The 72,089-nt window shown below is 36.8% G+C and overlaps 1 protein-coding gene across 2 annotated transcripts; it reads right to left on the bottom strand.

Moving 5' to 3' along the window:
* Window positions 1–17,012: 17,012 nt before the first annotated feature.
* Window positions 17,013–63,974, bottom strand: tmtopsb (teleost multiple tissue opsin b). Of its 2 annotated transcripts, XM_048175073.1 has the most exons (5): window positions 62,282–63,974; window positions 52,588–52,916; window positions 28,713–28,946; window positions 18,494–18,528; window positions 18,138–18,396 (listed from the first exon to the last, which is right to left on the bottom strand). In XM_048175073.1, exons 1-5 carry the CDS (start codon window positions 62,643–62,645, stop codon window positions 18,273–18,275), a joined length of 1,086 nt encoding a protein of 361 aa, XP_048031030.1. In that variant the 5' UTR covers window positions 62,646–63,974; the 3' UTR covers window positions 18,138–18,272. The 2 variants fall into 2 exon arrangements, with proteins under 2 accessions (XP_048031029.1, XP_048031030.1); XM_048175072.1 differs by lacking the exon at window positions 18,494–18,528 and having other exon boundaries at window positions 17,013–18,396.
* Between the last annotated feature and the right edge of the window lie 8,115 nt (window positions 63,975–72,089).

The following is a 72,089-nucleotide window of genomic DNA, read 5'->3' as shown; positions in this document are numbered from 1 at the left end:
CTTAAGAAGATCTAAGTGTACTCAACTGTGCTATTTTGAGACACCATGAAATATGAACTTAAATGTGCTTTTAATATACTATCTCTGTATTTAAAAAAATGTATTTAGTTACCACTTGTAGTACACTACATGTTCAAATGTACTATAAGTGGTATCTAAATACATTTTTTAACCCTTAAATGCATGACAGTTTCACCAATCATTCTTACATATTCGGGTCTTTATCGACCCAGAACTATATCTAACACAGAAGGATCTCTACCTATCGCGATTATATAAAACTCCTCTGATATTAGAGTAACAATTACAGAAGAATAAAATAAAGCATATTTTGTTACCTTTTTGAGCTTGAAAGGGCTCCGTTTGAGCAGATGTTTTATGCCATCACCACTGTCCTCGTCAGAGCTCATTTCCCAGTAAATTCAGCAAATAATAGGCTAGTTTTATGTTTGAGGTCACGAATATGAACCCATTCGCGATCTCAAACGTATTCTCAAAACTATATAATTTTCAACATCTTCAAAATCAATATTTCGATCGCTAACAGCTTCACCAGATCCATCCAGTAATAGTTACAGTCATATTTGATTGCGTTCATGCAGTACTTGCTCTGCAGTGAATCGCTGAGCCATATCATGTTTTTCTTATTATTTCGTTTTCTGTCTGAATGAGTCGTCACTTCAGCATTGTGTATCAGACATTGCCACCTTGTGGAATAAAGGTGAACTGCAATTATTCCGTCATCTAAGATTCAATTATTGTTGTGAAGAAAAAATATACCTACACTCATACACACCTCGGGTCATTAGCGACCCTATACAATTTTTTTTCTCCAAAAAATGAATACAAAAATAAGCATTCTTTTATAATTTTATTTTTTTTTTCTTGTTATATTCTTTATAATGAACTGAATGAGGAATACCAAGAAGGTTGATGTCTAACTTTAAAAAATGAACAAGGAGGAGGGTAGTGAATGATGTCTCGGGTCACTAAAGACCCGAGGTATGAATTTAAGGGTTAAATACAGAGATAGTATATTAAAAGCACATTTTAGTTCATATTTGAGTACATTTAGATGTTCTTAAGATTATCTTAAGAAGTTCTAAAGAAGAATTTTTAGTATATTAAGTACAAAATTAGAATGCAAAAATAGAGCACTTTAAGTACATTATAGAAATGTACTTTTTTTTCACCTGGGTAAACGAAACACTGAGCATATATTTATCCTCATACAGCAATATTGGTTAGTATTACTCAAAACCCACTCAGGTATGTTTGATTAGGGTTGGAGCTAAACTCTGCAGCAGTGCTGCCAATTTAGTGATTTTGTCACTATATTTAGTGACTTTCCCACCCCTTTTTCCAAAAGCTTAGCGACAAATCAAGCAACTTCTTGGACAAACCTTATCTGGATTCCTTGACTCACCCATTGGTCTATATTTATATTAATATAGATCAATGGACTCTCCAGTATGACGTCATCTAGTGACATTTAGCAACCAATTTTAGCTACTTTCATCTGAAAGCAACTGGCAACACTGCTCTGCAGGAGAGCGGCACTCAAGAACCGACATTGCCTGTCCCTGCTCTAAACCATAATATCTAAATTTTTTTTTACTCCACCACACCACCACATTTCCAGAAAAAGTTTTATGTTATTTTCAAGTCACCCGTTCCGAGACATGAATACTTGTCCGATTAGAGGAAGACATATTCTTTTGAATCGATACTTTCCTTCGACTAATCCTATTCAGTATTTCTTCAGATTGCAGCAGTTAACAACTGATTCAATAATCCTGTCGGAGCAAGTCTCAAGTTAATGAATCACTGAATAGGTCGCTCAAAATGAGCCAAGAACTAGTGAATCCTCGAGTTTGAGTGCACTGACTCCTAATAATAATGCCAGCCTGAGCTCTAACTATTTAAACTCTATCATATGACAGGGGCATTAGACCCTTTACTCTTTCTTAAGAAAGAAAGGGAAAAGCATTCTGTTGTACCATTACTCAAATTTTTAATGGCGATAAAAAAGTAGAATCTGAATTAAAGAGGTTTCTTGTCTAATTCAGAAACAAACAGTGTCATGACTATTTACTAGTCCCATCACAAGTAGCAGAAATGAGAGGGAGGACTTGAAACTCACCCACCCATATACAACACACCCCAACTCAGCTGTTTAAAGCCTGAATAGACCCTACAGCATCCTCAAATGTAGTCTGTTTAGTGATTCATATCACTCTCAGCTGTGGCTGCACATTTAATTAGCATGAAGGAATTAAACAGTTTTATGAAGTCAGAGGCTGAGAAAACACACGAATAAGAGTATTTTAGTTGTTGTGCACTGCGATTAGGTGGGTGAGCATGAAAACTAACTCGTAGTTACCCCTCTTGACTTAATTAAAAATGTCAGTGTTAAATGTCAAACAGTGTCTACAGTTTCACAGTTTTATAATCATAGATATGAGCACATTGGAGAGTTCTTGTGAAACAGTGCAATATGTGATTGAAAATGTAAGGGTTTTTTTGCCCTTTGGAAAAGAATGAACTCATGAACTTTAAAAAATCATATCCTTCCACAAAATAACAGTGACTTAACTGCCATAGTCATTGGGTTACACCATGTATGGTCTAACCACATGTATCGCTTCATAAAATTAAGGTTGAACAACTCACATGGACTGTTTTAACGATGTCTTTAGTACCTTTCTGGACCTTGAAAATGGTGGTTAAATTGCTGTCTATGGACTAGTCAGATACCTCTTGGATTTCATTAAAAAATATCTTACTTTGTGTTACGAAGATGAACGAAGGTCTTTTGGGTGTGGAACGACAGGAGGGTGAGTAATTAATTACAGAATTTTCATTTTTTGGTGAACTAACCCTTTAATTATATTAGTAGTAAGTCATGAGGAGGTATAGTTCTCTGACAATAGCCGGGTTAAAACCAGATTGTGAGACAAAAGACAAAAAACCTTTATATGCTGAGCACACTGGTGGTTTGTCCACTAATGATATGGCTGCAGTCTTCCTCATCTCTTTTCTTGTCTCAAAGGTACACTTCGCTTTTGGTAGAGGAGCACAGTTTTGTCATCAAAATATATGGCAAATTATCAAAAGCGTTTTACACAGAAGTGCTCTGTAAAGGGGATTTCCCATGAGCAAAGCCATATATCTATGACCTTTACAACCACAGAGGGAAGACTTTAGCTGCATCCAAAATCGAATACTGTATAATTCCCTACTCTATAGTATGCGAAAAACAGTACAGCAAAAGAGTAGTATTTCTGAATACATAGTAGTATTTGAAAAATCTTCATTTTACAGTACGTACATGCACTTTTAACATACTTACAGTGTACTTACCAAGAAAGTACTGAGTAATATTAGGTAACTACATGGGTTAAGATAAGGTTTAGGGATAGGTTCAGGACTAGTACCTTGTTATTACCTATTTATTGTAATACAATATTGTAACTACAATAAGTATATAGTATGTACATGCGAAACAGGACTGTAAAATAAAGTGCTACCCAAAAAACAGTGGGCGAAAAGTTCCCAGATGACCTACTACTTCCGCCGAGATTCTTAAGTGCGCATTTAATGGACACTTTACTATCCCATGAGGCCACATACACAGCAAAATCCCCAGAGTTAAATTAACTCTGCTCAGATTACATATGGTCCCTCTCTATATAGTGTTAAAGTAACACTGAAGCAGAGTTAAAGTTAATGAGATAATTAGTGATTAAGTGATTTAAGTTATGATTGAGCATTAGTGATGAACACCTGCTGTTAACAAGCATTATCACTGAAGAGAGAAACAATAACTACAAAGGACTTCCAGCCACAGCCTAAGATGAAATCAACTGAAGATAAAAGACATTAAATCTCTCAAAATCTGATTAAATAACTCCACAAACAGCATATTATCTCATTAACTTTAACTCTGCTTCAGTGTTATTTTAACTCTATGTAGAGAGGGACCATATGTTCTCTGAGCAGAATTGATTTAACTCTGGGGATTTTGCTGTGTAAGAGGATTTAAGAATGGAAATAAAGCGATGGAACTGGCACTGGTAGGTCATGTGACAGTAACAACATGGCAGTACATCCGAATTTCATTCATACTACCCATATTCATACTATCATCGCGAAGTAAATTCAAATACCTCAGACAGTATGCGATTTCAGACACTGCATTTGTCTTAAAGGGAGAAATCCTTTTGATTATCGGCCACAGTGACAGGAGAATTGACCATATGCCATATGTTAAGCTTGGGCATTTCCGGTGAAGTCTTAACTGATCATTCTGTACTCGCTGTAGCCTACATCGACACAAAACCATCAGTTTAGTTGTCTTTTTTTATGTTGTATTCATATATTTATATCACATTTACCTAATTTGCCAAGAAGACAAAGCTATTGGAAACGTTTAAGAAATGCCATGTCTGTAATTAGACAGGCACACACATTTTTTTTTCAGCAAATGTTATTTTTAATGTAATGACCACAAACATTATTTGTTCATCCTTCTGTGATTGTCCCCATTTGTAAAACCGAATGTTTCAAAGTGTAGGAAATCCAACATTTGATTTGATTTTGTTTTGATTTTGAATAAATAGTAAATATTATAAAATAACTAGGTTTAAAAATATATTTTGTTAATGTGAAGAATGTTAAGTAGGCTACTCACAAAATCTCATGAAAAACAATAACTTTTCACACGAAAGTGTGAAAACTGATTTGAATTTAGCCAAGGAGGAACACTGAGGTACGTCTTTCTTTCTTTCTTTCTTTCTTACGTTTGAATAACTAAATTAATGCTATGCCTGACTATTCAAGTGACTATATTCTGATTATAAACTATTACACTGTTGATATTACACTCAACACATCAGCAACTGACATTTCACCAGAAGTTTTACAGCTGGCTTATATTATTGCAGAACTTCTAAACACAGAACTCCGTGCATCTAGTCAATTGCCCTCACTTCATTGTTTTCCCACTTCTCTCTACACCAGAACATGCGCCAATATGCGGGTGACAGTTAAGCTATGCTGTGAGTGTGGCACAGATCCATTTTCCTGACAAATCAAACCCGTTTGACAGCTCGTAAGTCACACAGTTTGAGTCTGTAAGTGAACGACAGAAGACCTTGGAGAGGTTCTTCCCCCTGCTTTTCTGTATTCAGAAGTCTGTTTAATCTACCCCACCTTTGAGGACACAAAGTGAGCCAAAAGAACTCTTCAAAAGCCACAGTGTTTCCACCGGGGTCCCTGAGGGCCAGACGGCCATTTGTAGTGTGAACGCGGCGCGTGAAGGGAGAGCTGCGTGTGAATTAATGAGGGGCCGACTGCGAGATCGCGCATACAGAGAGGCCCTGTAAGAGAGCGCTCGTCTCTGGATCTGCGCTAGACAACAGCGTCCTTGAGAGCCGCTCAACAGTCAGCTCCCACCATTGCCATTTCCTTCTCCCTGCTTGCTGTCTGTATGAATAAATCATGGGTTTGGACTGGAGTACGCATTCACAGATTATCAGTCTGTTGCACAGAGTTTGATGTGCACCTTCATCTCCGCCGCTTCAATTTCTTCTCCTGCCTGGACATTCATCAGACAGAGTCTCTGTTCTTTAATCACACGGCAGAGCATTTCATGGTCATTTCTGCTCACGCTTGACTAAACAACTTTTATTTGCCGTGTATATTTTCACTTTCAGATTTGTCTTGGTTGCTGTGTGTTCACAAACAGCCTGATGTCACCAACACAATCTTGTGAGAAAATGTAAGTATTTTATGAGGTGGTGATTTCATAGGAATTTCGTATGATGCGATTTGTATGGAAATGTACAATTTTTTTGAAAAAACATAAGCATGAAGGTCCACCACAACCCATAAACCCAACTATTAGTGGGGCGTAAGCAGATCGTACGTGAACATAAGATTGTACAAATTTCAACTGTTTTGGCAAACAGTTGAAAAAAAATAAATAAAAAATTTACCTCCTTTGCCGGCGTTGCCATCTCTGATAATAACAAGCAGTCGATCTGCATAGACTCGACTAGCCATATTACTGCCTGATGAAAATTTGACTATTTCAAAGTGTGCTCGATTTTTTTGAATGTAGGTATAGTCAGATAACAATATTTAACAGTGTATACATATATTTTTAATTTGATTGGTTCAACCGCCCGCCACCCGCCCGAATTGAATTAAAATATTATTTTTCGTCACGTCATCCGCCCGATCCGCGGTTTATCCGCAGAGTCCGTGGCTGTAACCGCCAACCGCGCATCTCTATCAGAGACTTATTTTACATCTTGTAAAAGTGGCTTTATATGACCCCTTTAAATAAAAGATGTTAATATTCAAACTAACATTGCTATTTATAAAAATAAAAAAGATTGTACAAATTCATAGAGTAACCACCAATATATAATTTACCACCTAAATCTTTACTCCGAACCCTGAAAATACAGTTTCAATATTAAAAAGGTTTGATTTTTACAGATTTTACCTCAAGTATTTTATTCTTGGTAAAAGTAGATACTGTATAAAATGTAAACTTTATCAAAGTGAAAACATTCTTAAAGGGGTGGTTGATTATGATTTTACCTTTTTAACTTTAGTTAGTGTGTAATGTTGCTGTTAGAGCATAAACAACATCTGCAAAGTTACAACGCTCAAAGTTCAAAGCAAAGGAGAATTCTCTGTTTAAAGGGATAGTTCACCCAAAAATGAAAATTTGATGTTTATCTGCTTACCCCCAGCGCATCCAACATGTAGGTGACTTTGTTTCCTCAGTAGAACACAAATGATGATTTTTAACTCCAACCGTTGCCGTCTGTCAGTCAAATAATGCTAGTGGATGGGAACTTCTACTATAACAGTAAATAAAACTTGCTTAGACAAGTCCAAATTAAACCCTGTGGCTCGTGACGACACAATGATGTCCTAAGACACGAAACGATCGGTTTGTGCGATAAACCGAACAGTATTTATATCATTTTTTAACTCTAATACACCACTATGTCCAACCGCGTGCAGCACTCGTTAGTAAGGCCTGATCACGCTCTGACAGCGGCAGTGATGTCTCGCTCTCATTGAAGTATATGCGCGAGACATCACTGCCGCTGTCAGAGCGCGATCAGACCAAACGAATCGAGTGATGAATGATAAACATCAAATTTTCATTTTTGGGTGAACTATCCCTTTAAGGACTACAACAAATGGCTGGTAGGGACTACAACTAGCTTCTTCCTGGGTTGGTGACATCACTAACCCTAAAATTTACATAAACCCTGCCCCCTGAGAACACGCAAGAGTGCGTAACACAAATGCATGTCGAAAAAGCAAGATGACAACATGACAAGTTATAACCGTAATTAAACTAATCTATAGCCTACCTGTTCTGTCTTCATGCAGAATATATTCTCTGGCTCTGTAGGCATTTTACAACAGTTCATGAGCGATTTATAGATTATCATGACAGAATATGCTAATCAATGACTTTAAGATAGTTAACTCCACATCAGCAATATAAATTCATCAACCATTCAGAAACATCCTGTAATCAGCGCTGCTAACATGAGCTCTTGAAACTCCGCCCTCTTCTTGAGAGCAGCAGCTCATTTGCATTTAAAGGGACACACACAAAATCAGAGCCTTTTTGCTCACCCTCAAAAAGTGACAAATTTAACATGCTATAAAAAATGATCTGTGGGTTATTTTAAGAAAAACTTCATATACACACTCTGGGGACATCAGACTTATTTTACATCTTGTAAAAGTGGCTTTATATGACCCCTTTAAATAAAATATGTTAATATTCAAACTAACATTGCTATTTATAAAAATAAAAAAGCAGTGCAGTGACTGAACTATCGTGATTTCAATTGAGCTAATATTTCACAAACAAGATTAAGCAGAAAATTCCCTCTGAGGAACAAATTAGCATCACAATGATATTTTAATCATTTTTCTATTCCCACCCCCTGGATTCACAGATGTATTTTAATCACCATTTGTGCGATTAACGTAATTGAACTTTTTCATATCCCAGGGCCACACATTCACAAACATGACATTTACTCACTATAATAGAACAGCAGTAGAAATGGTGTGCTGACCCAGTTTGACTCGCAACGATTCAAACCTTTTCACTGAGGAACCTGAGGTCAGACATAATAGAGCCATTTAGGAGCAGTTTTGACTGTTCATTGGGAAATCTCTAAAGAGGTTGTGCTCTGATGCACAGGAAAGGCATTCGATGACAGAAATCTTTTACGAGAGCACTGCGCTCTGGGAGACTGCTTTGCAAATGGCCTGGAAAAGGGCACCAAAGGGCATTGAAGACAAGCAAGAATGTTCAAATCCTAGCAGAGAGCTATTTTTGTGTTTATTAACTGTGGATAAATATTTAAATATATACAGCTGAAAGTCAACATGAAACCATTTTATAATATATATGATAGACTGATCCATAGAGAATTGACTCTATATGGTGGAATGCAAGGATGCACCCTAAATTAAAAATAAATCACTAAAAACTGAAATCAGTCATCTTAAATGCTACAAATGAATTTAGACATCACAACATTATAATGTACAGTATGAAAATGTTTATTTATTTTTTAGACTATTTGACAATGTATATTTATGCAATACACAATGTTAAATGTACAATTTTGATATCAAATATCAATAAAAATAAATTAAAACTAAAATAAATAATGTATAATTACAGTACAGTATATTGGTACCAATATATCTGCATATATATATAGTGTGTATATATAGTATATAAATTTAAAAAAAAGTATGTTTTTTTCTTATCTATATATATTGGCATATACAGCATATATATTTATGCTGATATTAGTTGCGTTATAGTGCAGTATTGTAGAGGACAGGTTGAAAAATGCGAGCTTGTTGATCGTCAGAACAAATTTTGATTATGAAGATTTTTTTTCCTCCAAATAAAGTGTACTGATTAATCATTCATGATAAGAGAAGGAGAAGGAGAGATGTTTTAAGAAAGTAAAACTTTCACTTCATGTTGAATTTATATAGCTCTGGACTGTACAAGGAAACTGCATTTTTATGAAATTGTTTTGAAAACATCTTTCTTTTGGATAAACACAGCAGCGTGTACTGTACAGCCTCCAATGGATTTCATTAATAGTGCACACAGAAGCAGGGTAAAATGTTTCCCTATAGTGTGTCTTGCTTTCATGTGGCATTTGTACTTGGTTAAACATTCTATTGGGTGCATGTGTGTCTTTGTATGCCGTGGCATAGTTGAGATAAGCATTGGGCTGTGAGGGACCTACTGAGCTGCGGGGTGGTAGGATGCCAGTGCGCCACTGCGGAGGGCCCAGCATGCCAGTGCTGCTCCCTCCCGTACGCCTAACTGGAGCCAGTCACTGCGGGTCACTGGCGTCTAATCTGTCACTGAGGGCATCTGGCTCCTGCCTCAGAGAAGCACATCAGCAGATGGCTCTTTCTATGAACTGGCAGTAACAGAGAGAGAAGCAAAAATGGGGAGGGAGAGAGAGATTGGGTGGGCGTACATTTTTGCCACGAATATAAAAACGACAAAACATGGCGATGATATTTGTGTATACCGCAAACAATCATGAATTTCTACAGTTGATCGTCACTTAATTGAATTATCAATTAATCATTAATACCATGACATGTGGAAGACACCAAATAATATGCAAAAAATATTACATTTTGTTTAAAATTGTCTTAGCAACCACTCTTAGCAACATAAACATATGTTTGTTCCCAATTGATTTTGTTCATTGAAGCTTACATTATGTAGAAGAGTATTGTGAGAGAGATATCAAGTGATCTTGTATTCAGATTTAGCATTTTCCTTCAGGTCAGTCCTATGTTCATAATAAATTTTAATATCTGCTGCGATCTTGACCTTTTAACATTTAATGGGGTTTCCCGTGCCATGCTGACACTGACAGCGCTAGTCAAAGCATTTGTCATTTGCGTTTTGTTCCGTGTTCACAACAAATTTCAATATAAAAGTCTTTGCGACTGAGTGACTCGCTCATAAAGACAATCTCTGCCGCCATCTAATGGTGTAACGCTGCATTCACACAGGGCATCGGCGTTAGCGCTAGCGCTTCTCGTTTACTGGAATGGGTGAAGTCATGCGTTGCCGAAATGAATTGTGGGTTCCATCGCGTCGCTTCACTTGCGTTGCTTGCAGAGGAGTTGAAGATTTCTCAACTTTTCAAGCGCCAAGTCGCCAACGCAGATCACCTTATGCAAACACTCTAGAGCAGTTGCTAGCCAACTGCGTTCATGCAACACCGGAAAGTAATGTGATTGGCTGATATAACTATAACGGTCGTGTTAACACAAGCTTCAGACACGCCCTCTGTCAAGCATTGACGCTGACTCCTCGGCTGCGTCCGAAAACTGGGAAAATGCTGCCTTCTGAGGACACATTTCAAGGTAGTAAGGCATCAAGGCACGTCCGAATCCAATGTTAGCTTCACTTCCTGTCTCATGAGATACCTTCCTCAGATCGATTTTTGAAGGAAGCATGGATGTATCCTTAGCTGCCTTTGATATCCCACAATCCCGTGCTTTCCATTCTGTGACAGTTGAGCTAGAAAAAAAAAGATGGCGTCCGAAAGTTGCATTTGCTGCTCAGTTTGTGTGTAAATGTACGATTTTGACCAACATATTTCAATTTTGATATGATTTCTATCGAGAAATTACTACTGTAATAATTATTTGTTTAGTTCTCACTAAAGCTCGCGCTATATTGCTGTAGATCATTAAACTGTTACGCTGCCTCAGAAATCTGAGGTGCCTTCATACATAAACACTGCCGTACAAGTCATTCTCTTTTAAGACAGCGAGGAAGCAAGACAGCTACCTAGGTTTTCGGACGCAGCCCTCGTGTTAATGCAGCGTAATATATGTAACTTCTGTTGCTTTTCACAGTCAGGGACTATTTTTTCCAGCGGAAGGAAGGATTTTAATGATTTTACTTCATGAAAGTTGCATTGATACATATTTTTGATTTTAACATTTGTATTGTGTGGTAACCGTTTTATAAAAACAATAAGCAACATGAAGCCGTGGTTCACAGTGAATTTATAACACGCTTTGCTATTATAAATTCACTGTAAACCACGGCTTCACGGTGCTTATTGCTTTATTTTAGGGTGGCACCTGGAGTGGCCAATCAAATTATAGTAGACACTCCCTGCATTAGAGGAACTCTCTGTATAAAATTGTTCCTCATATCTATTTAAAACATGAATAGACGACATGCTTTTCCCCATGATAAACAAGCAGATCCATCACAGAAGTCATTGACATTGATGCTCTGCCAAAATGACAATGAAACGATTACGGTCAGGCCTGAGGGCTTTGGCGATAGCTCACAGTAAGTGAGTCTTTTACTGCACAGAAGGATAAGTGTGTACTGCTGAACATTCATCCCTCGCGGTGGGAGATTGATTACGATGGCTTACAAGGTGAGAAGTTTTTATTTGATTTAGCAGATATGTGTTGCTCTGTTTTGTTCTTTGTATATCTAATACCATCTGCTCCTCTGTTCAATTGTATTTAAATGCAAATGAACACAAACACAAGGGCAGTTGCTCACAGCATGTGCTCTGCAAACTTTGTCTTAAACATTTTTAAACTGCATTTTATTTGTGCACGCAGTTTTATGACCTCATATTAAAGGGATAGTTCACACACAATACTCACCGTCATTTTCAAATCCAATATTAGTCTTATATTTCTTCTTTCTAATGCACCTGCAAGGAGTGAGAACTCTTTCTGTCTTTCAGCATTTCTCTCTCTCTCTCTCACCAGCATTCCACCACCCTATTGATTCATCTCACTCAGAGAGGGATTTATCATACTATGGTGTGACTTTCCCATTTTCAAATCTCAAATCAGATCCCAGTACATCACACTGTTATGACAGAAACTAAGAAAGAAGACATCTGTCACAAAGACAGATGACGCAGATGCTTTACCCTTTGCATTTTGGTAGGAAAGATTAGGAAACATTATTCATTTGAGGATATCTGAGAAAATATTTGACAGCTCAGATCACCGTAGATTTCTTATACACAATGACAATGCAATCTGGAAATATCAATAGAGCACAAACTCTGAAATTACTTTCCTCTCTCTGTACAAATTGTATATAAGGCATATTACAACTTTAACGTAATTTCTATAAAAGCCACATACATATTGTATATCCAGAGCAGACAGATATTTTTTATTATTAGCATTAACATATGTAACATTTAGAGGGGGGATAAAAATCTGCTTTGGTAATACATAATACAGACGGATGTTAGCACTCGCACATGTCTGTCAATCAGTTTCAACGTGCAATCACAACACAACAACAAAACAAAATCTCGATTTGGTGATCACTATGATGTATGAGCTTCATTTTTAGTCATGTCAAAAAAATAAAAAAGAAGAAACAGATCGAAGAAAGCCAACAACAACAACAAAACCTATTTTAATTGTACCAAGCAAGCTAGAAAAAAAATGGTCAAAAGGAAACAGCATTAATATTAGTAGTACTAGACTGTAACAAATGTAGTTTTTCATTGCTGTCCAAAAATTGCATTCACTGTGCTGTTCACTTGCATTTTTATGCATTTCAAAGTGCCGTTATCTTACATTTCCATATGTATTCTGACTGCTTACAGCATTCTCGCTTGATGTACAGAATTCACAGAATGTTTTGCACATTGACAGCTTTGCAATACTGTGTACTAGAAGGGCAACTCATAAAAATGAGTCACATACACTATCTAGGAATGGCCCTAAAAAAGTAATTATTAATGTTTATTTCACACAAATAACCCACCTAAAACCCTATTATACAAATAACCCTCAAAATAAACATTGTAATCAAACTTTCAGATAGCCTAATTGTCAGTATGTTTCACAAATCTAGCTCTTATAAAAATAATCCTGTGAAACAGACTCTCATCCGAACACTTGTGTTTATGCATTTATAGATTATATGACTGTTTCTGGGTAATCCTCCATTAAAGGAGTAACGTTAGTCCACTTTTAAATACACTTTTCCTGATAAATTTACTCACCCCCATGTCATCCAAGATGTTCATGTCTTTCTTTCGTCAGTGGAAAAGAAATTAAGGTTTTTGATGAAAACATTCCAGGAATATTCTCCTTATAGTGTATTTCAATGGCTACCAACAGGTTGAAGGTCCATATTACAGTTTCAGTGCAGCTTCAAGGGCTTTAAACGATACCAGATGAGTAATAAGGGTCTTATCTAGCAAAACGATCGGTCATTTTCGGAAAAAAAAACAACCGTTTATGCTTTATAAACAAAATATCGCCTTGAGCGTACTTTCCGCTTCCGCATTATTCATAACGCTTACGCTGAATGTTCTACCCTATTCAACTTACGGAAAAATGGCGCCGCGTTCGTTCCGTAAGTAGAATAGGGAAGGCGTAGGACATTCAGCGTAAGCGTTATGAAGAATGCGGAAGCGGAAAGTACGTTCAAGGCGATATTTTGTTTATAAAGCATAAACGGTTGTATTTTTTTTTTCGAAAATGACCGATCGTTTCGCTAGATAAGACCCTTATTACTCATCTGGTATCGTTTAAAGCCTTTGAAGCTGCACTGAAACTGTAATATGGACCTTCAATCTGTTGGTAGCCATTGAAATACACTATATAGAGAAAAATCCTGGAATGTTTTCATCAAAAACATTAATTTCTTTTCGACTGACGAAAGAAAGACATGAACATCTTGGATGACATGGGGGTGAGTAAATTTATCAGGAAAAGTGTATTTAAAAGTGGACTTATCCTTTAACTTGATCTGTGATAATTTTATTTAAAAAACAAAACAAAAACATGGCTCCAAATATATGTACAATACCGTTCAAAAGATTGAGGTTTTTATTAATATCAAAAGGTGATGTTAACATTATTTAATGCACTATGCGCTAACATGAACAAATATTAACAAAGGTTCTTGAATGCTGTAAAAAAATTTGTTCATTGTTACTTCATGTTATTTAAGGCATTACCTAATATTAAAGGATTAGTTCACTTTAAAATGAAAATTACCCAAGCTTTGGGACTCGTTGGTCCCATTCACTGTCATTTTAAAGCTTGGATGCATCAGGATATTTATTAATATAACTCTGATTGTGTTCATCAGAAAGAAGATAGTCATATACATCTATGATGGCTTGAGGGTGAGTAAAGCTTGGGTAATTTTCATTTTAAAGTGAACTAATCCTCTAACAAATGAGACCTTATTGTAAAGTGTTACCATCTTTTTTAAGAATCTAAAAGTCTTTACTGTAATTTTAAAACTATTTACAGTCTTTTTAAACTATTTAATGCATCCTTGTGAAATTAAAGTATAAAAAAAAATACTTCCCTCAAACTTTTGAATAGTAGTGTAACATTTTACATTATAGAATTTCTAGTGTGACCTTAGCAAGAAAGTACCAAATATATACAAAACATGGCAAATGAAACTGATCAGTAAAAACTTGAAACTAAAACACAAAACACTTGCAGTCAGAAATGCTTTTAAGAAGTCATAAAAAAATCTACATCATTCAAATCTGCTTCAGAGTTCAAAATCTTAGCTACATGTGATTTATTTCTCTTATAATAGAAATAAATCGTCCTTTTCCTTGTCTGATGTGAATGTTGCTGCATTGGTAAACGCGGATCAGCTGATTAGAACAGTCACAGCCCCACCTGGGACGCCTCATTATTCAAGTCTTGAGGAGTCAACAGCCTGCTCATTTCCTGTCCCTTTGATGCCAAACAAATTTAAATATTGATTACAAAACCTAACTACCAGAATCAAAATAAAATGAAACCGAAAACATATAAGTGATATAAATAACTGTAAATAAGTTGAACTGAATTCCATTGTCAGCAGTTTCATGTTTTGGCTTCAAGGCATCATTGCTTTACAATACATTATGATTTATGAAAGCTTTTTGGCATTTAATTATTATTATTCTCTGTGTATTGGTAAACAGTACGATGAAGACATTTCACATAACATGCCAAGGAAACTGCGTACTTAAAATGAATGATTTGCTTATTTAAAACTGGAAATATACTAGCAAGGAGAACTATTCTTGGACTGTTTTCAATTGCAGTTTTACATGTTACACAACATCTGTTAAAATAGACAAGAGTGCTAAAATAGAACTTCAGAGCTTACATATAAATATTTGTTAAAATGTATTTCATGTAGACTATTGCATTTTAATTTTAAAGGGGTCATATGATACATTTTTAACACTTTTCCCCTGAGGTTCATTATTAATGGTAGTCAAGGTTTCTTACACTTCAGTGTTTTTTTTTTTTTTTTTTTACATTTTGAGGATTATCATAAAACAAATCCAGCTGAAATGAGCTGCGTGAACTGACTGATGCGATCAGAGGCTATTGATTATTGACAATTCTTATTTTTATGGAATATTGCAGTATTTATTATAAATGATTTATCTGTGCACATCATTATTTATTTATTTTTTAATTCACATGCCCTTGTAATCTTTAATTAAAATAACTTCAGTGACATTTGTTCTCTGATGACATGTTTACTGGCACGAGGGCGGGACAACCTGTCACTCACGTGAGAGCGACCAATAGCAAACTATCCAATGATTTAATCAATTTGCGATTGACAAAATCAAGTCCCACCCTACATTTTTTCCTGTTCAAGAAGTAAATTCACAACTTGAATTTCATGGCGACTTTAAACACGCAACAATATAAATGAATCATTGATGTGTAAATGTGGACATGTGTTAAATATATTTAGCAGAATTACTTCAGAATAGGGGTGTAACGTTGCATGTATTCGTCCCGAACATCACGGTTCGGTGCATGCAGTCTATCGATGATTGCAGTCAGTCACAAGCTAACACTCCAATCCAGAAGGGGGCAAGTGCGGTAATGCAACACTGCTTGTTAACTGCCACAACTGGAAAAAGCGCAGAAAAAGAAGAACAGATTATCTATGGATATCCATAGATATGCTTACTTGTAATCTCTCAACCAGTGTTTCAACCGTGGAAAGACATCAATAAAAGCTTGAGAATAATATCTCACATAGCATTACATTTACCTCAGGTAAGTCATTTAGTGTCCACAGCTTGTTAGTTTACTGGAGAAATTAACTTTAGAGGGGAGCATTTCACTAAATATATGCACTATATTTACTTTACCTGTTAGTAATGTCTTATTTAATATATGTTTAAAGGTGCCCTAGATTCAAAAATTGAATTTACCTCGGCATAGTTAAATAACAAGAGTTCAGTACATGGAAAAGACATACAGTGAGTCTCAAACTCCATTGTTTCCTCCTTATATAAATCTCATTTGTTTAAAAAACCTCCGAAGAACAGGCGAATTTCAACATAACACCGACTGTTACGTAACAGTCGGGGTGTACGCCCCCAATATTTGCATATGCCAGCCCATGATTGAGGCATTACACAAGGGCAGCCAGTATTAACGTCTGGATGTGCACAGCTGAAATCGACAGACTAGGTAAGCAAGCAAGGACAATAGTGAAAAATGGCAGATGGACAGTGTAGCATTAGCTGTTAGCCACGGAGCATAGCCTCAAACTCATTCAGAATCAATGTAAACATCAAAATAAACACTGTACTTACACGATTAGACATGCTGCATGACGAACACTTTGTAAAGATCCATTTTGAGGGTTATATTAGCTGTTTAAACTTTTTTTATGTTGTTTAAGGCAAGCATGAGCTCTTGGGGCGTGAAGCACGAGATTTAAAGGGCCACACACCCTGAATCGGCTCATTTCTAATTATGCCCCAAAATAGGCAGTTAAAAAAATGAATTAAAAAAAATCTATGGGGTATTTTGAGCTGAAACTTCACAGACACATTCAGGGGACACCTTAGACTTATATTACATCTTTTAAAAAAAAGTTCTAGGGCATCTTTAAATAAATTTGTCATGAAATCAAGTTATGACAGTAACTGTGTACATGATTATATTTCAAAAATGAATTGGAGTAGAAAAATATTGAAAAATAATTTTATAATTAGATTTAGGAGTGAATGCAACCTGCCTTAACCTGTGCAATTTACATGTTTGATTATTATGAGTGTTGATTATTATATCTAAATTTAAATATCAAATGAATTTAATAGTTTGGGCTCTGTTGTTAATTGTAACCTTTTTATATTATAGTAATGTGCAAGAAAGGGCTCCGCGTATATAGATTAAAGCATAAGATGAGATGAAGTTGATTTTATTTAATGAGTGAGACACAACTTATTCAATAAAACACTGTTAAATAAAAAAGAAGAAAAAAGAAGCAATTTTATGTTTATCTCCCCCTGCTGTACCAAACCCGTACCGAACTGTAACTTCAATACCGAGGTACGTAACCGTCATGTTTGTGTACCGTTACACCCCTACTTCAGAATGTTCAATATTTAACGGATGCTGTTTTTGGATTGAGGAGGAAGTTATGAAACTCTATTACTGTATTTCAAAAGATCAAGGAAAACGATATGACCCCTTTAAATTTCAGCAACATATAGGCTTATCCCTTAACAAACAGGGCTTCATGAGCTTACTGTACTTGTACATGTCCACACGATGAGCAGGCTTACAAGAAGAGTAAGAAAAGTATCACATCTGTGCTACACTTGTTGTCCAACCACAGGAAGGAACTGGTAGCGAAATATCAGAAACAAACCGGCTCATCAGTTTCACCTCACCAAAATCTGCGAGCACATTCACATCCAGGATTGAAGAAACATCAAATAAATGATCAAATTAGATCCGTGTGCGCGTTTCCTACTTGTACTTAGTGTCATCCCTTTCTCCAGCTGTTCACTTTCAATATCCATTCTTTGTTTTTTTCCCCCCAGAAAGGTCATGCATGCAACATGACTTGATTGTCAGTGAGGGGCGTGTCCTAGTTCCATATTCCAAGACACACCCACTTATCAACTCTCTTTTCTTTTTACGCAATCCGTGACCTCCGTCACCTCCGATTCCATTGTATTAGTGCTGGTTTGGTCTGACTGTATGAGCTCAACCATTGTAATAGGCCACAAGAGAGACAACAGGTCTGTTGGTGCCCTGACCCACAGCAGGAGAGGGTTTCTCACAGTCTGAGGAACTTTTCTGCCCTCCGCTGTTTGGGGCACAGATAGTAGGACGGCCAGCCGAGGCCACCGCGAAGGTCACATTATGGCCATTGGCGCGTCGCACTGTCCTGAGAGTTTTGGTGACTTTGGAGGAGTTTTTAAAGCTGGAGCCTCTCTCTGGGGTGGTGCACATGACGAGTGCATGGAAACATCTGCAAAACTGACAAACAAAGACAGATTGAGAGCAGGGATTACTTTTATAATCCTTAAAGGGATAACACACACAAAAAAGAACATTTTTGTCATTTTCTACTCACCCTCGTTTCGTTCCCAACCTAGGATTTTCTTTCTTCTGTGGAAACACAAAAGAAGATATTTTGGAAAATGTCTTAAGGCCTGTTCAATGATCAATGGGATCCAATGTTGTTTTGGACCGCAATGACTTTCATTGTATGGGCAAAAACCACTGAAATTTTCTTCAAAATATCTTCTTTTGTGATCTTAAAACTAATTATAGTTCTCATTATAGTTGTTGTCCTTGAACAGGTCTTTAGCTTTTTTGTCGATACACTGAAAGTCCATGGAGTCCAATGTTGTTTTGGACCCCAATGACTTTCATTGTATGGGCAAAAACACTAAAGTTTTCTTCAAATTATCTTTTTTTGTGCTCTGCAGACGAAAGAATGTCAAATAGGTTTGGAACAACACAAGTTTCCTCTTTAAGAGAAGGAGATGCACATTATCAGTCAAAAGACGAACAAGACAATGCCTGAATGTTCACTTGATTGCACAGCTCAGCTCATTTCTCCCTTTCTCTGCTGGATTTGCAACTGTACAGACAGCAGGAATAATAAATACCAGCCAAACGTGGGAATCATCAGCCCTGGAACAATAGCTGAAGCTATGTCTCCTCTAATGTGAACAGGCTTGTTTGCAAATTGAAAGCTCTCTGTGCACAAAATTCATTAACAGAGGCAGGACCTCTCAGCAGGAGTGTAGGCAGAGATTGTCTGAGAGTGATGGAGATGCCTGTTTGAAGGTGCCAATCCCTCGCTGAGCGTCTGTGTATATACCTCTACATTCCCCGCATGCGGATCACACACTCAGAGGAAACAGCTTGCAGGCTTTGACCATCAGGTCACCACAGATGGAGGCAAAGTGGGCTGATTTAAGCTGAGAAAAAAACATTAACTCACAGCGCAGTGGATACTCAGAAAAACTCAAAGGAATGTATTATGATCCAAAGCTAGCACTGTGTTCTTACGCAGCACTTTTCATTATAGATAAAGGTTTATTGTACAGTAATTAATCATAACTGTCTGCAAAGGTCTCAGAGGAGAAAAACACATTTTCCAAGAGGAGGTGTTTTGTCGATATGTGTGAGAGATTTACCACATTCTCACAAAACAACCTTCACCAATAAACTGACAAATTCAGCCAAAACTTTGAAGAGAGTTTTATGAATACTAAAATGTAGAGGTGTAAGCATTGGTCACAAAGGTTCAGCAATTCCATTTCTCTAACAGAAACACTTATTTTAACCTTAAACAATGACAAAGCAATATATTTTGCTCCAAGCAGAATAAAATGAGGAAATGTTTGTGTGGCCATGGCTCTATACCACCTTTAGATTGCAAAAAGATTTCATGCAAGTGTTGAGTAGATGAATGGCTAGTCATGAATTGTTCCCTCAGCAGGAGAGTGTAACTAATCCACCCTTTAAAATCCTCTATGTTTCTGGAACAGTGGCTTTTGAAAAACATTGAAAACTTGAGATTCAGAAATTGACTTTCAACCTGGAAATAAACAAAGTTTGACAAAGACAGAAATATTATGACACAAAATGAACAAGAAAGATGTAACTGTAAGAAAGATGTTATTGTACAGTTTAAATGATTTTAAATACTTTTTTTATGACCTAGAAACACTTAAGTACATCTTTCTGGTAAAATAAACCTTCACACTAGTTTGGTCACACTTTAGATTAGGGTCCTACTAACTTTTAACTATGACTTTTGCCTCAAAAAACTCCTAATTATTGCTTATTAATAGTTAGTAAGGTAGTTGTTAAGTTTAGGTATTGGGATTAGGATTTAGAATTTGGTAATGCAGAATAAGGCATTAATATGTGCTTTATAAGAAGTACTAATAAACAGCCAATATCTTAGTAATATGCATGCTTATAAGCAACTAGGTAATAGTGAGAATTGGACCCTAAACTAAAGTGTTACCAAAACGTTTTGTAGCATGCATTAACAATAGAAGCATTTGAAGTAAATATTAGTGTAACAGTAAAAATGTCATTTAAAAAAAACTGTTCCAATGATATTTCAGCAGTTTAAAGTATCATAATCCACAAAACAGAGAGCGAGATTTCACCCCTTGAGAAAACGTAGTGTACTTAGTATACTTCCATGTTCACTGTATACTTATAGTCTACTACATTTCCTCAGAAGATGCCAAACACTCCAGAACCATCATGTGTTGTCAGTTTAGTCACTTAGTATAGTATTATATGCCTGAAACATTGCTGTATTGAAACATAAATGCTTTTTTGATATTCAGTTATCGGTGCCTTTGAAATAGAGCGACAACAAAAGAGATAGTGAAAGACAGACCACTGCAGGGGTTTAGATTGGGGTCAAGGGGTCACGGTTAATGGCAGACTGCAGATACACTCTTTTCCCAAGACATCTAACTTCACTGAGCCTGTTAATGGCCATTCAGTGTTCGGTTAGCGCTGATGGGAAGCAATCATGCATGACCACGGCACTCACTGATAGTCCTCCCAAAACGCTCTCCATGCCTCCACAATAAATCCACAACTAGTCCAGACATAGATGTCCTTAATGTTTCTACAGACATGGATGACCTATAATGTAATGAATCTGAGAATTGATCATGTTGCTGTCAGCCGTCGCAGGTGTGCAGCTCTGTAAGCTTTTTTTGGGGGGAGCGAGCAAGTGAGGAATGTGATGAGTCTAAGGTGGGAGGAACGAGTCTATAAATGGATTCAGATCCGCACACTCATTACAGGGGCTGGCAGGAGGTCTGGTGAACCCTGCAGAGATGATGAAGGTGGCACAGAAAGTGGGTTTGCATCTGGACATGCTGTAAGACAGTTATCATGACTATCTGGCTGGGTCTTTCAACCGGAATCAGATTTAGTGCATATGGCACATTGATTTTACATGGCCGTTAACTGAATTTACAAGGATTATGACATTAGTTTTGTTGATTAGTCTGTGTAATTTTGTTCATAAGTAAAGCAATGTTCCTGGTTTAAAACAAATTAAACTCTATTGCCAGTGTTTGTGGCACAATTTTTATTACAAGAGAAAATCTTGACTCATCCGATAGTTATATCAAGGCATCTACAATGGAAGTTCATGGGGCTGTTAGATTGGATGGATCTTCACATCAGAAATATCAAATATATTAGATCCGACCTGGACGTCGAATACCTGACAGAAGATATCAGTCTTCTATCAGCCTGAGAGTTCAGACTTTGTCTGAATGTCTCAATGCTCAGACTTCATCTGACCAGTACAAATCTGACAAGTGTTGTAAGACTGAAGAGGGAGGGGAAAAATATCTTTGCAAACTCCTAAAAGTCTGAACTTGACTTAAGCAGTTGGGGTTTAGGGAAGCTTTCTCACCTCTGGCGGATAAAAAAACAATAATTTCAGCATATACTCATGCTGGATAAGTGCATGTTCTTTTGGCAGGGGTAGCCGGGTACAATCTGGATCAAAGAGGAGTGCTGGGTAGCAGACTTTTGAGCAGATGATGGTCTGGAAAGGAGATGATTAGCTCTCTGAGGGGTGCTGAGAAGCTTGGGGGAGAAGGACAGAACTTTCTTGCCAATTATGCTACACCTGTTTACAGGTGGTCCGGAATAACTGATCCCAGTGCTTGGATGTACATGCCTGTCTCTCTGGAAAGCTCTTACTTCGAAAGTGGGCAATTTTGTTTGTCTGATTATTTCTCACATAGTGTGCAAAAATAGGTCTATTTGCAGTCACTTTTACAGCAAAAACTGAATAAAATAAAAATAATTTGCTAATATCTTTTGCCTTGATTTGCAGTAAAACATCATTATCCTAAAAAAGATGCTCTTACCGGACAAGAAAAATTGTATTAGACAATCAGATTTGTTATATATACATATACAGTGGGTACGGAAAGTATTCAGACCCCCTTAAATTTTTCACTCTTTGTTATATTGCAGCCATTTGCTAAACTCATTTAAGTTCATTTTTTTTCCTCATTAATGTACACACAGCACCCCATATTGACAGAAAAACACAGAATTGTTGAAATTTTTGCAGATTTATTAAAAAAGAAAAACTGAAATATCACATGGTCCTGAGTATTCAGACCCTTTGCTGTGACACTCATATATTTAACTCAGGTGCTGTCCATTTCTTCTGATCATCCTTGAGATGGTTCTACACCTTCATTTGAGTCCAGCTGTGTTTGATTATACTGATTGGACTTGATTAGGAAAGCCACACACCTGTCTATATAAGACCTTACAGCTCACAGTGCATGTCAGAGCAAATGAGAATCATGAGGTCAGAGGAACTGCCTGAAGAGCTCAGAGACAGAATTGTGGCAAGGCACAGATCTGGCCAAGGTTACAAAAAAATTTCTGCTGCACTTAAGGTTCCTAAGAGCACAGTGGCCTCCATAATCCTTAAATGGAAGACGTTTGGGACGACCAGGACCCTTCCTAGAGCTGGCCGTCCGACCAAACTGAGCTATCGGGGGAGAAGAGCCTTGGTGAGAGAGGTAAAGAAGAACCCAAAGATCACTGTGGCTGAGCTCCAGAGATGCAGTCGGGAGATGGGAGAAAGTTGTAGAAAGTCAACCATCACTGCAGCCCTCCACCAGTCGGGGCTTTATTACAGAGTGGCCCGACGGAAGCCTCTCCTCAGTGCAAGACACATGAAAGCCCACATGGAGTTTGCCAAGATGGTGAGAAATAAGATTGTCTGGTCTGATGAGACCAAGATAGAACTTTTTGGCCTTAATTCTAAGCGGTATGTGTGGAGAAAACCAGGCACTGCTCATCACCTGTCCAATACAGTCCCAACAGTGAAGCATGGTGGTGGCAGCATCATGCTGTGGGGGTGTTTTTCAGCTGCAGGGACAGGACGACTGGTTGCAATCGAGGGAAAGATGAATGCGGCCAAGTACAGGGATATCCTGGACGAAAACCTTCTCCAGAGTGCTCAGGACCTCAGACTGGGCCGAAGGTTTACCTTCCAACAAGACAATGACCCTAAGCACACAGCTAAAATAACGAAGGAGTGGCTTCACAACAACTCCGTGACTGTTCTTGAATGGCCCAGCCAGAGCCCTGACTTAAACCCAATTGAGCATCTCTGGAGAGACCTAAAAATGGCTGTCCACCAACCTATACCATCCAACCTGACAGAACTGGAGAGGATCTGCAAGGAGGAATGGCAGAGGATCCCCAAATCCAGGTGTGAAAAACTTGTTGCATCTTTCCAAAAAAGACTCATGGCTGTATTAGATCAAAAGGGTGCTTCTACTAAATACTGAGCAAAGGGTCTGAATACTTAGGACCATGTGGTATTTCAGTTTTTCTTTTTTAATAAATCTGCAAAAATGTCAACAATTCTGTGTTTTTCTGTCAATATGGGGTGCTGTGTGTACATTAATGAGGGGAAAAAAATGAAAAATGATTTTAGCAAATGGCTGCAATATAATAAAGAGTGAAAAATTTAAGGGGGTCTGAATACTTTCCGTACCCACTGTATACATAAATATATAGTCTTAAATTATTATTTTTTTTTTCATGAAACTCTAGAGGGCACAGGCTGATAGGTCCTTTACATGCAATCTGCAAGCAATCACATCATTACCACATGGTACAAGCTGATTGGCCCCTGCTGATCCTGCAGCCAATGAGATTGCTTGCTCAGCATTTAAATAGTCTGGTTCACTGTTTGCTGTAAGCTAGTGCTTCAATGAGCTATTAGAGTTCTTCTGAAACCTTCAACCTCCCCCAGCTCCACCTGTCTAGATCTGCTACGGGATCTATGCATGTCTATTTATGCAGCAGCATATCTTACATGCTCACAGCAGAGTGTCCGTGTATCTATTAGCAGTAGCAAGTCCATACTTGCTATGCAGCATCAACAGTATAGCAGATCTAGTACGCCAAGACCAAATACATTAATATCGCCATATTTAATAAAATGCTAAAACTACTGAACTGACTATTGTCATGACTGAAATAAAACAACATCAATGTTATTGCACACTACAAATCAAAAATCTGCCAATGTGGTAAGAAAAATAAACTTAATTCAAGTCATTTCCACTTATAATATAAGGTTTTTCTTCTCAATAAAATATATTGTGTTTTAAGGATGCTTTAAGGAAGTTTTCACTGGACATAAATACTCAAAAAAATGACTTTTTTTGCAGTGCATTTTTCATATGCTTGTGACCTTATTGCCAATTAATGAACAAGGGAGGTTTTCAGCGTACTGATGCTTCCCCTAAGCACACATTGTGCTCTTAATAAGGGAGAAAATGTGCAATGTGCCAGAAAATTCTTTTCGTCCCAGGAAAGAGGAAACAGTAAATGCAATTACCACACAGCATGACAGCTCCTGAACCTGGCTGTATAACAGTACAGTTATTTACTCACTGGTTCAGGGACTTCGCAGCTCTCTCACACTCCAAAACTCGTTCCTTTTTTCCATACTCTTCCATTTTCTGCTGTCTTTCAATCTCCGCTGGTCAAAACGACACATGCCGAGTAGATACTTGAATCTGTACAGCACTTTAAGTCTTCAACTCGCCTCAACTCACAGTTTCCATGGTTACGGGCTGGGAGGAATTGAAGACTGAAAATGACATACAGGTGACTGGTGTCTCCGATGACAGTCAAAGTTAGTTTCTCCAAGTCTTCATCTCCGGTCTTATCACAAGCAATTGTTTGGAGCAGAAGCTTAAACCCATACAGAAGAGATTTTACAAAACCTGTTCATATATACACAAGTTCAGAAATAACAATAAAATGTGCATCTTGTATCAGTTGATCATATACAAGAATTGCTTTTTGAATTAAAAGTTTCTTTGAAAACTTTCTACTGCTTTTGCTGAACATACTCAGATATAATTCTTGATTAAACACAAACTAAAGCGCTGAAAGATTATATTCACTCAAATGGTTTGTGCATTCTTCCAAAGACTACAGCATACCTATTTGCCATTTCATTGTTTTGTCCAGCCATAAACTAGAATGAAAATACAAATGGAATACAAACAAACCATCAAAGCTGCATGGGATGGATTTGAACAGTCTTAAAGGAGAATGAACACTGTAAAATATGATCTAAAGAAGTAAATATCACTGGGAAAAAACCCCAACAACAACCAATGGTTTACTTGAATATTGTAGATTTTTGGTTTCAGGAAAACAAGTAATTCATCTCAAAACTACGGAAGAGGATTAGGGCCAAGCAATAATAAAAAAATAAAACCATCTCGAGATTAAAGTTGTTAAATTTCGAGAAAAAACACGTTAAATTTCGAGAAAAAAGTCGAGATAAAATGTTGAGAATAAAGTCATTAAATTACGAGAAAAAAGTCGAGATAAAATGTTGAGAATAAAGTCATTAAATTACGAGAAAAAAATGGTTAAATTACAAGAAAATATTCGTTAAATTATGAGAAAAATATTGTTAAATTTCGAGAAAAAAGTCGAGATAAAATGTTGAGAATAAAGTCATTAAATTACGAGAAAAAAGTTGTTAAATTACGAGAAAATATTCATTAAATTATGAGAAAAATTTGTTAAATTTCGAGAAAAAAGTCGAGATAAAATGTTGAGAATAAAGTCATTAAATTATGAGAAAAAAAGCATTAAATTACGAGAACAAATTCGTTAAATTACGAATTTGTTCTCATAATTTAACAACTTTTTTCTCGTAATTTAATGACTTTATTCTCATAAAGTCATTAAAGTTATTATTCTCATAAAGTCAGCATTTTCCCTCTTTCTAGCATGCACCGGAGCTGGAATAATCAATATTGTTGCATTGTTTAGCCCATTGCCAGTTTAATTCACATGATTGTTGTTGGCTTTATCATGTGTAGTAACTTAAAATGTTCATCTAGTAAGTTTCATGCATGTCATGAGCATCCACATGGTTTTTCAATAATTTAAAGGGATAGTTCAGCCAAAAATGAAAATTCTGTCATTATGTACTCACCCTCAGGTTGTTCCAAACCTGTATAAATTTCTTTGTTCTGTTACTATGGAAGTCAATAGTACCCCAGAACTGTTCAGTTCCCCAAATTCTTCAAAATATCTTTCTTTGTGTTCAACAGAACAAAGAAATTTATACAGGTTTGGAACAACCTGAGGGTGAACTATCCCTTTAAGCCAAGCACTTTGCTCTCCACAACATGTACATTACTTAAAGAAATGTACAGTACATAAGAACATAACACTAAACAATTTAAAACCATGTAAATAAAGGGAAAAGTCAACATAGAACTCTTTTCAAGTTCAAAAATATAAATTCTGTCAACATACCAAACTATTCCAAACCTGACTTTCTTTCTTCTGTGCAACTCAAAAGAAGATATTTTGAAGAATGTTGGTAATGTTGGCATTGTGGAATGACACTGGGGTGAGTAAATGACAGAATCATCTCATTATTGGGTGAACTATCCTTTTAAGAAATCTCACTATATAATTTAAATTTGAGGAAACATGACATTTTAAGTTCATTCAGTGCTCATAAAATAAGTTGATAACTTCAACTAATTAAAAACTGTTGCCTTCAGCTTTTGCCCTCAGATCAATCTTTTACAATTCAGAGTAAGAGAGGAAAAAGATGAGCAGAAAGAGAGATTAGAGGTTATTAGCAGAATATAATTCAAAACCAGTAAAAGAAAAAAGCTGAATACTTGTTCAGTCTCCTTGTCCTTTTCTTCTCCCCAATGAAAAACTGACCCTGAGAACCTGATTTTTAATATTACAGTTTAATGAAATTTTCAAATGGTACAGTTTAAATCGTGTGGTCTTTGTTTGACAGCCTTGTAATTGTTCAATACATAACCCATAAAAGGTTATAATTTAATCTATAATGACTTTACTAGAGAAACTGTGTGGATTTTTATGTTTATGGAGCTTCGGATATGGATACGTTCTGCCTACATCATGCGTGACCTTTCCAATGTGATTAAGTAATGTGTGGTGCATCGCAGAACAGTGCAAGATGAGCATTTGTGGTTGAAAAGTACATACATTTTTATTTATTTATTTTCTTTCAGAAAATGACCAATCGTTTCACTAGATAAGACCCTTATTCCTTGGCTATGATTGTGTAGGGCGATTTAAAGCTGCATTAATTTGGACCTTCAATCCGTTGTACCCGGGTAAAAAATTCTGGAATGTTTTCCTCAAAAACCTTAATTTCTTTTCGACTGTAGAAAGAAAGACAAACATCTTGGATGACATGGGGGTGAGTAAATTATCAGCAAATTTTAATTCTGAAGTGAACTAAACCTTTAAGCAATTGTATTTTCATTAATTAACATTAACGAAGATTAGTAAATACAGTAACAAATGTATTGCTCATGATTAGTTCATGTTAGTTAATACATTAACTAATGAACCTTATTGTAAAGTGTTACCAATGCCTTTAACTCATTATTTTGTGTGATCTGTGCTGTTAAATACTGCTAAAATGAGGTGTTGATCATGTGCTTTTGGGAGTGACACCCCAACTGAAAACTCAAGTAATCCTGCTGTCAGTGTGTTATTTTAAAGAAAAACTTTAAAGACTAAATATAGCAAAGAACAGCATGTGCTTATTACAAAAAATTACAGTAGTGACAAAAGCATATAGAGAGTTAAGCCATGCCTCGCATTAATTTCAATGCATTGGCTTACAAAATATCAACTCAGCAAACAAACAATGTTAAAACTTTTCTCAAAACTGATATTATTTAGGGTCCTTCATACCTAAGACAATAACTATAATGATAATAATAAAGATATAGATCTAAAAATCATTCTAAACATATAAAAATAGCAGACCATAACTATAAAGATAACACCACTGAAAAACAATATTGTTGGAATCACTTTCAAAATGATTTTTTTTCCAGCTGATGAACGACCAATCAGAATCCATTCCGCTTTAAAGAGCTTGAGCATCTAAGTGCATAGCGTGCTTAGAATGAACAGAGCGTTATCGTTCACTGGTGTGGATGCTTATATAGTTATCAATATGGTTATCTTCATAGTTATTATTCTTGGTGTGAACGGGTCTTTAGTCATTGTGAAATGTTTAGCATTAAAGCGTGTTTTCTTTCTTTGCAATGACATTCATCCATTTTTAAGTGACTAAGCGTTCAAATATGTATAGTACGTGCTGAACTTATAATAGTCATGTTCATATCATAGCCGTCCAATGAAGATCTAACAAAAATAGCAGCCATGCACATGGACTGATCAGTAGCTATTCTGTTACCCACCTGTTTGTTCATGAAGATGTAGATGATGGGGTTTATGACGGTGCTGGTCTTGGCTAACAGGGAAGGAACAATGCTGGCTGCGGGTGTGACCAGGCCGGGCCGCCCAAATGTGGCTAGCAGGGCCATAATCCCGTAGGGCAGCCAACACAGCAGGTAACACACCACCATGGTGACCACCATGAAGAGCACACGCTGCTCCCGTTTACGACTGACTGCTGTATTGATCCGGCTCACCTTTGTTATTGTGATAATGGAAGAGGAGAAAGGAGACAAAAAAAACAAAAAGAGATGTGAGGAACATGACATTACACTGGGCAGCTGTGTCATTGCTTTTAAGGCAAAGTGATAAAACTGTATATGCAGACATTCACAGATTAGATGAACGTTTAGTATGTAGCTTCAGGCCAGCTTGGCAGAAATGGATACAGCCATGAATCGATCACTTTGGTCTGTAATAGACCTTTAAACACAACAATGGGAACAGAAGGCCCATTACACATTGTAGAATTGCCTGCGGAGCATGATGCACCATTTTCTCAGTGTCGTAGCACTTTGTCTGACAGCTGCTAAGTGCTATTTTGGTGTAGGTGCCCAAGAGCTGAGACTTTGCTACTTTGGTTGAACTTTAGTCCCTGAAGTTTGGTGCAGTGGTGCTCTGCACTGCCATTCACTCTCAATGTGGATGTGGAATAAAGTCATTTTCTTTATCGGTACTTTTGTCTTTACTTCCAGTAAAATATTTAAATACAGATACATTTACTTACATTAATACTTTTATTCAGCAAGGAAGCATTAAATTGATCTAAAGTGAAAATAAAGACAATTATAATATTACAAAAGATTTCTATTAAAAAAAAGAATCCACAAAAATATTAAAGGGTTAGTTCACACAAAAATGAAATATCTGTCATTAATTACTCACCCTCATGCCCATGCCCATAAGACCTTCGTTCATTTTTGGAACACAAACTAAGATATTTTTGATGAAATCCAAGAGTTTTTTTTTATCCTCAATAGAAAGCAACGAAATTACCACATTCAAGGTGTTGTTAAAATAGTCAATGTGACTACAGTGGTTCAACCTTAATGTTATGAAGTGACGAGAATACTTTTTGTGCGCAAAAACAAAACAAATATTACGACTTTATTTAACAAATTCGTCTCTCCCCTGTCATTCTCCTATGCTATCTATGAAGCAGCGCTTCCAGGTTCTACGTCAGAACGCTCAGGTTTGGCAGATGCTGTTCACGTGAGCAGCACGACGGATACATGCGATGCTGACACAGGAGCCGGCCAATACCGAGTCGGCGTTCGGACGTAAATGGAAGCGCTGAACTGCGTCAATTGCATACGAAACTGACGGGAGAGACGAATTTGTTGAATTTTTGTTGAATTTTTGTTTTGTTTTTGTGCACAAAAGAATTCTCGTCACTTCATAACATTAAGTTTCAACCACTGTAGTCACATTTTTTATTTTAACAATGTTTTTACTACTTTTCTGGACCTTGAATGTGGTAATTTCATTTCTTTCTATTGAAGATAAAATAAAAAAAACCTCTTGGATTTCATCAAAAATATCTTAATTTGTGTTCCGAAGATGAACAAAGATCTTACAGGTTTAGAACGCCATGAGGGTGAGTAATAAATTACAAAAATGTAAGTTTTAGGTGAACTAACCCTTTAAGCAGCACAACTGTTTTCATGCATATTGGAATGATTTCTGAAGGATCATGTGATTGAAGACTGGCTGAAAATTCAACTTTGCCATCAAATGTATGAATTAAATTTTAAAATATATTATAATATAAACCAGTTATTTTAGATTGTAGTAATATTTCACAATATGACTATTTTTACTGTATTTTTATTAAATACTGTACATGCAGTCTTCTTAAATATGAGACTTCTTACAAAAACATAAAATCTTACCAACCCCAAATTTCTGAACAGAAGTGTATGTAAATTCTAAACATGTTTAGCAGTAATTTATGTGATCAACTTTTGACATGGGATCTTCAAACTACAAATGCCACACTCTAAAAAATGCTACATTTTTAACCCAATAGTTGGGTTTGTTTATATTTGACCCATATTTGTGTTGAAACAACCCAGCACTTTTAAGGGTGCACATATGAACTGGTTAATGATAGACATCATGCAACCCAATTCTAAAGATTCTCCTCCTAAATACAAATTTATTTAAATCAATGTAAATTAATATGTTTCTCTATACATGATATAAATATTTAACATACAGTTTGGTCCAATGTAAAATGACTGTTGTTTTCTTGTTTTAAAGGGATAGTTCACCCAAAAATGAAAATTTGATGTTTACCCCCAGCGCATCCAAGATGTAGGTGACTTTGTTTCTTCAGTAGAACACAAATGATGATTTTTAACTCCAACCGTTGCAGTCTGTCAGTCATATAATGCGAGTGGATGGGAACTTCTACTATAAGAGTAAATAAAACTTGCACAGACAAATCCAAATTAAACCCTGCAGCTCGTGACGACACATTGATGTCCTAAGACACGAAACGATCGGTTTGTGAGAGAAACCGAACAGTATTTATATAATTTTTTACCTCTAAAACACCACTATGTCCAACTGCGTTCAGCACTCGCTTAGTGAGGTCTGATCGCGCTCTGACAGCGGCAGTGATGTCTCGCGCATATACTTCAATGAGTGCTTGACACTCATTGAAGTGCTTGCGTTTCGTGTCTTAGGGCATCAATGTGTTGTCACGATCCGCAGGGTTTAATTTGAATTTGTCTGTGCATGTTTTATTTACTCTTATAGTAGAAGTTCCCATCCACTCGCATTATTTGACTGACAGACTGCAACGGTTGGAGTTAAAAATCATCATTTGTGTTCTACTGAAGAAACAAAGTCACCTACATCTTGGATGCGCTGGGGGTAAGCAGATAAACATCACATTTTCATTTTTGGGTGAACTATCCCTTTAAGGTTAAATTTAACTTGATTTTGTTAGATTTATGAAAAATGGGGAACAGAATATAAACTTTAATTCAAGATATGAAAAAAAGTCTTAATTTCTTCCACAACTGCGCTTTAAATAAGTAAATTTATCTTGATTTAGGATGTTTACAAGAATGTTCTTTTACTGGAAAATAATGAACAAATACTCAAACTAACAAGTAAAACTGGTAGGAAAAAGAGAGAAAGTATGTACTGGCAAGTAGCCCTGTTAAAATGTGAAAAATTCACCTCTAATGCCACATTTCCTCACACATAACATAATGATCAGAGTCATACAGCACTTTGAATTATATACTTTAAATTACAACATGAACACGTGTCTTCCTGATGGGCCTCTGGAATGTAATGTAATGGCCAGAGTAACATAATTGGGCTTTGACTAAGAGCTAATTAAGAGCAATGCAGTGGAACCAGTGCAGCCCTTTCTTCACAGGCAGTCATCACTAGGCACCCTTGATTCCACCATCCACCTTGAGCAGAAGCCGCAACTTGACAAATTATTACTTAGCAGAATGTCAGATCAATGTCAAGTTGCTAATAGGCTCCCCATTGAGTTGCGCCACAGTTTTTTGGCTTTTCGGGTTACATTAAAAAGTCCTATATGCACAGAAGGGCACCACACAGGGGTGCAGACTGTGAATAACACAGACTGCGAGGTGTGAAGGCTTATGGGGGTGTGAAGTCATGGTGGAGAACATCACCGGAGGCCACAGCCAGCGGCACATCTGCGGCCACTCTACCAATTAAGAACTAGAGAAGATGTGATGGCTGTTTGAGATGCAGCGCTGAGGTGGGTGGACAAAAAAAGGGCAGTTCATACCCCGCAAGTCATCCACAACTTCAACCCAACTGAAGTTTGATTGGCAGGTGGAAATTTCAGGGTCACATTAAACGCAGGATGCCAAGCAGAGCAGACTAAAGACAGACAACCTCAGATGTGAATCACAATAAGAGACAGCGAGTTTGTAGTGTGTCTGTGTAGGTGTGTCCGCTTTCCGTAATCCTGTAATTACAGCACAACTCCTGATGAAGCATTATTGCTGGGGAATAACAATTATAAGCGGTTATTTAAAAGTGCTGAAATGCTAAATGGATTAAACAAATAAACTGTGAAATAGGGAAAATTAGTCTAAGTAGGACAGAAAATATGCTTTGGGAACATTACAATAATCACATGGAATGTGAAAGCAAAGGCTCAATCAACGCTCAAACCCTTATTAGCATACATAAATATTTTTTTTTAGCTCTCAAAAACAAGACATTGAGATTGAATAGATTAAAAACTAAAAAACACCAAAATCTGATGACATTCAGAGCTGTCAAACTTCTAAAATGTGCCTGGAGAGACAAACTGCAACCATCCACAAAGTTGCATCATTAGAGCGGGCGAGTACATGTAAATCCAGGAGTGCGTTACACACCTAACCCCGATGTTGTGGTGGTGTTTGTGGTAATGAGGCTCCCCCCTCGGGGTGCGTGCGAGCCCTGCAGTCAGAAGGTGGCAAACCCAGCAGGATGGAGCGCTGTGAAGGAGATGCTAATGCGCGTGGCATATCCTGTGTCTGTCAGAGCGCGTTTGGTCAGGGAGGATCCCTCGGGTATGTGGGTAGGTGGACGTCAAACATTATGTTGCTGAGAAGATTCTTATAGCTGTGATCACAGATGAGATCTGCAAAATAAACGTTATTTCTGGAGATCTCACCGTGGTCTTCTTTGAACCTGATAAAACAACAGTCTGCCTTAGAAAAAGAAACGTCTGTCAGCAGTCTGGGGAACATGAGTAAATCTTTCAGCTCTCCAGTGAACCTGATATTTTGCTGATTGAGTGGGTTTAATTCTAAAGGCTTAAGCAAGATGGTGATACTCCTTAAAAGCTTTTTCTACGCTTCTGAATATCCGTAAAAGTGTTGTGAATGCGAGTTTGTTTGTGGTCTGTATTGAATGTCATGCAATAAAAAGATAAAAATGGCAAGAAATTGGTTCTTGCTAGCTGCACAGAACCACTGACTCTTCACATCCTTATCCTTTGGAAGTGTTTACAAAGAGAATTTGCTTTTGCAGAGCAGAAAACAGCGACATGTACACAACACAAACCAGCTACGGTGTTTGAGGGCGGGTCAAAGTAGACGTTGTTCTCGGGTGGCAAATTTGTTACATTGTTACGTTTGTAAATCATGGAAGTAAGAATGGAATTACTGACAAATAATTTCGGCAGTTCAGAATCTATTCTTTTTTTTGGGAGACAATACTAACGCTAACAACCAGGGTAGTATGATTCATGAACAAACAACTCTTATGGGCTAGTGAACCAAAAACATAGGATTCTAATGAGTTGGTTCTTTCAATAAATAGTTTTCAAAAAAAAAAAAAAAAAAAGTTAAAGTCCCACTTTGATCACCAAAGTGACATATTGAAACTTTTTTTCCTGAAAAAAAAAAAACTTCCTGCCTTAAAACGCTTGCTTCATTTAGTATACGCTGATCTACGAATATGCTAATTAGCCCCGCCTCCACTCACTCGCATGAGCTCAGAGATCCACTCAGTCAACTGAGAAACGCAGGTAAACGCTGCACAATGATATTGCTTTTTACAACGTTGGACACATGATGGTAATTAATACGATTAGCCTTTTGACTACATTATCAAAGAACTGCTAATAATGTATTGCTAATGTTACAAACCATGTTCCCATTCGTCATCAAACAGCTGCCTTCTGAAAATCAGTATCCTTAGAAATGCTTTTAACTCAGAATGTCAGTGAAGAAAGGCATATAGTTCATCATAACATCGTAATATACATCATACACCGCTATATTGCTAAATCTACCTGATTTGTCATATCAACAGAGGAATATACTGGGATATATACTCTTGAGACTCCACTGCATGAGAGCGGTCATAGTTAATGATATGCTAAAGCCCGTCAGCACGTTGAGGTGATTGGTTACAAGGTAGTTTGTGATGTCACAGACACCAGCGATTTCAAACTGCGGGTTTGTCTTTTTTCACTGCAGTTTTAAACAGAAAATACTCAACAATAATTAAGAATAAAAGGTTAAAAACAAATCTGATTTTAAAACACTAGGCATCAGATATTTGTGATAAGTTTGTACACCAGATGGTGCAACGCGACAAAAGCAAATAGAACCCATTATAATCAGAGATGCTGTCTACACTGGATGCAGTGCACACACCAGTGATGTTCAAGAGTCTTTTATCTGGAGTCCGAGTCAAGTCTGAAGAAGTCTTTAAGCTGGAGTCCTAGTCAAGTCTGAAGTTTTTATCGCTGCTTTTGTCACGAGTCCGAGTCGAGTCTCGAGTCATTAAAAAAAAAAACATTCTCATAATCATATCCTATATTTTATCCTAGTTGTATTATATAGAAACAAAAAATTATATGATCTTTCTATAATCTGTTTTATTTGAAATTAAGGTCCTATGATGTAAGGGATAATGTACATCCAGTTTGATACTTTATAATCCATTACAATGTACAAAACGGTCGTCCTGGCAACACAAGTGTCCGCTTAGCGACTGTATTTAAAATGACTACAAGATGGCGCCAGTGAGTCACAGTTTGTTATACAGCAGATTGTTATACAGCTTCGTTGTTATTGAGGACAGTCATTATCAGAAAATATCAAACTTCGCAATGTTTAAGAATGTCAGTTGAAAACTCTACACATGCTGATTGTGATAAGTTAAAATATGAGCTTTAAGTAATAAATGGATTAACATCTCTTTCTATCTCTCTCTTATGGACACACATTAAGAAAGAGAAAAGCTGCAAATAATACGAAGATTGATAAAACGTAGTGCTAGGTTTAAAGTCTAGATTTTGTTGTTGTTGTTGTTGTTCATATTTTAAACAGGCTGGCAATTCAAATGAGCCATGCAGCTACACCACAGTATAATAGCAAGTTGTGTGAGTTAATGTGACTAACCTTTGTGGATGCGATGTCTCATAAAATTTGAGGATGTTGTTCCGGTGTCTTTAATTATCATTGACGTGATAATAAACCCAAACGAAAGAACATACGGCACGGTGGCTCCTGTCATGTTGCATGGGACTCTTATTATGACATTTCGGAGTTTATGCGCAGGGACATACGTAATCAAATTCTATGACAGGCGTCCAATCTACCACGACACGAAAGGAAATATATGTGACGCAGATATTATAAAACCATTTAAACACAACACAAATTCTTTATTTATTATATCAGTAGTTAAGGGTAAAAGACTTGAGGCGTTTTTAAAATATTCCGAGTCAAGTCTGAAGTAATTTCAGGTCGAGTCCGAGTCCGAGTCTGAAGTCTGTTAAAATGTGACTCGAGTGCGACTCGAGTCCGAGTCTCTAACTCGAGTGCACATCTCTGCCACACACTAGTAGACTTTAACGTAATTCACAACAAACTCACACAGATATATGGGCCTCATTGCAAGGAGATGCTGGTCAAATGAAAACAATAGTTGTAAAATAGACTGAAAATATCAAAACAGTTTCCTCAGACAAAAACAGGGCTCTCAAGTGTCACGCATTGAGCGTGACAGTCACTCATTTCGGTCTTTTGTCACGCACTCCCGCCACACATTGTATTTCTCACGCAGAAAAACTATTTATCATATATTTAATATGCCGCAGCGCCCAAAATGTATCTGGCCGCGCCGCTCTCTCTGGAACCGGGAAGGAATCAAGCGCGTCTCGAACCTGCCACTTATCAGCCAATCAAAAAAAAGAAAGAGGCTACACAATAGCCAATCAGAAAATAGCACTATTGTATCTGGGTAAGATTTAACGCAACAACCAATGAAAAAAAAGCATATCTTGGAATTGTTCACCATCATCCTCGTTCACCCACAGAGGGAACCACTGGAGCTCTGAGCATCACTTTGAGCACAGAGTAAGTCATGATCTCCTGTTTAATGTTACAACAAATTCACAACTTGTTTGACACAAACAATGACAACTTGACTACTGTTAGATAATCAGATAATCAGCATCAGTTTTTCATGAGTGTCTGAACTTAGCCAACAGTTTTACAGCCTGTTCATTGACACCTGCTCAGAACAAGTAGTCTAGGCCTAGTTATATTTTGCTATCACACAAAGACTGACATTTTGTTACATTAAACATCTCTCTCTCCAAATAGTTTTAATAATTTTATTTTGAATTACCATTGTGTATGAAATGTGCTATACAAATAAATTGCCTTGCCTATATTCAAAGTCATCTGAAGCCATTCCATAGCTTTTTTTTTTCTTCCAAGAATTAGGCTAGAATACTTTTTGCTGCTGAATTATATACTCACCTAGTTTACTTATTTATTTATTGGTCAGCTTATGATTATATATTTTTATTCATTTTTTATTTTTATCTATAATGAAGTGGTGTGTTTAGTGCATTCTGGTTTGGTTAACAAATCAAAGAGTGACCATTAGTTCCACAAATACAGACACAGGCTCCCACAAATAAATTAATTCATAAATTAATTCAATAATTAATTCTTTTGCTACATATTTTTAATGGTTTAAATGTGTACTCTACATGTTTGACCACTTACGAACTCTCATTTAGCCTACTATATGTTGTGTACATGACTAATGTGCCCAACCATCAGCAATAAATAAATTACTTTTAGAGCACAAAATTGTTTACAAGAGAACAAATTTCTTCATTGATCTAGTCACTTAATTTTGCTCTTAGAATGCACTAGATTCATGCATTTAAATTTAAAATGTACAAAATTTTCCTCCGGGGGGGCATGTCCCCGGACCCCCCTAGAGGAACCGATGTCCACCCACTACAGTCTCATAAAATCCTGTGGGAAACACTGTGGATGCATTAATCATTGCATCTGTCTTTCAAAGGTGTCAGGTAAAAGACAACTAATAAACATCATCTCATTCACCATTTTTTTTTTTTTTATGGGGGGGGGGGGGGATGTCACTCTTGCCTGTCTCCAAAACTTGAGAGCCCTGCAAAAATCTGTCTCCATCCAACCTGATCTCATGGCAATTCATACATATTTTACGAGGTGGCTAATTCATACGGATTCGCATGACCTCATATGAATTAGTAAGTTTTTTTCCAAATTGTACATATTTTATGAGTTGCCAAATTCGTATGAATTCCTACCCCTAACATATGCTTGAATGAATGCTTCCATAAAGTTCATGAAAACAGTTACAGAGGACAGTTTCTTATCATTAAATCATGTATCTGAGCACGCTAATGTAGGGAAATTACAGTAACTGTCTCCTTTTATCAATTATGAAAACAAACATCTGTTTGATGACACAAATGTATGTGATCATTAAATAAAAAGAACAATCATTTGGCGATAGAACAGTCGTAATCAGTGGACCTACACACAATCTGCATCCACAGACAATTTCTACAGAACTGGAACACCCTTCATTCACCAAGCTCCACATATCCCCCAACCCTTTCATGCTCCATTATTAAATATTTGGGCTAATTTGATTATGTTTTCAGCTGCCAATACTCTCAGCACTGATTAACACATTTTACCATTAAATCCATTCTGCAGATTTCCTCACAATTCTACAATTAATTAAATTAATCCTCAGATTCCCACTTTGCCTCTTAATCATTAAAGCCTGTAATGGGAAATTTAATTTGTCAATAAAACTCTGATATTTATGACATCAACATCACTCCATAACAAATATTCTCCTGTGCATCCCCAATTTTATAACATTAAAAAGAATAGAGATATGCAATTACCAAAGTTCTTATAAATAAATAAATGAAAGAGATGCCAAAAATGATTTAACATTGTTCATTTAGGAAACACTGTTAACACTTTACAACAAGGTCTCATAACTTACATAAACTAATAGTGAGCAATATACAGGTGCTGGTCATATAATTAGAATGTCATCAAAAAGTTGATTTATTTCACTAATTCCATTCAAAAAGTGAAACTTGTATATTATATTCATTCATTACACACAGACTGATATATTTCAAATGTTTATTTCTTTTAATTTTGATGATTATAACTGACAACTAAGGAAAATCCCAAATTCAGTATCTCAGAAAATTTGAATATTGTGAAAAGGTTCAATATTGAAGACACCTGGTGCCACACTCTAATCAGCTAATTAACTCAAAACACCTGCAAAGGCCTTTAAATGGTCTCTCAGTCTAGTTCTGCAGGCTACACAATCATGGGGAAGACTGCTGACTTGACAGTTGTCCAAAAGATGACCATTGACACCTTACACAAGGAGGGCAAGACACAAAAGGTCATTGCAAAACAGGCTGGCTGTTCACAGAGCTCTGTGTCCAAGCACATTAATAGAGAGACGAAGGGAAGGAAAAGATGTGGTAGAAAAAAGTGTACAAGCAATAGGGATAACTGCACCCTGGAGAGGATTGTGAAACAAAACCCATTCAAAAATGTGGGGGGGATTCACAAAGAATGGACTGCAGCTGGAGTCAGTGCTTCAAGAACCACTACGCACAGACATATGCGAGACATGGGTTTCAGCTGTCGCATTCCTTGTGTCAAGCCACTCTTGAACAACAGACAGCGTCAGAAGCGTCTCGCCTGGGCTAAAGACAAAAAGGACTGGACTGCTGCTGAGTGGTCCAAAGTTATGTTCTCTGATGAAAGTAAATTTTGCATTTCCTTTGGAAATCAGGGTCCAGAGTCTGGAGGAAGAGAGGAGAGGCACACAATCCACGTTGCTTGAGGTCCAATGTAAAGTTTCCACAGTCAGTGATGGTTTGGGGTGCCATGTCAGGCCATCCTTAAAAATATTCTTGTTTGCCGTAACCCGACCGACCCTGTCAATTTAGGACCGACTCAAATTTTTTTTTTTTTGCTTTAAGTCTGACCAATTTGTTTTTTTTTACTCCTCAAACAACTAATACAAAAGCAATAAAATAATATTAATTATATTTAAGTAAGTATTGTAAATATATAAATAGCCTAGGCCTACATACAAACGAAGGCTACATTCTTTCTTTTAAATAAAAACCGTCATATATGTTTACACTATTGGTTAACGGATGTCACACTATGGCCGGTGCGTTCGCTTCGTCTCAACCCGTTGAGAGACGAGACGTGCTGACAGATAAAATAATTACATGATTGTGATAGCCTACGTATATTTCTCTGATTTCTTCAAGCCGTCGTATTTACCATGTTTACTATGGTAATAGCGCGCATAGTCTTGGTGATCAGAATCCACATCGGATCACAAACATAAGTTATTTAAAACACTTGCTGCTGTCTGAAAGTGAGTTTTGAGCTAAAATGATTTTAAAAGTCTTTAATGCTGGTGTTAGCTGGTAACCTACATGTAATCATCGGCGCCTCCGTCTCCACACACGGATAAACTCCGCCTTTGCTCGTAACCACTCCCTCCTCAAGCCCGAGCTGGCCCGCTTTGGACCAAGTTATTCGGCGGGCCGAAAAACCCGGGCCGTTGGCCCCGAGGAAGCCCCGATGAGGCACGATCAAGCCCCGGAAGTGACAGTGGAAACGCGACTGGCCCTGGCACGCACTAGCACGCCCGCTTTAGGCCCGACAGTGGAAACACGGCTGCCCCCGAAGGCACGGGTTGAAAGACCCAGTCATTGACGTCACGATATGCTAATTTGTTTAAATTCATACCTACGTAATCACCATCACCAAAATTGTACTTTTTTTTTTTACATTGAAACTTGAAAAAAAATATATACGAGCCCAACCGACCCTTTTTTTTTTTTTTTTTTTTTTTTTTACTGTTACTGCAAACCAAAATATTTTTAAGGATGGCCTCATCTGCTGGTGTTGGTCCACTGTGTTTTCTGAGGTCCAAGGTCAACGCAGCCGTATACCAGGAAGTTTTAGAGCACTTCATGCTTCCTGCTGCTGACAAACTTTATGGAGATGCAGATTTCATTTTCCAACAGGACTTGGCACCTGCACACAGTACCAAAGCTACCAGTACCTGGTTTAAGGACCATGGTATGCCTGTTCTTAATTGGCCAGCAAACTCGCCTGACCTTAACCCCCAAAAAAATCTATGGGGTATTGTGAAGAGGAAGATGCGATATACCAGACCCAACAATGCAGAAGAGCTGAAGGCCACCTGGGCTCTCATAACACCTGAGCAGTGCCACAGACTGATGGACTCCATGCCACGCTGCATTGATGCAGTAATTCAGGGAAAAGGAGCCCCAACTATGTATTGAGTGATGTACATGCTCATACTTTTCATGTTCATACTTTTCAGTTGGCCAAGAATTCTAAAAATCCTTTCTTTGTATTGGTCTTAATATTCTAATTTTCTGAGATACTGAATTTGGGATTTTCCTTAGTTGTCAGTTATAATCATCAAAATTAAAAGAAATAAACATTTGAAATATATCAGTCTGTGTGTAATGAATTAATATAATATACAAGTTTCACTTTTTGAATGGAATTAGTGAAATAAATCAACTTTTGATGATATTCTAATTATATGACCAGCACCTGTATTTTTACAGTATTTTTTATTTTTGTTAATGTTAGTTAATAATAGATAGATAGATAGATAGATAGATAGATAGATAGATAGATAGAAAGACAGAAGCACCAACACAAAAAGGATCTCTCTCTCTCTCTCAAAAATAAGTAGAGAAAGTGTTGATAGTTGAAAGATGGATGGCTGGAGTGACAGATGGAACAGTGAGTGAGAAGTACAGAGCAAAGTCAAAAACAAACTTAAAAAAAGTGGCAGCCAGAGAGCAGAAAAAGGGGACAATACATTATATGGATGAGGAGTAGAGTCACAAGGCAGAAGGAAGGATAAAACATTCTAGACCAACCCATTTCAGTAAAATAGGGCCTGACGATCCTCTCCTGATTGATTTGGGGCATAACCTGAACTGCCGTCGCCCGCACTAAACAAATACAGTGGACTAGATCATTAAATCTTCTGTCTGACAGGTGGGCAGAACAGTTGTGAGTACAGCTGCTTAAAAAGCTCCCAAGAGAGTGTGTTGCTCTGTGCCTCTTTCTTTATGGTTCTTGGTTTTAAGCAGCTAGTTGGTTGTACAGCATACATAAATCAATGCCTTTAAGTAAACAGTGAGTTCATCAAAAATGAGTTCATCACATTCACTCTATTCTTTGTCCTCATGTAAACTGGTGACAAGGTCGAGGGTGTGTTCAGTAATACAAACCCTCCTTCCACCACTAATCTCATTTTCTGAGTGTAATTATATCCCTTGTCATAACATTTTGATGAAATTCAGTGTCCACTAATTATAGACTGTTATAAAACCCAATCAAATGGTGATACATTATACAAGTAAAAAAAAAAGTCTGTGCAGGAGTTTTATGAAGAGAGATAAGTTGCTAAGAAAAGCATGAATGCATTATAAATAAATGAGTCACATTTTATCCTTTCTATGTAAACTGTACAAGCTGTTTCAATTGGACAGCAACTTATTAGTCTGGGAAATTAATCTTTAATCATCGGTTGGCTGCATCCAGGACCACCGACAAAATGTCATAGTATATGTGCATGTTGGAGCAGAAAGAACAACACATATTAGCTCTGAAAAAGGTCAAATCATTTTGATATTTTACTGAATTGGCTTGTTTAGAAAGCAAGGTTAACTTAAAGTGCCCCAATTATGCCTTTTTTAAGTTTCCTAATATTGTTTTGGGAGTCTTCTACAACAGGTTTACATGCATGCAAGGTCAAAAAACACTTTAATTTTCTCATAATATACATTTAATTTCACCTCTCTTCTCAATGTTTTGTAAACCATTCGTTAGAAGCAGTTTGAAGAATAAGGGTGCTTTCACACTTGGTTCGATTACCTGGACCGAACCCGAGTTCGATTTCTCCCCCCTCCCCCTGCGCCCACTGGACTGTGTTCACATTATAGCTATTATTTGAGTCCGAACCGCGGTTCGTTTGCATCATCAAACCAGCAGCTGTTTACTCCGTTGCTTAGTAACGACGGCGCAGGAGAAGGCGGCAAAATTCACAACGTTGCTCTCCTCACTTTTATATTTTTGTTTTTGAACCGTTGGTTTTGTATAACAGCACTTGCGTCTATCTGCCACGAATGAAGAATGCTGAAGGCGAGCAGAAATTAGGTTAGGCTACACTACAGCTCTCTGCTTGCAGCAAGTCAGTCACGCTTGTCGGGAAAGTGAGTGAAACACACACACATACACACTTTTTAATCAAATAATACGGCATTAATAGCCGTTCACTTCCGCAATTTGGTACGTTTGCATTCATATCAGAAGCGAACCGTAACGGAGTTCGCTTGAATTGCACCCCAGACCACCCTTTTTGTACGGTTCGCGGGTGCGCACCCGAGTTCAGAAGACCGTGTTCACATCATCCAAACTTACCGAACTCTGAAGTCAGTCGAACCCGGGTGCGCACCAAAAGTGCTAATGTGAAAGCACCCTAAGTCTCTCTAAACCCCTTCTTTCCGTGAGCCTACACTGCTCTGATTGGTCAGATGGCCCAATCCTTTGTGATAGTCCATTGCTATAACTGAATGACAACTATCAATTCGCAAGACATTGTACTGTAGGCTATACAATGTATGGACAGAAAAGATAGCATCGATTTTACCGTATCAATTTGAGGCCGAGTCCGACTTTGAAACGTCTGAAGTAGTTGATCAACCAGAAACTAATTCGCAATAACGACTGGAGTAGGACATTTCTTTATGGTAAGTGTCTTAGTTGGTGTTATTTATAAGATGTGATAGCAGCATCACTGTTATACTTTATGTAGGTGCACCTGTGGGAACTGTATCAGAATGCCAAGCCAAGCTGAAAACCTCTAACATAAGATAAACATTTAGGCCAGATGTGTACACAGACTTTTGTAGTTATGTAACCGAACCGGGCACAAACTATGTTGTAAACTCACACGCTAGCTAAGCACAAACGTGAATAGCTGATAATGCATTACACTTTGTAAACAAAAGTTGTGCTCCATCCTTGATCATTACTCCAAGTAATAAGACAGAGAAGCTGCATTAATTGACACATTTTTAGACAATATTGGACCCACATCTGAATAGCAGAACTACAGAAACTACAGTTAGCAGGAGACAGACTAGGGTGTACGGTACACAACATAACATACAAAACTGTGAATTTTGAACGATCGCTAGAAAATATAAACATAAATTATTAATCATACTTACAGGTTGAGATTCAGAGGAGCAGGCTGGTCCAAATAAACTGGGCATTAATCCATATTTTAAGACCAAGCGTTTTGTGAATCTTGCGTTAAACTCCCCGAGGTTTGAGATGTAGTCATCAGTAAAATGACGGGAACACAACAAAAGATTATACTGCTGTGGTATTATTGAAAAAAAAAGAATTTTCCCTGGCGTCTGTGCGCGCAATAAGTGGGCGGGCAATATGCTAATGTTTCATTGTGATGTTTCAACGAAACGGCTTGGGATTCATTTTACAAACGTCTCGTTTAATTGACCCAGAGTCGACTCTTACTTTTGAGAGTCAATAACTTTATATACACATGAAATGTAATTTTCAAAAATCCATAATAGGGGCACTTTAATGTCACATTTATCCTGCAACTCATATTTGATTAACCCAAACCTTGCTTTAGTTGAGGTATGCAGGTTCCAAAACCATGGTCTGGAGTAAGTTCAGTCAACCCGGAGTATGAAACTCAGGCCTAGTCCACACGTACATGGGTATTTTTATAAATAAAGTTTTTCCTCCTTCATTTCAAAATAGTAATGCGCCCAAAATGCGCCTAAACACACCTCATTTCAGACCAGCATGCCCATGGGCGCAAATGCATTTACTATTTAAACAACGTGGTGAAAATGAAACTGTGTCAGGCTGAAACTAGCAAAAAAACACTTGCATCGCACCTGGCGCCGCATTGCGGCGGGTGTATGATAGGGCCCTGAGGATTCATTCCACCTGTCCACATTACAACTGCTACGACAGTCCCCAGCCACAACAAAAACAAACACTGCTCTAAATAATACAAGACAAAATATGACAATGCAGCACATTCAGAATTGCCTCATAACTTTCTCTTTCAGGAGTGCTGAGTAGCATTTCAGCAGTGGATATAATAAGGACATGTGACAACAGAGTTTTGGTGAATTTTCTGACATCCTGAAGGCTGTTTGTTTTGTCTGAAATGAAATAGGAGAGAAGAAAAGACTGGGAGAGAGATGGCAAGCTAAGGGGTGTCCAATCCTGCTCCTGAGGGGGAAATTTGTCCTGCAGAGTTTAGCTTCAAGCCACCTCAACAAACTTGCATGGAAGTTTCCAGTATTCCTTTGTTATCTTTATTACTTTTTTTTGGAAACATTTTACAATAAGGTCTATTTGTTAACATTAGTGAATGCTTTAACTAACATCAAACAATGAGCAGTACATTTGTTACAGTATTTATTCATTTTTGTTAGTGTTAGTTTAAAATACAACAGTTTATTGTTAGTTCATATTAGTTCAGGTTCATTAAATAATATAAAAAGATACTAGTAGTACTAGTAAATATTAAAATTAACATTAACTAAGAGTAATAAATGTTTTAGAAGCATTTTTCAATTAGTTAAATGTGCAGTAAGCAATTTCTGAGAAACGCTGTTGATATTCGAAATCACAAAAACAAACACACCCCTACCCACAAGGATCGCACATATATCTTGATAGCTCCGCCCCCAAATTCAGAAACATGCTATGCAACACAGGCACCTCCCCCTAATGAGTGTATACGCCCCTTACTGCTGATTGGCTACAAGTGTGTTTTGGTGCTCGGCCCAATCCACTTTCAACACCGTTTCTCAGAAATCACTTACTGTCCTTTGACTAATGTTAACAAATTAAACCTCACTGGTTAACTATAGTTAACTAAAATGTAAATCATAAAAAAAAATGTTGGTTAAAAAAAAATATATATATATATATATTATATATATATATATAGATAGTTCCCTTCCAGAAGCAGGATTGGACACCCCTGGCTAATAAAACTTTACAATGACAATATCATTTTAGCTTTTTCAACATATGGCCACTTAATCTAGAATACCAATTCTCTCAAAAGACTTTAACTTAATTGCCATTTGAAGGCTCCTAATTAAGAGGAATTGCACTGTAAAATGCTGACTAATTAAGCTGTTAGTCGTCAGGCTCGACTTCAAAACAAATAAAACAGAAACAGTAGCTGACATGATAACCATATACAGCTCTGTCAAATTCAAGTTCACCCAAAAAGGAAAATTATGTCATCATTTACTGTGGAACACAAATAAATCTCTTTTTTTGCCCATGCAATGACAGTCATTAGGGTCCAAACATTGTTCCTCTTTGATGTTCATTCTATGGGCAAAAACAGTTGAAATGTTGTTCTGCCGAAGAAAGAAAGCCAGAGTAAATGACAGAATTTTTTATTTTTATGTGAACTATCCCTTAAAAGAAATGCAATTTGAGAAGTTAGAAAGAACTGACAGCAAGCAGTAAACCCTGACAAAACCCATCCAACCCCAGCCTTCAAAACCAAACCAATCGAATTAAATCAAAATGATGCATCTGCAAAATATCTTCCTTGAAACCTCACTTGAGGTCAACACTTTTCAGAGCTGGCAACGTGACCTGCAGCAGATGTGAACTTCATTTCTCTCTCTCTGCCTCTTGTTCTGTCTACCCAGCCGGTCTCTGTGCGAATAGACAGTTCCGTCTCGAATGATGGCGAAAACGAGTGTGGCAAATCCGCTGGGTTTTTCTCCCTACGTTTCCCCAGCATGCTCCTTTTCACCCGCAGTGTGAGTTTACAGAAAGAGACAGGCCGTGTCCGAGCAAATGAGGCTGTTCTTTGGGAAGGCGTTCGGCCCCCTATCGGGTGACATTTTGGATGGGTTAGTCAACGGCTGAGTGGAGCGACAGGAGCTAGGAGGGTATGTGCTCTATGCACTGTGAATACGCAACTGTCACATCTTCATTCAAACTTATATAACAATGTGACACTTTCTGGGGGACGACGGGACAAAGCCTGTAGGTCTACTTACTGTAGGTGACATTCAGACTGTCACAGTATCCACCCTACACTCTTAAAAATAAAGTTTCCAAAAAGGGGTTTTCGCAGCAATGACATGAAAACTTTTAGTGTTTTTTTTTCTTAGTTTGAAGAGCATTTAAAAAATCTAAAGAATCCTTTTCTACTATAAAAGAACGTTTTGTAATGTTTCGATGTTAAAGGATGGTTGGATGGTTCTTCATGGAACCATAAGGCACTTTTCCACTGCATGGTACAGTTCGGTATGGCTCACTTTTTGGCGCTTTTCCACTGCATGGGACGGCTCAGTACGGAACGGTATGGCTCGCTTAAATAGAACCACCTCGGTGGAGGTTCCAAGCGAGCTGTAACGATACTAAATGTGACGTGTAAACACTGCAGATCACTGATTGGTCAGATAATCGTCACTACCAGCGTCATGGATTTGACACGAGACACCAAACCCACTAGATTTAAATAGTCACTAACAGCCACCATAGTATCATTTGTTCGCGAAACGACTGTCGCACACAACTTGAAAAAAGAAATGGCTGTATCATGGTCAGTAGAAGAGGTGCAGACTCATTGGTAGCAGAGGAGAGGATCCACAGCAGTAGAGGCGGAGCATCTATACAATCAGTCTATAATCCCACCCACTTTGAAACGGTACTAAACTGCAGTAAAGTCAGCATAACACGGAAGTTGCAATAGCCTTTTCTTCCTTGTTGTGACATATATCCAAGTAAAACTGTAGGGCGGGACTTGATTTTGTTCATCCAGATTTGATTGGACGGTTGTTGTTTGCTATTGCTGTGATCTCATGTGAGTGACAGGTTGTTCCGCCCTCATGTAAATGTCAAAAGAGAAGAGATGTCGCTGCAAGAGGGAGGGCAAGTATTTTAATGAAAGATTATGAGGGCACATTAGAAAAAATATTGTGCAGGGATAGATCTTATAATAAATATTGCAATATTCCACATAGAAAAATTGAAATTGTCACTTTTGATTTCATGGTGACTTCAAAGTGATAGTTCACCCAAAAATGAAAAGTACCCCATGATTTACTCACCCCCAAGCCATCCTAGGTGTATATGACTATCTTCTTTCAGACAAAAACAATCTGAGTTATATTAAAAAATATCCTGGCTCTTCCCAGCTTTATAATGGTAGTGAATGGGGTGTGAGATTTTGAAGCCCCAAAAAAGTGCATCCATCCATCATGAAAGTAATCCATACGGCTCAAGGGGGTTAATAAAGGCCTTCTGAAGTGAGGCGAATCCATATTTAAAACTTTATAAACTATAATAACTAGCTTCTGGCAAACGGACGTACATAAGTCTAGTTCCGGTGGAAGAGTAGCTTCTGATGTGATAAATGATAGGAGTATCGTAAGCTAGATGCCTCTCGCAGTTCAAATAAATAGGGCTGGGCAACAAACTCAGCCTCCTCTAATCTTATATCGAAATCCTCTAACATTTCTCTTTAAAAATTCTCATTTAAGACTGTTGTTTTGTTTTTCTAATTCCTATGCACTTCCGTGCTTGTCAACACATCATTTGCACGTCAGAGGTCACTCTTCCACAAATCGATGCATACGGCTGTTTGCCGGAAGCTAGTTATTATATTTTATAAAGTTTTAAATATGGATATTTTTCTTACAAAAACCCATCGCTTCACTTCAGAAGCCTTTTTTAACTCCCTGGAGCCATATGGATTACTTTTATGATGAATGGATGCACTTTTTTTGGGCTTCAAAATTTCATGTCCCCTTCACTACAATCATACAGCTTGGAAGATCCAGGATATTTTTTATATTACTCTGACTGTGTTTGTCTGAAAGAAGTCATACACCTAGAATGGCTTGAGGGTGAGTAAATAAGGGGATAATTTTCATTTTTGGGTGAACTATCCCTTTAAGAGTGTAGCATGTTGCAATGAGAGCCTGAAAGGCAGTTTGTGGTCTTATTGATCGTAAATGTACATGAATCATTATCCAATTGATTTGCTTGTGATGCATGCAATTAAAAAGAGCCTTCAGCTTAATCAAAGAGCCAGTTACTACGTGTAATATAACACGTGGCATTTTTATCACCCCCTTTGAGATTTATCAGAGTGGAGGGGGAATATATCTGACACCTGTCCCCCTAGGACTCCACTGCATCGAGTGGTGGGAGTCACATCTCGAATAAACACACAGGGTGCTAATTGTTTAAAAGACTCAGAGCTTATCAGCATTCTGTGCCTGTGGTTCAATACCATCGGTGAGGAGCTACAATCACTCTTATACATTTGAGACGACACTCTAGTTATCTGATCTCATGCTACAATTGGCCTATAATTGGTTTGCATTAAATGACATCCAAATAAATTGAAGGCAGCGGATTAGAAGAAATGCCTTTGATCAAATTCAATGATTTTATCATCTTCAGGATAAAATTATGCAAATGATTTTGTGTGAGGTGTCATAATTCAGGCTCTTTAAGCATCTGTATGAATTATATATGAAGCGTTATGTAGGCAATAACATTACTAACGGTCTATTTATAGATCTAAATAACCCTCAAAAACTTGAATGGTGGTAGAAAGTTTAATGTCATGCAGAGGTTACTCCAAAACTGCAAATCTTGAGCACTTAAGCACTTAAATCTGGGTTGCTGCAAAGGGACTAATGCAATTGTGAGGAAAAAGTGAGGAAGTGTTCCACAAAATACAGCTTTTTTTTTTTTTTCAGTTGACAAAACTTAGTGTTAGGATGCAGAGCAAAGGAAACATCTGTAGCTGTAATGACAAAAATATTGGTATTAAGACAGAATCAGATGTGGGAGTGGCCTAAACAGGAAGTGGATCAAAACTTTTACATTTTAAATGTTTTGAATGATTTCTCTTATAGTCGCCAAAGCTGCATTTATTGATCAAAAATACAGTAAAACAGTACTATTGTGAAATATTATTACAATAAAAATATGTTTTCTATTTTATTGTATATTAAAATGTAATTTATTCCTGTGATGCAAAGCTGAATTTTCAGCATCATTACTCCAGTTTTCAGTGTCAGAATGATCCTTCGGAAATCATTCTAATATGCCGATTTGTTGCTCAAGAAACATTTATGATTATTATCAATGTTGAAAACAGAGTTAAGCTCTTTTGAAGAAACTGGATTCTTTGATGAATAAGGTTCAAACTAACAGCATTTATTTGAAATAGAAATATTTTGTGACATTATAAATGTCTTTAATGTCACTTTTGATCAATTTAATGTGTCCTTGCCGAATAAAAGTACTTATTTTACTGACTCCAAACGTTTGAATGGTAGTGTAAATGAAAAGCTTAATTTATTCCATTTACAGTTTTACTTGAAGCAAAATGAATGAATATGTAACTATAAATAATTAAATTATTAAAAATTATGTAGTCATATATGTATATATATATATATATATATGTGTGTGTGTGTGTGTGTGTGTTCTCAGACAAGCAAAATAATAGGAGACTGCAAGGTCATAAGCCCCGTGAGGTGCCCATTCTAAAGGTTTGTATTCCTCTCTGCCCTTTTGAGATAGTAACTCATTAATTGGAAATGATTTCTGCTCAGGCTTAAGGAGGAAGCTCCCTTTGTTCCTGCTTCTATCAACACAAACCCAGGCTCAAAGTTATCTGCTTGCACAAGCATGTATCTGTCAGAAAAGCAAAGTATTTTCACCTCTGAGGTTAGATCACACCACTGATGTCTAGCGATAAGTCTTGACCTATATACACTACTGTCATGCAACACATACAGTATAACCGCGGCTTCACGTACAGTTCACCGTGGATGACACTATACGTGAATCTACAGAAGACCTTCAGAGCAAAATGAGATTCAGCAGGGTTTTCGCAGAGCAAAAGAACCTTTATGGAGAAAGTGCTTATGTTAATGCAATGACACAGGCTGGGCGATTTGAGTTGCTGTTGAATGAAGTGAAACGAAAAGGTGACGCTTTCAGTTCTGCATCAATGGCCCATTTTAGACATGGCTGATTTACATAAACATGAATGTTTTAATTTCCGAACTCTCTCTGAACATCACAGTACATTAAATGTGCTGAAACATCTATTCCATACATTGTACTCTATTAAGACGCAGAGATGGAGATTTTTTTTCATTCATTGTTGCTTTGAAAGTAATTCAGTTGCAAATCAAAGCACTTTGTTGTGTCAGTGCATTTGATGTAAGCGGTTGGTGGCTTCTGTTAGCTCAACCACTCAGTGAGGGGCGGGAGGAGGGAAAGGAATTGTGGGAGCGTTTGTTTTGTGTTTACTTCAGAAAATTGGGCCACTCTGGGGAATCGCATAAAAAACTACTTCTCAATTGAAATGTTATTTTCTTTCCATCTCCATGCAAATTCTGACACGGTTTGCTCTGTGCCTGGCGTAATATGGAGCTTAATTTGCATTCAAGACGCTTCACTCAAAACATTGAGAATAATTGTCATTTGTTGCCGATTGCCGGTGTTTATCATCGGACAACACAGGACATATCCTGTCGAGCATTTGAAAGAGAATTAATCTGGCTACCTCTGGTAAATTGGAGCTGATAGAGGAACACAGCCACTGCCGCGAGCTGAAATATTTTAACCGTTTTCAATTTAAACCACACGTTGAGAGGAGTGCTGAGTGGTTTTGTTAATTAATGGTGCAAAAAGGTCATTGTGAAAACTCATAATGATTTATGAATATTATGCTAATTGAAGATAAAGTAAGTCTAGGTAACTGTTTCTCTAGTCTAAGGTTGCAAACATCATTTTCTGTTACAATATTGAGCTGCTATTTGTAACGTAAATGAGTCAACACTCTTAAAAACAAAGGTTCTTTATTGGCCTCAGTAGTTCCATGAAGAACCTTTAATATCCATGGAACCTTTCCATTGCACAAAAGGTTCTTTACAGTGGAAAAAAGATTCTTTAGATGATTAAAATGTTCTTCACTCTAAGACAAAATGGTTCTTTTATTGACTATTCACTGAAAAGTTCTTTGGGGGGCCAAAAATGGTGGTTCTACACTGTAAAAAAGAATTGTTGGTTTAACTTAAAAAAGTAAGTTACCTGGTTGCCTTAAAATTTTGAGTTCATTGAAATTGAGTTAATACAATAAAGGCGATTGTTTTTTTATCTGAACCACAGTTGATTTGATTGACAAAAGAAAAAATGTGATAAATCATGAAAATTATTTTTTACAATGGGCATAACTGGGAAACCCCCCCTTATTGTAACCTTTATTTTTAAGAGTGCCTTTTTCCACACAAAAGCATGGAGCAGATGCCTTGATCTACACGTTTGTTGGAAAGTCTCGAACAGCTGAATTGTTTATCTGCACATGTTGTTTGCATTAAGCAAATGATTAACTAAGGGAATTATTTAAATAATGCAAAAATGCCCTCAACATTTGTGCTGAATGCAATTTGTATGGTGTAATTCCCTATCTTGCAGCCCGGATCTGAGTGCTGAGTTCTGTAGGATGCAGCAGACTACCTTGATCTGGCATAATTTATTACTGTGATTTTCAGCATCATTACTCCAGTCTTCTGTGTAACATAATCCTTCAGAAATCATTCTAATATGCTGATTTGCTGCTCAAGAAACATTTCTTATCTCTTACTTTCATTACTTATGAGAAAAGCACTTAATTCATTAACTAATCAGTTAATGTGATTGAGCCTGGGAAAATTTATTGTGCAACTCAAGAAACACATCCAAGCCAAGTCTCTATACAAATTATGCGGCCTTTAACATTAGGCATAAAGCTTCTTTAAAAAAAATCAATGACCCGTCAGCTGTAGTAGACAGTAATGTTTTAGACACCTACCTGTGTGATAGCCTGAAGGAGTCTGCCATAGCTGTAGACAATCACGATAAAAGGGAGAATAAGGCAGAAGAAAAACAGACAGATAATGTAAGACACATTGTTGGCCGTCCTGGCGGCCCAGTTGACACTGCAGGTGGTGCCGGGACCCTCCGGACCATAGCAGCTCCATCCAAACAGCGGAGGAAGAGTCCAAACCATGGAATAAAACCAGGAGAAGGCAATACCCATAGCCACCTTTCTGTAATTGGTAGAGTCAGCCTGCGTGGCCCCCATCATGGTACAGTAGCGCTCGTAAGAGAGCACCGCCAGGGAGATTAGAGACACAACGCCTGTACAAACAGAGGAGAGATACAGACAACACAACACTCTGTTATGGGTAATAGCTGTGGTCCTGGGTTGCTTACAGGTCCTTTGTGGGTTTGTTTGCTTCAAGTAAAAGGACAAATCTGCAGATTTATGGCATGAACTGCAAATATATGTCAGGCTCAGTGCTGTGGGTTTACATTGCTCAACAGGAAAAAAATGAGAAATTAGACATTGCATCTACACTGTAAAAAATTACTTTTTTAAAACAGATTACTAGAGTACGTTTTACAAGAAAATACTATTTCAGTCTTTTTACTTGAAAATTTAATGTGTAATTAATTGTGGTAATTGCGTTTCTTTTGTAATTATTTGTGAAATTTAAATCATACAATTTTTTTCAGTGTAGCTGTTTTGCATCTGTAGCTTTTTTTCAATAACATCACTTTAACGGTAAGTTAAGTTCCCTTACTCCATAGAGTACCTCAGAGATGTAGGCAAAGCCCAGAAGCGAGTTAGCATTTTAGGACTTTCGGTTCTATCGCCCTAAAGTCAATGGGTTTTTTGAATGGGTTTTTGCTAAATCGCCTGAAATAAGGTCTGTGGTTAACAAAGCCTCTAAATATTTTCACAATCTATGACATAAAACACACCAGTTATAACCCGCTTGTGATTTTTTTAAAACCTTTATTGTGTCTTAAAAATGGTGGTTGCTAACAAGTTGCTAAAAGGGACTACTTCCTTTGGCGGAGACTTTAGACGTCATCATGACAAACAGGACATTTGGACAGCATTTCTCATGAAAAAGTGATTAAGTATTCATACACAGCGCAGATCATAATCAGCGAGCATGTTTTTAAATAAAACTATTTTTTAAATAAAGTTTGAGGAAGCTTGATGGTGGTGACATTGATCTGTGACCATGGTGTGCTGTAGTCCGTTTATAGCCTACTGTTAGCTTTTTATATCGGACAGCTTCAAAATGTATAAATGTTGTGTTAACTTGTAAAGATTATCTTGTTAGACACAAAGCTTATTTTTTTGCGAAAATGCATAGGCTTTTGATCGAGGGAACCCGTGCACCGCTAACCTGTATAGAGGTACTCTATACAGTGAAAAACTTTAATAGATCTTATGGGATATTTTACAGTAAAATACTGTTAAATGTACAGCTTTTGGAAGTGAAAAAAGTGACACTTTACATTTTGTTTCTTCTTATTTTTTTTCTTATCAGTTATGAACATTCAGGTTTCATGCTAAATCTTATGTTGTGAAATAAAGTTTGTTGAATTATATTAGTGTTGTGTGTTACCATCAATGCTGGGTTAAGTTACTTTTAAAAGTAGGCCTAATGCATTACAATATTGCATTACTCCCCAAAAAAAAGTAATTGTGTTAGTTACATTTTATGAAAAGTAATGTGTTACATTACTTTTTGCGTCAAGCTACTTTTTCTTGCATGGGATGGGCTTGCCTGTTTGTTTGTAAGGCCCTTTCACACCAAAAGTGAAATTAATTAGCCTCAGGCTGAAGGAAATGCCTATTTACGCCTGTACAGTAGAGGGCGCAGCTCAAACAAACCTTTCAGCTGTGCTGCCATTCTGGATTAAAGGTGCCCTAGAATTAAAAATTGAATTTATCTTGGCATAGTTGAATAACAAGAGTTCAGTACATGGAAATGACATACAGTGAGTCTCAAACACCGTTGTTTTCTCCTTCTTATATAAATCTCATTTGTTTAAAAGACCTCCGAAGAACAGGCGAATCTCAACATAACACCGACTGTTACGTAACAGTCGGGATCATTAATATGTACGCCCCCAATATTTGCATATGCCAGCCCATGTTCAAGGCATTACACAAGGGCAGAACGTCTGGATCTGTGCACAGCAGAATCATCAGACTAGGTAAGCAAGCAAGAACAATAGCGAAAAATGGCAGATGGAGCGATAATAACTGACATGATCCATGATATCATGATATTTTTAGTGATATTTGTAAATTGTCTTTCTAAATGTTTCATTAGCATGTTGCTAATGTACTGTTAAATGTGGTTAAAGTTACCATCGTTTATTACTATATTCACGGAGACAAGACTGTCGTTATTTTCATTTTTTAAACACTTGCAGTCTATATAATTCATAAACAACTTCATTCTTTATAAATCTCTCCAACAGTGTGTATTGTTAGCTTTAGCCACAGAGCACTATCAAACTCATTCAGAATCAAATGTAAACATCCAAATAAATACCATACTTACGCGATTAGACATGTTGCATGACGAACACTTTGTAAAGATCCATTTTGAGGGTTATATTAGCTGTGTGAACTTTGTTTATGCTGGTTAAGGCAAGCGCGAGCTCCGGGGGAGGGGAGCATTAGATTTAAAGGGGCCGCGCAGCCTGAATCGGCGCATATTTAATGATGCCCCAAAATAGGCAATTAAAAAAATGAATAAAAAAAAAAATCTATGGGGTATTTTGAGCTGAAACTTCACAGACACATTCAGGGGACACCTTAGACTTATATTACATCTTTTAAAAAGATGTTCTACGGCACCTTTAAAAAAAGAATAGGATACAGGAGAAGGAAGTTCAACACTCTTATTTCTAAATCTAATATAAAGCTGTCAGACAATAAATGTGAAAAAGTAACTTGCATTACTTATTTGATAAATAAAGATATTTTGTTGTAAATTTTCAAGTAAAGCTTTACTTGAAAAAAGTAATATGATTACATAACTCAAGTTACTTGTAATGAGTTACCAACAACACTGTTTACCATGATGGTGTTTTGTACACCTTATACAGTATTAGTATTTACCTCAGCTTATGGAAAAGTTACTTGCAATGAACTTTGATTGGCTTTTCCTTTACTACCTGTGCTTTTAAGGTGGTTTTCAGTTTATCTCAAAGATACAAAAAACAACAGATTTTCTACTACAAAGTGTTCTTCATCTTATCGAGTTCCTCTTCAGAAAACCTGCTTTAGTGTTTTTTTTTGTTAGAGGAAGCTAATTGGTGATTTACAGTCTTATAAGAACTGAACTAGGCAAACATCCTTATCAGTGCACTACACAATACACATGCAGACAGCTTATGGTGCATCTGGCAAGGGGCACTTGTGTTTCATTGTGCACTCCTCCTTTGTCGTTGTACAGTAAGTGTACTGTCATTTGTGCTGGCAAAACCAAAAAAACTCAGGGGAATATTAAAATATCTCACCTGAAACTGAAGGCAGCTATCATGTCAGGTGTTCAGACCCATTTGAGATGTTTCTAACTGCAAGTTCTCTTGGTAAGGCACAAGGGAGTGTATATTATTACAATCAAGCCAAATGTATTGCGAAATAGTGCCAAGTAAGGGTGTCAAATGTGCCAGGACATTGATACCAAGTTGAAACTGCAATAAACAATAACAAAACACGGTTGCACTTTATTTTAAGTACATGCACTTATTTGTACTTACAATGTACTTACCTAAGAAAGTACTGGGTAATATAAGGTAACTGCATGGGTTAAGGTCAGGTTTAGGGGAAGGTTCAGGGCTAGTACCTAGTTATTACCCAGTTATTGTAATTACTATAAGAAGTACATATGTACATGGGGAACAGGACTGTAAAATAAAGCGCTACCTAATTAGTATAGAGTACAGACTCAATTCAGTTCATGATTTCTGAACTCTAGAAACTAATTTGTAGCAAACAAATACAGGACTATAATAACAACGTGTTAGGCTAGATGTGTTTCAAGTTGCAACTCTACCATATTTATTATTTAAATGTGTGGACACATTAGGCTTAATTGAGCAAAGAAATTAGGACTGCAGATCAGAGTTCAGCAAACTTTGTTACTGAAAGACAAAATTTCTCCACATGTGCTTGTGTTTCCGGTCTCTTGCGGAAATCTCCCAAAATCCTGCCATCTTAACCATAAGAAATCTTCTTAGACCTTCACCCAAAAATTATTCAAAGAGATTATAAGCTTGAATATTTAAACTATAAGCCTGAAAAAGAATATCTCAAGAACATTTTGAATGTTAATAGTCATATTCCCCTGCCTGATATGTGTGCGTGTATAAAACCTTCATCGTGTAACATCTGGATGAAGCTATGTCTTCATGAGCCTGACAATGTGATTGCTGTAATGATGATTCAAAGATAAAATTTCTTACAAGTATTAGCATTGTTAGCACTTTTATCAGTGTAATTTATTCAAGGGAGGTAATAATCTGTGAAACAAGTGTATAGTCCACTGCTTACAGTTAACATCATTATGGCATTAGACATTGTGAACGAGTAAAGAATCAACTTATGGTGGCTCCTGATGAAAGCTAATCAGGAAAGCGAGTAATGAGCCTTTTCAAAGCAATGAGAGGCATTTGTCATCAGGCTTTCAAGGAGTGGAACTGATTACAGAGCTTTTCTCCATTAAAGCACACTTAGTTCTCTCATAAGTGTAGTTTTATCAAACCGATGCAGATTCATTCTGCTTTGTTTAGCCGAGGTCCCTGACCGGTCACTGAGGCACTGACAATTACAATGAAAGGTTAGGTTGTACTTATAGAGTTTATAAGAACTGATGTAAGAAAAAAAAAAATGTTGTCATATAACACAGACCAATTTGATCTTAAAGGATTAATTCACTTTCAAATTAAAATTTCCTGAAAATTTACTCACCCCCATGTCATCCAAGATGTTCATGTCTTTCTTTCTTCAGTCGAAAATAAATGAAGGTTTTTGATGAAAACATTCCAGGATTTTTCTCCATATAGTGGACTTCAATGGGCCCAAAGGTCAGAATTATAGTTTACAGTGATCCCAGACTACACTGTAAAAAATGACTGTGATTTTAACAGTAAAAGACTGTAAAAATGCTGCGGTGAAAAACTGTCAATTGGTTTACAGAAAGTTTCCGTACTATATACGGTGAATAACTGTAATAGATCTAACGGTACATTTAAAGGTCCCGTTCTTCGTGATCCCATGTTTAAACTTTAGTTAGTGTGTAATGTTGTTGTTAGAGTATAAATAAAATCTGTAAAATTTTAAAGCTCAAAGTTCAATGCCAAGCGAGATATTTTATTTAACAGAAGTCGCCTACATCGAACGGCCAGTTTGGACTACATCCCTCTACTTCCTTCTTTAATGACGTCACTAAAACAGTTTTTTGACTAACCTCCGCCCACAGGAATACACAAGAGTTGCGTTTGTAGAGTGTGTTTGTCGCCATGTCGTCGAAACGCTGTTATTTTCATCCCGCAGTCCAATCACCGGGTCTGATTCCGGCTCAAATTGATAGGGTAAAATTAAAGACATGTTTACAATAACACTGAGCGCGTGCATCTCCACGTTATGGTAAGAGGCGTGACCTTTCCGGGCACGGTGCGCTCAGAGCTGTCGAATCACAACACAGGAACCGCTGGCACAATCAGAACTCGTTACGTATTTCTGAAGGAGGGACTTCATAGAACAAGGAAGTCATCAGCCCGTTTTTATGACAGTGGAAACAGCGGTATACAGATAAGTAAATTATGTGAAAAATACTGTGTTTTTTTACACGCGAAACATGAACACTTGTTATATTGCACACTATAAACACAATCAAAGCTTCAAAAAACCACAAAAACGGGACCTTTAATGTAATTTTACGGTAAAATACCATTAAATTCACAGTTTTTGGAAGTGAAAAATAATTAATTGTAAAATTTACAGTGAAAAAACGTAAATTGACATTCCCACAATTCCCTGCGTGACACTTCACATTTGATATATTTTCGTTGAAATAACTCTGTTTCTTCTTAGTTTTTCTCGTTTTTTTTCTAATCAGTTATGTACATTAGGGTTTTATGTTAAATCTAATGTTGTTAAATTAATGTTTATTGCATTTTTAAAATTTCATGCATGTTACCATGATGGTGTTTAGTGTGTGTGTGAATGACACTGTGTGCACCTTCTATATGTTAGTGTTGTCCTTCTCAGCTTGTGATGAACTTTGATTCATCATGTGACTCTTATCACCACTGTGTTTGGTGACTGTCAGTATATTATAAAGGTACAAAACAGATATTAGTACTTCATTAGCTTGGTAAATTAACATTATATCAGCTAATTAAATACGTTATTTTACCGTAAATTTAACAGATTTTTCTTTACGTTGCTACTGTATTTTTTACGGTAAAGTTCTGGCAACCACAGCTGCTGGTTTTTTACCGTAAATTTTACTGGGATTTTTTTTACAGTGTAGAAATAAGGGTCTTATCTAGAGAAACCATTTAAAAATAAAAAATTATATACATTTTAACCATAAATGCTCATCTTGAACTAGCTCTCTTCTTCTTCTTCTCTATTTGATTTCCAGCAGTGTAGACACTGCTAAGTGTATTACTGCCCTCCTCAGGTCAAACTTTGAACTAAATTGTCATATACAATATGCTAGTGCAAGTTGGAATTCTAATAGAGAAGAAGAGAGCTAGTTCAAGATGAGCATGTATTGTTTATTATTTTATTTTATTTTCGACTGAAGAAAGAAAGACATGAACATCTTAGATGACATGGGGGTGAGTAAATTATCAGGAAATTTTCATTTGAAAGTGAACTAATCCTTTAAGGGCTACTGGCACCAGAAAAGTGACACCTGTTAATTAACAACAAAAGAGCTATTCTACTGGAAACAGCCTGTGTTATGGGTCAAGCATAGGACAGCATGCATCTCTTTTTCATGAATACAGCTCTCCACACCTTCAGGTCAAGTGCTAAACCCCAATCAGGAGATGAATACACCTCTGCCCTGGTGTGCTTATTAACGTCTTTCCAATTATGGAGACTAATGGGTCTTTTCAACAGTACATTGTAAAAGTGTTTTCATCATCTTTGTTTCCAATAATTTGTCATTTCCAGTTATGTAATGAGTTTTCAACTCATTTAATAGTTCCAACTTCATTTTCTTCATCAGTAAATAAATTAACAGTGGTTTGGTTTAAAATTTGCAGTGAACTTATTACTGTGGGTTGGCAAGTTTTCAATTTTAGTGGGTTGGATTTTTCGAGCATTTCTTTTTGGTTTAGACTCTTTTCTTGTTTACATCCCTACAAAAATGTACTATGCGCCACCACGTTATGGTATCAGATGGTAATACTTTCATGGAACAGCACTTCAGTGTATTGCAAAGAATATTACAGTATTAATGTGGTACATTTCCAGAAACCTGGTATGGGACATTCTGAACTTATTATGAGAAACACTTATCGTGGCTTAAAACAGTGGTATTACCAGGCCAAACTCAGTAAACACCATAGTAATAAAGCATACTATTCACAGAAAAGCAGATGAGCTAAGAATATGAACGCAAAGTGTTTAATTACACGTTAATCGTTTTCCTCCCATAGAAAACTGTTATAAAGAAAACGCTTAACGTTGAAATGTGACACACTTAAAATAAACTCATTGCGTTCGGGCTCATCTGCTTTTCTGTAGTATGCTATAGTTGTAGTTTTTACCGAGTTTGGTCTTTTAATATCACTGTCTATATGTTTTGTCACATGTTTTCACATTAACGGTTTTAGAATGTCCTCTTGGTAACCTATAGTAGGGGTGAGGTCAGCTAAAATGGGCCACGTTTTGGTAAATGACTTATAATACAAATAATAATGACTTATTATATCAAATAAGCTATGCATGAGATCTAATTATATTTTTACAAATTAGCATGGGTTTCTTAAATATATATTTTATAAAATGTGAAAAAGTATAATTGTTTTAAAATTATGAGAGTATCAGCAGGTCCCTTCTTGAGCCACAGCATAACATTCAGGTAAAATGGGCCAATATAAAAAAATGAGATCAACACAGGTAATTTTGGCTGAAATCATTTTATTTTTAACAGTAAACTAACAATATTGTCTTTAGTGTGCCATAGCAACAACACTATAAATTTATTTCATTAAATAGAAAGTTGAATGAATATATTTCATTAAAAAATGCAATTAAAAATGAACTGATCATGTTGTACAGGTGTGTGTTTCTGTGCATTGATGCCAAACAATGTTCATAAACATTTACTTTGTTGGTAAGCTTACTTATAATTGATTTAGTACCCTTATTAGTGATGAATGAAATGTACTATGTCAGGCTCACTTTCCTTACAATTTCTCTGACAAGCTTCATGTAATACTCTGCCCTGGCCCCCTTAAAAAAAACTCAGACCAGTCAAAACTATTGTTACATGTCAACAAGTGTTGAAGCAACAATACAAGATCAGTTATTGTGATTGGCTGTAATAATTTAAAGAGATATGACTCTTCAACCTCATTTGGCCCATTTTACCTGACAGCCCATCTGATAGCTACACTTTTTTTGTGTGTTAGTGCAATAGGTGCACAACATATGTTCCATAAAGTGAGGAGTTTTATCTGTCAACAAGAATTCATCCTTTTAAACTGATTGCCATCTATGGGCAGAGGGGAGTTACATCCTGCTTTCCTGTTATGTGTAAACATATATGTTGGATTAAGCAGCTATGATATGTTTACATAAAAGCTGCATTCATTTTTGGATTCTATGCGGTAAAGAAAAAAAAAAATCTAGAAACTACACCAAAACATAAAAAAATTTAAGGACAGAATCCCAAAAAATGTAAAATGTTGAACATTTTTTTTTTTTTTTTTTACAAAGAATATGTCGATGTCAATATGACGACAAAACCAGACCAAACAACGTTGGTGGGACGTTCGTTGTATTACATAGTGCAATAAGCTTTCCAACTTTAATGGCAAATCTCTCTGTACCAACAACGGGCATTTTACCAAAACTGCAAATATTTCACTTAAATAAATTACAATTTTTCATATTATTGCAACTTCTGGAATGGAGAGGACTTCTTGAGTACGCGCAGCGGCATCTCCCTGGTGAAAAAAAATTAAACTACTACAGCAGCGCGAGCACGAGTCTGACAGGAGGCGAGTGAGACGACGGTTTACCTCACAAAAAATTATATCAATAATTTCTATAAAACTATGTAAAAGCACGATAGCTTTTCTTATAACATTTAAGTGTATGGTTTACCTAAAGGTAAGGAGGTTGTTTTGTTTTTTTGTTGTTGTTTTTTTTAAAGAAAATACGACTGTAGCGCTGCTATAGGCAGCAAATGTCGAGGGAACATACTCTAAAACATTCCTGCAACGTTGTGAACATACGCATTTACAACGTTAAAGCATCTGTCGTATGAAATATCTAATACACGAACGTTATCATAACACTTTCACGATTAACAAAGCGTTTTACAATGTAGCTGGGCTTGCAAGGTGTGATTGAAAAGTAGCCTACCAAACTATGGCAACTGCATGCGAATCCTACTTTAATCGTTTATTGACAACGCAGTAACATACAGACTCACCCAGGCATGAATTGATGAAGCCATACCACACGCATCCCGCGTGTCCGATGAGCCACCGTCCCTGCGTACTGGCGGCAAAGCTGAACGGAGTGCCGAGGACGCACACCAGCAGATCACTGACTGCGATGCTCACCAGAAGACAGTTCATGGGCGAGCGCAGCACTTTGTAGCGACAGAACAGAATGAGAACGAGCGTGTTGTTGAGAAACCCGAAAGTTCCGATGAATCCAAGGCACACCGCGACCACCAAGTGTCCCGTCGGGCTCAGACTGTGTTCTGAGCGATTCTCATCCAAATGCGCGCTGGTCCCGTCACCTCCTCCAGCGCACCACGCGCAACTCCGACTCATGTTGGACTCAATCATTGCACCATTAATTATGGCTTATGTAAAGGATTTAATCAGTTTTGTTTTGAAAAGAAAGTCTGTGCTTTGTAAAGTCGGTGGAGGGTTTTCTAACCCATTATTTCAGTGGGACTGGAGTTCACCAAACGCTAAATGCAGAAGTACATTATTGCCACACAGAGAGAGGTTTCAAGATGTGGTCAAGCCAATTATGCCCCTCCTTGGGATGAATGGGAGTTTTTATTACCCCCCGCCTAGCTGACGTCTACATCTCAAGCCATCGATTTTTTGCCAATATGCCATTCTTTCCTCTTTCTTTTTTCACCCTTAAAGCCATTCCTCATTTTTTCACCAAATGCAGTTAAGCTAATTATACCTTTGAGGGTCAAATATCTATTTAACCCTTAAAGGTATATAATTAGCTTCATTGTATTTTGGTGAAAACAATGCAATTAAGTGCTTTTTACCTTAATTGCTTTTGACTGTGTCGATTCTAGTATGTATATAGACCTAGGTCTATATGCCTATAGGCATACTGGAATCTACACAGTAAAAAGTAAACATGTGGAAAGGTATTTATACTTGATTTAACCATGAAGTACTTAAAACCAGCCACATGAACCAGCCACGTTGTTTTTACACTGTACTAGGCTATGCAACATGGAAACTCGCTTTATAAAGCAGGTGCACTAATTACCAGATAAGCACAATACACTAGATTCATGAGCAAATTCCTGCAGTTTTATGTTTTTTTATTATTATTTTAAAATGGTTGTGTAACTACAGTTTACATCAAAACAGAAAACTTACACTTGTATTATATTTTTCCACTAATTTTTACTGTTTTTGTTGAACTAATCAGAGAAAATAATGAATGCTTTCACATATGCATCCTACACAAATGAACTCTTGCAATAAGTTTAGACAATAAATAATGAATATGCTCATAATATCTGTCATTTTCTTAGCAATGATACTAATTAATCATATGAAATTTTGCTAATCAAAGATGTTCTCAAAATCAGTGCTGGGGGTGACGCTTTACAAGTAACGTAAATTTTGTAATCAGATTACAAATAACTAAAGTAATGCAACATTTAAATTTACAACAAAATTTCGGAGTTGCTTTTTCAAACAAGTAATGCAAGTTTATTAAATACAACTTTATTAACACATTTACTTTATGCATTTAATCTCACTTTATTAACCTATGTCTTTACTACTGACCTTCGATAATCCAATTCAACCATATCAATAAGGAAAAATAAATTTAGTTAAACATCACATTTGTCATCTACAGACGTGAATTTGTATTTTTTTTTTTTCAGTCTTATTCATTTCTACGGAAGAGGATTAGGGCCAAGCAATAATAAAAAAATAAAACCATCTTGAGATTAAAGTTGTTAAATTTCGAGAACAAATTCGTTAAATTTAACGACTTTTTTCTTGTAATTTAATGACTTTATTCTCATAATTTAATGACTTTATTCTCAACATTTTATCTCGACTTTTTTCTCGAAATTTAATGAAATTTTTCTCATAATTTAACGAATTTGTTCTCGTAATTTAACGACTTTTTTCTCGTAATTTAATGACTTTATTCTCAACATTTTATCTCGACTTTTTTCTCGAAATTTAACACGTTTTTTCTTGTAATTTAACGAGTTTATTCTCAACATTTTATCTCAACTTTTTTCTCGAAATCTAACAACTTTAATCTCGAGATGGTTTTATTTTTTTATTATTGCTTGGCCCCAATCCTCTTCCGTACATTTCACTTTTGGTGTGAAAGTTATTAAAAAAACAAGCAAGCCCAGTGAGAATAAGTAATGCAAAAGTAATGTAACATACTTTCCATAAAAAGTAACTAAGTACCACAATTAGTTACTTTTTAGGAAGTAACGTAATATTGTAATGCATTACTTTTAAAAGTAACTTCCCCAACACTGATAGTCTGAAGAAACTGAAGTTATTCTTTACTCAAAATAGCTATACTACTTCAACTTTAACAGAACCTTCACTGAACTTTTTACCCATTTGTTGCTGTTCCTTTTCACAATAATTACAAAAGTTTTTATTGTTAAATAACAATTATATTACATTAATTATATTATAATTAAAGCAGTTAAGAGAGATTTTAATTCTACTCCAAAATAAACTCTAAAAAGTGCTCTGTGGAAACTCAGAGAAAAATACATTTGTTGATGAAAGGAAACTGTTTTAATATAATAAAATCTTTTACTACTTGTAAACACTTAAATCAGTTATCATTAAGATTGTAACATCTTCTTATCAGACTGTTTTTCTAAGTAGCACCAAATCAGCTACAACATATATTAAGTTATTCATAATTAACTATAAAAGAACAATCTTTTAAAAATGCGAGCAAAATAAGATGCGTTCAGTGGGGATTAGAGAACAGATTTTGTGCTCAATAAAACTTCACTGAGGGGTCAGGAAAAGCAATTTTCTCTCCTTGCTTATTCATCTTTTTCCACAAGGGGCGTCAGAGAATTTCTCCGCAATCAATTCTATTGATGGAATTTCATTGTATTTTGTACCACTTATGAGGTCCAAATCTATCAGGGATTTTTTCAAAAAAAGTCAAAGAACATCTAAGTGGACTGTGGAAGTACATTCTCTGTATCTGGCTTTAATGCCATTTGACGCAACATAAACCCATTTGAAGCTCTAAATTGAATCTTAAAAAAATATTTGAGCAAAGTCAGGTTTCTTGGCATCATTAAATTCCACATCTCTAGCTCCTCTGGTGGAAGATAAAAAAAATTGATTAAGAGAAATGTTCAGGGCTCAAAAATGCCTCATGCGTCACACAGAGCTTTCCCACTGCTTTTCCTTTTTGTAGTTTTCTGAAGGAAAGGATAGATTGTGGTACATGACATTTCATAATGTTGATCGGCAAAAGTATGAATTTCATTGAGCCCATGACCCCTGTTAACGATCTACAAATAAAATCAGTGTTGATTTAACTTTGAACATAACCTGCAATCTTATTGCACAGTTTGTGTGTAATGTTGCCATGGGGAAGCCATGCAGTTTATGGGGATCTTACTTTTAAAGATCATCATCTGATGATGTATAAACACACGTTGGGTTTCCATGTTTTATGGGGACTTTCTTAGACATAATGGTTTTTATACTGTACAAACTATATATTTTACCGGGCTACCCATAAACCTACCCATCACAGAAAATTTTCTGCATTTTTACATTTTCAAAAAACAAATTAGATATACAAGCGGTTTTCCTCCACAAGGTCAAAAGTGACTGGTATTAGTGAACATTTGGTCCCCATATTATAGGGTATACCAGGACTGCACACACAATTGCCACAAAAATATTAAGCACCACAACTGTCTCAACATTGACAATAATAAGAAATGATTCTTGAAAAAAATAAGCATTAGAATGACTTCTGAAGGACCATGTGACACTAATGGCTGCAAAAAAATCAGCTTTGCCATCACAAAAATAAATTGAACTTTAAAATATATTAAATTAGAAAATATTTATTTTAAATTGCAATAATATTTTACAATATTTCTTTTTTTTTTTTTTTACTGTATTTTTGATCAAATAAACACTGCCTTGTTGAGCATAAACTTTTTTTTTTTTTTTACCAACTACAAACATTTGACCAGTAATGTCTATGTATATATAATTGGGTGAACTATCCCTTTAATAACTCTCAAAACAAATCAGCATTACTATTAAATCTAACCCTGATAAAGATCTAAAGTGCCACTGCTCATCAGCTACATCAGCTGTACAAAGTGAGTTTGAATGAACCAATGACACAGTAGGGGTGAAAAGCAGTTAGGGTACTCATTGATTTTATGGATACGTTTTCATCTTTTGTCCGTACCTGTCATCTCTGAAAAGAAACAACAAATCTCCTAGCCAAAACATTTTTTCTCATAATGCTAGGATGCCAAGGCAACACCATTACAAAAGAAATCCATCCCTCCAGTGTGCTATCAGCTGGGAGGCTGCAGTTTATTGAATTTGCTCTGTGTGCAGTGTGCCGCTCAAGGTTGTAATTATGAAGTCTGATTAGTTCATATGGGTGGACATGAGTGAGGTGAAGAGGCCTCAAGATAGAGTGGGATTTGTTTTATAGTCTTGCTTAGCTTCTTCTGTCACACATTAACCACACGCATGAACATACATTCATTCAAACACAATCACATCCACAAGAGCTTTATAGATTCAGTTTGATTGTATTCACCATCACACCATAGGACTTTCTTGCAGAAATTGAAAATCTGATAATGAGAGTGATACAAGTATGAGACAACAATAAAATAACATCCAAACACCTACAGAGAGGGATGGATTGAGACTGAACAGGGGGAAAAAAAAGGGTGAAACTGACATATAAGGTCTCATCACTGCTAGAGATTCACAATATATTGGTTATTGTCCAATATTGAAAAAGAAAGAAATGTAATGAAAGAAATGTTTCTTGAGCACCAAATCAGCATATTAGAATGATTTCTGAAGGATACATGAAAATATAACCTTATGAGTATCCGCCTGAATTTTAATATCAATACATTATCCAGTCTACCAAAGTGGATCCTGGCAAGTACAGCTTGTCCACAACCTTCAGAAGACTTGCTGCCAAAGGTCAATGATACAGTCTAAACACCATCTTTCTAAACTATGTTCCAGTATGCCAATCATCCCATGGGTATTTGCAACAAACCAACAAGCCACGTCTCCATTTTTTAAGTGCATCATATGTGTGAATAGTGACTGTCGCAACAAATTTCCATCAACGCTGCCTTATGTCTCAAGTTGGTCTCTTTCAATAGTTCCACAGTGAATCGTGACAGGGTTACAAAGTACACTAAAACGTCCCCTCGCATGCACCGGCTCAGAATAACAGGGCAGAAAAAGCTGCTTTGTTCAGGAAAGCAAGCCACCTTCTATAGCAAGGCCATGAGGAGGGAGAAAAAAGGAAGACGGAAATCAGTTGAAGAGATTACCTATAACGAATCAAACAGGAGTAGATGGGATTTAGTAACTTTAGGCTTTCAACTAGATATCAAGCAAAAAATAATTCAGCAAAGCCATCAGTGTTGGCAATGATAACACCAAAGACTTATTTATGATTGCACAACAGCCAAAAGCAATAAAGTTTAGTGAAGTCAGAGAAGCTCTGCAAACAAAACATGAACAGGGCTTTAATACGGTCAATAAATGATCAAAAGCTCTGGGGTTCCAGTACATTGAAGCTTTACTCTACAAGCTATAACTGGTATTTTCAGACCTAGGCTCTATAGACACAAATGGAATGGATGTGATTTAATACACTGTATATTATTGGTCTTATTGTAAATTCATTAGTACAACTAAATATCAACTAAAACGACTTGCATTTTTGGATGACATCACCAGGCTCTTTTATTTTTTTGCTCCTCCCCTCCAACCACAAGCCATATAGAGACCAATACTCACAATCCATTCCATTCCCAATTAATAAAGTCGGCCCTTCATTTTGTTTGATGATTATATTGTCTGCCTCAGAAATACATGACATTTCAGAAGTAAAATGGGTCATGAATGTGTGTCAAGTTGATTTAAAGGGTTAGTTTATGCAAAAATGAAATTTCTGTCATTAATTACTCACCCTCATGTCGTTCCACACCCGTAAGACCTTCGTTCATCTTTGGAAAACATGAAATTGTTGAAATCCAAGAGTTCCTCCATAGACGGCAATATAATCAACACTTTCAAGGTCCAGAAAGGTACTAAAGACATTGTTAGAACAGTCGACACTGCAGTGGTTCAAACTTAATTTCATGAAGTGACGAGAATACTTTTTATGCACAAAAATAAAAATGTTTTCAACAATATTTTTTTCTTCTGTGTCATTCTCATATGTTGTTTATGTCCAGCGCTTCCAGGTTCTACATCAGAACGCCGATTCATTATTAATCGGCTCCTGCGTCAGCATCACACGCATGCATCGTGCTGCTCATGTGCGCAATACTGAGCCGGCATTCGGACTAGTGTTGCACGATATACCATACTAGAAAGGTATCGCGATACCCTGCTTTTAAAGGTGCCCTATTATGTTTTTAAAAGATGAAATATAAGTCTAAGGTGTCCCCTGAATGTGTCTGTGAAGTTTCAGCTCAAAATACCCCATAGATTTTTTTTTATTAATTTTTTTAACTGCCTATTTTGGGGCATCATTATAAACGCGCCGATTTTATGCTGCGGCCCCTTTAAATCCCGTGCTCTCCGCCCACAGAGCTCGCGCTTGCCTTAAACAGTGCCTTAACAAAGTTTACACAGCTAATATAACCCTCAAAATGAATCTTTACAAAGTGTTCGTCATGCATGCGGCATGCATGCGTCAGATTATGTGAGTATTGTATACTGTTATATTGTTTACTTCTGATTTTGAATGAGTTTGAGGCTGTGATCCGTGGCTAACAGCTAATGCTACACTGTTGGAGAGATTTATAAAGAATGGAGTTGTGTTTATGCATTATACAGACTGCAAGTGTTTAAAAATGAAAATAGCGACGGCTTTCTTGTCTCTGTGAATACAGTAATAAACGATGGTAACTTTAACCACATTTAACAGTACATTAGCAACATGCTAACGAAACATTTAGAAAGACAGTTTACAAATATCACTAAAATATCATGTTATCATGGATCATGTCAGTTATTATTGCTCCATCTGCCATTTTTCGCTATTGTTCTTGCTTGCTTACCTAGTCTGATGATTTGGTTGTGCACATCCAGACGTTAATACTACCTGCCCTTGTCTAATGCCTTTTATAATGTTGGAAACGTGGGCTGGCATATGTAAATATTGGGGGCGTACACCCCAACTGTTACGTAACAGTCGGTGTTATGTTGAGATTCGCCTGTTCTTCGGAGGTCTTTTAAACAAATTAGATTTATATAAGAAGGAGGAAACAATGGTGTTTGAGACTCACTGTATGTAATTTCCATGTACTGAACTCTTGTTATTTAACTATGCCAAGATAAATTCAATTTTTCATTCGAGGGCACCTTTAAAAACGGTCCGGTTCTTCATTTTATTAGTACCGGTACTTTGAGTGCCAGCTGTATTTCCTAAAGTGCGACAGCAGGGAGCAGTGTGCGTGCAGCGCGCTGCTTCTAAGGCAAATTAAGTGCGTCTTTATTCCTCTCAACTGCGCAACGGCTTTTATGGTGACGAAACGAGAGGTATGGGAAGGGAGTCAAAAGCATCTTGTCGACAATCATCCCGATTTGTACAAAGAATTTAAAGAGCGGCAGGTTAGTGAATGTGATACCAGCATTATGTTTATGCTCTCAAACATTAAATGAGTGTTATTTATTTATTTTACTCGTGCAAGCAGAACTCCGCAAAGAGGTGTATTATTGAGTCTAAGTTTAATAAGTGATATCTGGTTGCACAAATAAAATTCATTTAAAAATACATAAATATGTGAAGGGTATATATAGTTATTTTTAACCAATTTATGCTTTAATAACATTGCTTTAATTATTTACAGTAATATAATTTTTACAATAATAAACACCTACATGTATAAAAAAAACAGCAAAAAAGCATAACAGCAAATAATTTACAATTTTATTGAGCATGAAAATAATAAACATTAAAAATGTTAAATCTAACTCTAATTTCATGGCAATGAAGCTCAAATCCAGAATTATCAGCTGCACACTGGTGAAGAAAGAAGTTCTGTCATATGATATTTATTCACTTTTCCTGATGTTTTTAAGGTCCCGTTTTTCGTGTTTTTTTGAAGCTTTGATTGTGTTTATAGTGTGCAATATAACATGTGTTCATGTTTCGCGTGTAAAAAAACACAGTATTTTTCACATAATTTACTTATCTGTATACCGCTGTTTCCACTGTCATAAAAACGGGCTGATGACTTCCTTGTTCTATGAAATCCCTCCTTCAGAAATATGTAACGAGCTCTGATTGTGCCAGCGGTTCCTGTGTTGTGATTCGACAGCAGTTTAGCGCTCCTTGCCCGGAAAGGTCACGCCTCTTACCATAACGTGGAGATGCACGCGCTCAGTGTTATTGTAAACATGTCTTTAATTTTACCCTATCAATTTGAGCCGGAATCAGACCCGGTGATTGGACTGCGGGATGAAAATAACAGCGTTTCGACGACATGGCAACAAACACACTCTACAAACGCAACTCTTGTGTATTCCTGTGGGCGGAGGTTAGTCAAAAAACTGTTTTAGTGACGTCATTAAAGAAGGAAGTAGAGGGATGTAGTCCAAACTGGCCGTTCGATGTAGGCGACTTCTGTTAAATAAAATATCTCGCTTGGCATTGAACTTTGAGCTTTAAAATTTTACAGATTTTATTTATACTCTAACATTACACACTAACTAAAGTTTGAAACATGGGATCATGAAGAACGGGACCTTTAAGTTTTTGCCATAGTATCGTTTAAGTATCGGTATCGTGATATTTAAGTTGGGTATTGTATCGAAGTCAAAATTTTGGTATCGTGACAACACTAATTCGGACATAAACACGGAAGCCTTCACTGTGCTTACTGCGGCAACTGTGTAAGAATAATGACGGAAGAGAAGAGATTGTTGAATAAAGTCGTTATTTTTGTTTTGTATTCTCGTCGCTTCATAAAATTAAGATAGAACCAATGTCGGTTAAATTGCTTTCTACAGACAAGTCATATACCTCTCGGATTTCATCAAAAATGTCTTAATTTGTCTTGCCGGTGTGGAACGACATGAGGGTGAGTAATTAATGACAGAAATTTCATTTTTGGGTGAACCCTATAAAGCAGGGTAGGACATTTTTTTATAAACACTTTTTGTTACTGGTTGAAACTCTCTTCACATCCTGATAGCAATATCAAAATATGTACATATATCTTCTGTGGAAGTCTCTGGACCAGAAAATGTTTGTCCAGTCACTGCATTCGGTCCGATATTAGAATGTTTTTTGAAGGATTATGCGACACTGCAGACCGAAGTAATGATGAATATTTGGAAATGAATAGCAAAGGCACTTCTGGAAGCCAGATCCCTGAAGAAATCCACAAAAGCTGTTGTCATATTGCTTGTCATGGTTTTGCAGTGAGATTTTTGGTCTCAGTTCCTAAATTTTCCATGGACCCCTTGGTTATTTGAGACAGACCCCAGGCTTGAGAAATGTATAAGAGAAGCGAAACTAACCGTTCATGTCAAATAAAAACAGAGGGACATGTTCCCACCTCACGCTGTCTGATTTTAACCAAAACCTCTCACTTTCTCATCACGACGGGACTGTTCCGTCTAACGTGATATGAAATCCATCCCTTCAGTGTGCTATCAGCTGGAGGCCTGCAGTATATTGAGTTTCCTCAGCGTGGAGTGTGCCGACCAAGGTCATAATAATGATGTCTGATTAGATCATATGGGTGGACAGGAGTGAGGTGA

The sequence above is a fragment of the Megalobrama amblycephala genome, linkage group LG22 (genome assembly GCF_018812025.1).
Source record: "Megalobrama amblycephala isolate DHTTF-2021 linkage group LG22, ASM1881202v1, whole genome shotgun sequence".
Lineage (NCBI taxonomy): Eukaryota > Metazoa > Chordata > Actinopteri > Cypriniformes > Xenocyprididae > Megalobrama > Megalobrama amblycephala.
The sequence above is the reverse complement of the archived record's forward strand: the minus strand, read 5'-3'. Positions and strand labels throughout refer to the sequence as shown.

What these genes read in the sequence shown, in the direction of transcription:
- tmtopsb (XM_048175072.1), bottom strand. Translation starts at nt 62,645, where the DNA reads ATGATTGAGTCCAACATGAGTCGGAGTTGCGCGTGGTGCGCTGGAGGA. An exon ending in TCCTTCAGGCTATCACACAG is followed by an intron (nt 28,947 to 52,587) that starts GTAGGTGTCTAA and finishes ACAATAACAAAG; the next exon opens with GTGAGCCGGATCAATACAGC. An exon ending in ACATCTTCATGAACAAACAG is followed by an intron (nt 18,397 to 28,712) that starts GTGGGTAACAGA and finishes TTTGTTTGTCAG; the next exon opens with TTTTGCAGATGTTTCCATGC.